This window comes from Lissotriton helveticus, chromosome 11, assembly GCF_964261635.1.
Source record: "Lissotriton helveticus chromosome 11, aLisHel1.1, whole genome shotgun sequence".
Taxonomy (NCBI): Eukaryota; Metazoa; Chordata; class Amphibia; order Caudata; family Salamandridae; genus Lissotriton; species Lissotriton helveticus.
Window position 1 is genome coordinate 1,140,318,570 of NC_136072.1, and position 72,089 is coordinate 1,140,390,658.

The window sequence follows — 72,089 nt, forward strand, 5'->3', positions numbered from 1 at the left end:
TATAATTTAACACATAAGAATCTTTTAAAGAGTACCTTTATAGAATTCACGCTGTAAACGCTGTAAACGAATTCACGCTGTAAACGCTGTAAACGGTGAACGCTGTCTCCGCACAGGATTTTCTTCTTCTTTTTCTTTTGTTGAGAAGCAAAAAAAAACACGGGTTCTGTAGAGCTTCAGGCTTGATATCCCGATCGTCGCCAGAATATGTAGTAAATGGATAGAGGCTTCTTGAAGATAAATCCAGTTTATTATACAGAGACAGCTTACACAACCACCACGAACAGATGCACAGCTGTAACTGATCACACTAGAACATTACACTCCCAAAGATCCCTAAGAATCCTCAGGCAGTAAGAACCAAAACAATTCTAAATAGAGCACGGGAAGGGAAGTACACAGAATGGAATACTACACCACTCTTTCTGGGTGAGATCCTAAACTTTCCTAAAAAAGAGCCACTTTTTGACAAATTTGCTCATGGAAAGATTTGGTGTGACCCATCAAGCGGGGGCTGAGAAATAGAAGGGGTCCAAAGCTGTTTTCCACATTCATTTTTCCATAAGAACTTTACACCCAACAACCCAAATGGCTGAATGAATGAATACCATGTGTGGCAGAAAGCTAGATCTTCGTCCAGAAAGAGTGCTTTTTGTGATTTGGTGTAAATTCGCTCAGTAGCTTTTGAGCAACTAATGCTCAAACAATTTGTTTATCTCATGCCACGCATGACCCGAAAGCTGACAAATCTCTTGGAGAGATTTGATTGGCTGCCATCACATCAACAATGAGCCATCTTATGTGTTGGGACTCAGCCCAGAGTCCTAACAAAAAACATAAAACAAATACATAAAGGCACAGTGAGGGATACCCTGACCCCTTGTGTCTGTTGATGTGGTGCCAAAACTTTTAATTTTTTATTCTGAAATGAATTTGCAGAGGATCTAGGAATCTGCAGTGAATAAAATAAAAGGTATTATATTTTATTAGGCATTTCCCAGGCTAGACCTTTTGCTCTACAGCCAAGAATGGAGCACCCTCTAGAGGCTGGTTCAATGGATGCACTTTATGTGATCTAAAGATGTATCAACAAATATATTAGGACCGCTTGTGATTGTTTTCAGGATTGCATTTCATGGTTAAACAATGGAAAAAAAATGATATCTGAATATTGAAAAGACAGAGTCACAGACATGTTTTTAAATACAACTTTATTAAATATGTTTTTGAATAATATATAATAATAAACATTGATTTGTTTATATTATTAAAATATACGTTTGATATAAATTAGATTTTTGTAGAAACTTCTGCTTTATGTATAGGCCATTTATTAGTTGGTTGCCTGGGTGGGTTTTGCTGCCTGGTGGGTGTGGCGGCCTGTTGGGGGAGTGGCGATGGGCTCAATGACATGAGTGACGGGGTGGCTGCCCACTAGGGATTGTATCAGGCCCTGCAGCCAACCCCACTGTGCACAGCTGAAGGCTGTTCATGGCAGGGTCTTGTCTTTACATATGGTAATAAAATATTACTTTACAATAAAAAAACACTACAAATTCATTGGACAAAAAAGAGGTTTAAGTGGCTTTACAGTTATTCCTTGTAGTAATATAAAAACGATTTCACTGTATATAGCCAGGCCATACGTGCAACCCTCCTCTGCGCCAAACTTTAGCTGTGCGCAAGTGGGCTTGGCCTCTATGCTGCCTATAGTCTGCACTCAACCCCTCCCTTATCCCAATAGCTGGTTAACCCCTCCATGGGCATGCAACCACCCACTGCGGACACACACACCACTTTAATTTTCTTTTGGTACCGCAGTGCTCCCATGGGAGTACTATGGGACCAAACGGGGCTGTGCTGGGTCTTGCTTGCTACATGAACAATCTCTTTTTTATTTTGACCCCGGTGGGGCCTTTAGGAATCTCCCACAGGTGCATCTATTGCAAAAACATCAAAGTGATGGAAGGAATTCTTTAATTAATCTCAGCCACTGGCAATGACTCTAGGCCACATTCAGACCATCATTTGTTTCCCACTGTGCCATTCTAGACAGAGACCCGCCTTATGCAAATCAGTACTGGTCCTGCTCCAGTAGGAGCAGGGTCAAGGCAGGTGTCAATGAGGCTGGGTTCAAACTGGGGTGGTGTGAAAAATAATGATGGACTTGGATGAAGCCCCAGGTAGCTAACAGTGAGTGAGATTAATTTAAGTATTCAACACATTACTTTCTTGTATACTTCGGTGCGACACCTTAAATATGGCAGTTATGCACAGACATGGGTACTGTGACACTGGAACCATGCTGGAAGAGCCCCAAACAGGGTAAAAGCTGTCTTGGGTTGCTGGTGTTCCAGTTCATTAACCCCTTCCACGCTCATGACGAGCTGGGCTCGTCATGAGGTAGCCTCCTGCTACGCTGATGACGAGCCCAGCTCGTCATGGAACATGTGTTTTTGTTTTTTCCAGCACACAGCGGGAAAATGCATAGCATCGATGTGGTTAAAGACCTGGCCTGGCAGCTTGAGGTGGACTTGGGGCTGGGACAAGACTGATTTCAATGCTAAGATGGCAATGTGTGCAAAATAATGATGGAATGAGATGTGGACCTGGTTATTACCAGTGGCAGAGATTCATTTAAGCATTCCACCCATCACTTTTTTGTATCCTCCCACATGGGCTGAAGGCCAGATCCAGCAATCAAACCCTGTACTGCACGGTCTGTGCCCAGCAGGCGGTTGGCCACCCATTAGGGGTTGGGTGCAGGGCCTAGCCAGAGCCGTAGCCCTGTACCCAGCCTTGCGCTATGCATGGCCTTTGGCTGTTGGCTTTTGCCTACCCTCTTGTGGTTGGGTGCCTGCGGGGAGGTTGGGCACCTTTGGCCAACCTCCCAATTTGGATGGGCTTTTGTCATGCACAGCAGGGATGTGGGCGCCTTTTGTCCAATCCCCTTTTGCACACTGCTGAAGGCTGTGTGCAGCGGGGTTGGACACCTGTGAAGGTACGGGTGATGGACCTGACTGCAGGTTGGACATGAGCAGAGGGTTGGTCATTTACCTCTCTATTAAAGATGCTGCTGGTCTGGAAAGGTGCAATACAGCGGAGGCTGGCACAGATCGGGACTGGGGGGCGGGTGGTCAGCCGGGAGAGGGTGGAAAGAATAAAAAACGTACCTCCACGCCGCATCTTGCCGCTCTCTCTATCGCCGTCTCTGGAACAGAGCACCCAGCAAGCACCCAGGATCCCCTGAGCCAATCACAAAGCTGCAATGCAGCATTGTGATTGGTAAGCACCCAGGCTCCCCTGAGCCAATCCCAGCGCTGCAATGCAGCATTGTGATTGGTCTGAGTGCCTTAGTTCACCACTCAGCCAAGGAATGGAGGCCTGGGCATGTTCCCCACCCTGGCTGTAATGAAGTCTGAATGGAGAACATGCAAAGTGCGTATGAATGATTGGCCAGCCCCAGAGGGCCGGCCGAAAATTCATGCGTACTTTAGGGAATACAAACCTCTCCTCCCCTCCCCATCTCAGTTAGCAGAGCAGCCCCACCCCATCAAGCCTGCAAAGCTGCCGTAACAAGGAAAAAATAGAATTATATCTTAGAGTTATTATCAAGCATGCTAAAGTGACACCTCTTATGAAGAAAGCATCGCTAGATCCATCTGAATCGGGTAACTACCGCCCCATTTCTCAGCTCCCTTTTTGGCCAAGGTTACTGAATCCTTTGTCAACATCATTCTGACAAAGTTCATAGAGGAAAACGCCATCCTGGGCTCCTCGAAAAATGGCTTAGGAGCGCGTCGCAGTACGGAGTCGGCTCTGTTGGCAGTGACGGAGGAAATCCGTAGTAGCTTAGATGACGAAAAGTCTGCGGCCTTAATTCTGTTGGATTTAAGTGCCATCTTCAACACTGTCTCGCATGAAATACTACTGTGCAGGCTACAGGAGATAGGGATTGAGGGTTTGGTCTTGGCCTGGTTTCGCTCCTTTTTAGAGGGTAGAACTTTCCAGGTCATAGTGCCACCCTATCACTCCCAGGATTCGGTGATCAGGCATGGGGTTCCACCGGGATCTACACTGAGCCCCGTGCTCTTTAACATCTATGTACAACCCTTGGCAGGGTTGGCAAAAAGCAGAGGGCTGTCCTTGGTTTCTTATGCCGACGACACCCAATTAGTCATCGCCGTTTCCAAGAATTGTAAAAACAATCCTTTGAAATATAAGGAGGACTTGCTGGCAGTCGCCAACTGGCTGACAACAAATTGTTTGCAGCTAAATGCCAGTAAGTTGGAAATTTTGCTGTTCGGAAGAGATAGTGAGATGTAGTCAGAACAATGGTGGCCAGACCAACTAAAACCAGCACCACCACCAAAGGAGGCAGTCAAGAACCTGGGCTTCTCGATTGATAGAGGTCTCTCTTTTGACGCACAATCCTAAGTTATCGCAGGGACCTGCTTCAGGCTCCTGAGAGGGTTAAATCCCTGACTCTATTGGCGCTGCCGAAAACATGTTCTGTGTCTAGGTCCCTACCAAAACTACATTGGCTACCAATAGAGAAAAGAATTCAGTTCAAGACTCTATGCGTTGGTCATAAAATCTTAACTCAACAAGCCACCCCGGTTTTATCAGGCCTGCTAACACCGTATGTTCCAAGTCGTTGCCTGCGGTCGGCGGACCAAGGGCTGGCATGCACCCCCAGAGTTTTAAGAGCCAGAGCTGGTGGCCATTCTTTTGAAGGTCTGGCGGCTAAACTCTGAAACTCACTTCCGGCTGCTATTAGAGGGCTTTGAGATCGCCTAGCTTTCCAGAAACCATAAAGACCTGGGGTCCGATTCACAGAACTAACTTAAGACAAAATCCTAAACTTACTACTTTTGGTATTCACAGAAGGCATTTAGTAGTAGTAAAGTTAGGATTTTGTCTTAAGTTTGACTTAAGACAGACTTAAGACAGAATTAAGACAAACTTAAGACAAACTTAAAACAGACTTAAGACAGACTTAACTTAGAATTTTGTCTTAAGTTTGTCTTAAGTCTGTCTTAAGTCTGTCTTAAGTTTGTCTTAAGTTTGTCTTAAGTCAAACAAGACAAAATCCTAACTTTACTACTACTAAATGCCTTATGTGAATAACAAAAGTAGTAAGTTTAGGATTTTGTCTTGAGTTGGTTCTGTGAATCGGCCCCCTGGCTCTTCCCAACGTAACTCTCTTCCCTCCCTGGGTTGTCACTACTTACGGGTATTGTTGGGGTAGCGCTGGGACGCCCCGGTGCTGGGGCAGCTATGCGTTGTACAAATCTGTTAATAATAATAATTTTTCCTTTGGTAACACTGCTTGAACGCAGTGGGGGGACGGTCCTTTGCCATAGCGGATGAGCCGCCACTGATATATCTTCCAGGCGGCGCAATAAACCCGTTTTCAAGTCTTACACCGATAGATCAGAGCTGTGAACACACTAACTACAGAGGGGCGTGACTTATGCAACACACATTCGGAAAGAAGTGGTACATTTATCTAAGTTATTTTAAATGCGCTTTAGCACTGGCATGAAGAGCCCGCTGGCACTTAAGAGCACTTAAGTTGGCACTTCTCTGGCATGAAGCCTGTCTTCTTATCTCTCACGTGCTTCAACCAGCGCACATACCGAGACCTTACGGCATTCACCGCAGCACAATTGTTTGTTTTTCCATGTTCTTTTAAGAGGAAATGACTGACATGGTCCCAGCCCCCCTGCCTTTGTTACCAGCCAGCCTTATCTTGTAACAGAAGGTCCTTCCACAGCCCGATAATGGGCACGGAGGATTCGTTGATGATTGAATATTGATGATTATTTGAGAAATCGATGACCCGTGTAGCTCGTTACAGCGACGCTGGCCCAGAGAATGACTCCTCTGCGTCCTCTCAGCAGAAAGAGTGCGTGATTAAAACCCGGGATGCGTGGAAAGTGCAGACTGTGCGTCAGCTCCTCCTGGAGGGCGCCAGCGTGCGTCAGCGTGCGCCATCGTGCGTCAGCAGCGGATGCCTACACACTGGCCATTCTGTGCTTATTAATAACCTTCAGTGATCGAGGGGTCGCCTCCATTGGTGAAGTCTGAAGCTCAGAATGCCCTAATCGAATTAACACATGGCAGGGAATGCCAGGGACGGAGTGTGTCCCTACTTCTGTTCTTATTCTGGGTCACATGCTCAAGAGGTTTAAGGGCCTCATTTGTAAAATTATAAGTGCCAGGGGGCCCAACGAGCTTGCATCACCCATTGCCTCTGTCATTGCTGCCAATGATGGTACTAAAACAACTACTAACCATCTGGCTGGGGAGGCAGGTATTAGTAATTTTTTAATATATGTTGTATTAATAAACAATCACTGTTTCAAGTAATGTCCGTAATTTTATAAATATTCTCATAGCTGTTTCCTTGCAGGTGATCACTACGAACTGGAAGGATTACATCACAGATTTCTTACAATGCTTGGTGGAATTTGATATGTCATCACCATAGACTTGATCGTGCCTATGCTACTACTTTTGATTAAAAGGGATTTATGATGGTTACCTTTAACTGATTTTCTTTCCAAACGTTTGCCTTAACTTTTGTATATATATTGGTAATATACAGTTTATGTAAGGTTTGCATTTTTATTTTATTTTATTTTCCTCTCTTTCCCCTTCCCCTCTCTCTCTCTCTTTCTTCTCGTTTCTTTCTCCCTTCTTTCTTTCTCCACAAAACCTTTAAAGAAAAATGCATTTTTTCATAGTATGTTTTTTTCTATTATTCCCTTTTGGGATTTTTTTCTTGATTTCACTTTTATGCCGTTTATCTTAACTTTTTTTCTAATTATTAGTGATTCTGTACTGATGTTTAACTTGGTATATTTTTTTCAATAAAGCTTTCTAAACAAAAAAAAAAAACAATCACTGTTCTGCTCATTTTTAAATTAGATGAGCAGCCCTACCATGTGGTAGACTGCCATAAGTGCAGTGTTGACAACAAAGTGCCTGTGCCGAGCACCGCCTCAAATTAAGCACTTAATTGCTCCACCCTGGATGGTGGATGCTGGCCAGGGACACTCTTGGCGAGGTGTTCTGGTCCTTTATGAACTGCCTCAGCAGCCTCTGAATACCGACTGCAGCTAGCAGCAGAGAACCCGGGCATAGTTTACTCCAGCGCCTTGAGACCCTATCAGGTGATTTGCCGCACTTAATAAATCCTTGTTGATTGATTGTGAGGTTCCAAGTGGCATCACTGACAATAAATGCATGGCGCCTTCTTTCTACCTCAATCCTGCTCTTCCTCATTTCATCCATTACTTACGATATGGATCATACCTCAGAGAAGGAAACTACAGAAGCATGTTAGTGATAGAGCGCTTACAGCACTCTAACTTGTATGAGTGCATTATACTCATAGTTTAAACGCACTCGCATATATTTGTATTATTACAGAATATTGTGTTCATCAAAAGCATTTGTTCTACATCTGACAAGAAATGTAATATGCACTTTGAAATAGAATGTATAGTATTAGAGACACCATCATTTCTCTATGCATAATGTGCGGAATGACATTATATTCATATCATGTGTATTAAAGTTGCCTGCATTGTAGGCCCAGAGTTGTATATTGTTGATAGTTTCGAAAGCCCTGGTTGCTAAAGAAATAATTAAATGTATCTTTGTGTGTGCCAGAACAGAATGCTCTCATCCCACTGCAGGTATCGGAATTCCACCTAGTTATTTTAGTTTAAGGAGATACCCGGAATGTCTTTGAAGAGTCCAGAGCGAAAAGGGAGGATATCTTCTGTGCCTGGCCTATCTGAACCTCAAGGCCACTAGAAGACAAGAAGATTTAATTAAAGAAGAATGAAAAGTTACTGAAAAACCTTGCAAGTGAAATAATTTGTCATGTGATACATTTCGGAGGGGGATAAATTAGGTCTTTTTATATGATGCGCATGGACAGAAAAAGGGGACTTCTAGATTTTCTGAGGAGAAGGAGCATCTTAAGAGCGAGCTCCATAGCCTTAAGCTATATTGACCTATTTGACATGAGTACTTCTAAGGAAGTCTACACGTGCTGACCCCTTTGGGAAGAAGTTAGGGTACTCAGTTAGCAATCCTGATGAGAGTAGAGTAGGGAAAGATAATTCATACTTTCCTTCCTAATGAACAAAGAACTGAACTCCCCCTCCATCCTGTGTTGTATTTTGCTGCTTGAATTTGTCTCTTTTTGCCTCTTGTACCGAATTAATTATATGTGTAGATTCGGCTCTGTATTGATTTTCATGTACCTATATTCATTGATTCTTCGATGCGTATACATTCAATTATTTTTGGCCTTAGAACAAAATCCATAAAATGGAATTTGGAGTCTGTGGTCCTTTAAGCATGACTACATTGTAAGTATAATCTGGAAGTGTTTATTCCCCTCGACAACTTTCAGCATGCAAATAAAGGACCATTAGTGCTAAATTTGGATGGAAAGGCAAGGCCTCAATTTAACGTAATCACTAGAAATGCAAGCCCCTCCTACTCACTGGACACCTTAACTGGTCCCACATTCCCATCATCCTCCTGTGCTATCCAAGCCACCTCTGAAGGTGGGTCTAGTCAGAAAGGGAGGGTGATCAGGTCTGCCCTGGAGGGGTAGGACTGGGAGCAATGATGTATCAGGGATTTACCTCTGTGCCCCTCGTTGTCCTAATAATTCGTTCTCAGAATTCCTGAATGTTCACCTGATAGGACCACACACTGCCACATCTGCAGCTGAACTTCATATGGCCTTAAATGTGCAAACACAAGCTTTATGGACGAATCCACCTGATAACATCAACATGAGAGTTTTTTTTGTTTTTGTTTGTGTAATTTTATATAGCGCATACTTGATCTGAAGGAGCGCGTTACATGAGTGACAGTTACATTACACATTCATTTTTGGGAGGCACCAGGAGATTAATTGATTTGTCCAGATTCACAAGATGTTGAGCAGACGCCGAGACTCGAACCCGGTTTCCCAGTTTCAAAGTCGACAGCTCTTGCCTTTAGGCCACACCCTTTCCCCATTCTTCCAACAGTCTTCCAGGTAACCTATAGTGATGTACCAGTAACGGAAAAGGACAATGTCGCGGTTTTACAGAGTTCAACAAAAGCTATCCCCTGTGATTCAACCCAAAAATGTGGCCGCCATGTGAGGAATGACAATAAATCCCTGCTGGGTGTGGAAGCTCAGCCAGAGAGAAAGCCAGTTCATGGTAGAAAGAATTAGCATCCTGACTCAGTGTGGGCCTGTCCCATTAATCCGAAGCCAACATATAATCAGTCAAACTTCTGGAAAGAATTCTGACAATTCAAACTGAGACCTCTGTACGTAACATACTTGAAAAGTTCCTCCTTGGGAGAAGTGAGGTAAGAAGGGAAAATTAGCCAAGGCTTCTTCCTGCACCCCATGAACAATACATGCCAACTTAGGCAAGAATCCAAAGTTAAACTTAAAGTTTGCCCCATCATCCAAAGTTGACCAAAATGTAAGTCAGCACAAAAAAGCTTCCTACTCATTAATCTTGCAAGCAGATGTGAAATCCAGGTGGAAGGCTATCTTTAATATTAAAAATCACCTGAGGTTCAATGATACCAAAGACTCGACCCTAAAAAGATTCAAGAAGCAAGGGACACAGAACCCAAGGCAAGGAGTTGCAAATACAACACAGGTCAGGAGATGTGAATTTAACACTAGGAACAATACAATGACAGGAACAAAGAGGAAGGAAAAACAAGAGACAGAACAAAATGCAAAGAATTAGAACAGAATAGAATCAAGTAACAATAGAAACAGAAATCAAAGAGCAAGCAAGGGACAACGGCAGAAGGGTTGTGGTAGATCAGAAGAAAACTCAGTAGCACGTTCATTTGCAAGCCACTGCACACTGAGCTCACAGGGTTGAAATAGCTTGAAGCTCAGGAAGGGAGAAGAGGTGCAGGGGGAGTAAACCAGGTGCAAGTAATCAGGGAACCACCAATGACAGGATGGCTGTACTGAGACTTGGTGAGGAAAAGACCAGGAGAACCAAGAGGGACAAGACAGGACACAGGAAAGCCTGGAATGGAATACAGATCGGAGACAGAAGAAAGAAAAGTACAAAAGGCAGGTATAAAAAGGAGGCAAGACACAGAACAAAAACCTATACCACAACATGATCTAGGCAGTGTTTGGAGACAGAAAGGACAACAGGAACCATGATGCATCAGAATGTGGTGTAGTTACCTGGGATGGAATATGAAATGCTTCTGGCAATGCAAAGTATAGAGGTGAATGTAGTCTTTTCTGGTGATACAGGCAGGACCCCAGAGGGCATGCATGAGTGCCACCTACTGGCTGAATTGTGGAATCCTAACAGCTCGCACCAGATATCTGATTCTAGCTCGGGCATTGTACCATGGGAACTGGCAAGCCCAAATACAGCTGAGCCAAGTCAGCTAGGCCCTGCCCCATGGCTATCTAGGGCAGATTTTTTCAGACAAAAGCTGGCTGCTAAAATGAGCATCTTCATACAATTTAGAAGTGCGCTTTTTTATTTGGTTAAGGTCAGAAATAGGTCATTAATGTGGGAAGGAGGTATTCCTACCAAATCAATAAACCCACTGGCTAGGTCAAAACACTGCTCTAAGGGAATCGCTCCTCAACCCCCAGTTAGTAAGTAACAAGCAGCAGGCAGTCCCCAGGGAAGTGTGTGCTAAGTTCAAACAGTACTAAAAATGTCAAGGAAAAGAAGAAAACACACTAAAAATCCCAAACCAGTTTAGAACAATAGAGAAAAATGCAATGAGGAAAAAGGCACCAAGGTTTAGAGGAAATAGTTATGATGTTTTAAAGTTTTAAAGCACAAAGCATCCTTAAACAACTAAGCACTATGAACAGTTCACGGTGGACCAGTACCTGGACACAATTTCAGGCAGAAAGCGATCAAGCAAAGGTGGGATATACCAAGAGAGTTGTTCCGGTAAAAGGTTTTACATTCAGATTTAGTCTCTAACTACGAGTGAAGCTGCTTCTCTTCTGTCCTGCAGTCCCTATCTCCCAAGGGAAGGCCACTGGCCATCAGGTCTCTCTCAAGCCAGGTCTCATGCAAGGTCTCGTCTTCTTTAGTCAATTCAACACTCTTGAAGCCAGAAGTAGTTCTGCCTTTTCTGTGCCTGAAGCAGATAAACAGAAAGCCAACTATTTGACCCCTTGGTTGCTCTTCCAGTCCTTGGGTGCCAGCGGGATTCGGGAGTCCTTGAGTCTTTGTGTGAGTCCTCTTCTTCCAGCAGGAGCCAGGCGTCAGAATCTTTCTTCTAGCAGGGTTTTCTTCTTCAGATGGAGTCTTCCCAGTTCCAGGAATGTTCTCCGGTGGTGGTGGTTGAAGCACAATATTTATCATTTGCACTGGCCAGTGATTGGAGAAAATCTACTACCCAATCCAAATTATTTTCTCTCAGTCCCTCCACCTCCTTTTGCAGCACTTCTTTGCCTTATTGTAAAATTACCTAGGATTCCCTGCTTCAACATAGTAGGACCCAGCTGCCACTGGGCAGGCCTGTCTTCAGCTTCTTGACCACTCCTCTACTTGAGAGGGTCAAAACTGATTTTGCCATCTACTTGGGCTAGAGCCTAATTGTCTAGGAGGGCTCTTGGGATGAAAAGGAAAATCTCCTTTTTGCATCTTCAGGTCAAAAGAGGTAGCTTTAAAGCTTCATTTTGTTTTGCCAATTGCTCTTGTCCAATGCCAGAGAACTAATACCTGCTAAATGGCCAGCAGTTAACACCCTTTCCTGGACTAAGAAGAAGGCCATTGTTTTCTCTGCCAGGGTTTTTAACTGTCCCAGCCAAGGATGTGTCTTCCAGCACTGGTGGTTGAAGAGTCACAGGACTGTTTTTAAGCCAGTTGTGGCTCAGGTAGCCTGAAGTACGTTTTTACATAGTTACTTTCCTGCTTAATTTATCAAAAAGAATATACCATTAAGTCAGATGTTAAATAGTCTGCAGGAAATACATTTGAAGCATTTTCCTAGCCATTTCCAAAGCGGAGGTAGAAAATACAGATGATAGTCCTACCTAGGCCTATTAAGAAGAGGTTTTACCAGGCCTATACAGTTAAATAACTTTTGGGTTGTATTTCACTATGAGGGCTCACTAACCTCAAAATGCAGTGCGTCCTATTTTTATGTGTTAGCACACTGCCGTCTGAGTTTACAAGGCACGTTTTAGTGGTGACTTATGTTAAAATAGGCATTTCATACATGGTAAAGGTATTTTTCCCTAGCATGAGTCACGCAGTGAATTTAAACTGTAGTCAAACCAGAGACCAGTGGTGCTCCTGGCAGAAATATTGTGGGTAATTATGACCCCACATATGACCTTTAACCTTCCATGCCAGTGGTGCACTTTATGCACAATTTTAGCACTTATAGGGATGTTAAGTAGTCCATGGTACAGCACATGATTTAGAGGGTAAGCACATGCTCGTGTTACTGTTTACAAGTGGTAAAAGTGCAGAGTCCAAACGTCAGCAAAAAATAGGGTCCAGATAATGTAAATATTCTGGGCTGACCCTGCAGAAGAGGTGGATTTGCTACAGTTATTAAAAAATAATCTTGCCACGAATGTAATAACAATATAGGTTACATATACAGATAACATTAGGAACCGACACGTCTTGGGTAACGTATGGAAATGTCATCATGGCATAGGTGTATTTTTTAATGGTTCATGTTTAAAAAAATATTACTATCAATACAGTGATATAATCAGCGAAACGCAATTATGACACTCATAAATAATGAAAAAAAGGTTTTTCTTTTTAAAGAGTCATATTTGTTCATTACATTTGCTGTCTGGTTTACAATCTGAAACTGTTTAAGGCTCGGCTCAGGCTTTTGTTTGTAAGAGCTGAGCCACACTCCAGCTCGACTCTCTCTTGGATTTTTATAGGTTGCCCCTCTCCACTTTATAATGAATTTGTAAGAGGTAACACACAACACTAAAGTTGTGTCCTGGCACAAAGAGCAAGAATGGCAGCCAGAGAGAGTGTGTATGACACAGTGTGTCTGCAAGGATACACTTTTACACAACTGTACAGTTTAAAAAAAAAAACATTGCAATGTTATTGAACTTTACAGAGTTTGAGAAGTTTGGCAAAATCTTTTAGCAGTTGAAGACTTCCAGTGGAATAAAGTTTGTGTGTGTGTGTGGGGGGGAGGGGTGGCATAAGAATAAAACATCACCCCAACATCAACCTAAATTGGAGTCAGCTACAATGTTACAATATCACTTAAACACTTTATAACAACAATTCTAAAATAAGCATTGACAAACCAACGAGGCTCATCTTTTGAACTAATTGGCTTTACCAATGCTGATTCCTCAGGCTTTGCAGCATCGGCAGAAAACTTTTATTGACAATGCTCTGCAGCATTGGCCACCACAAAAAAAAAATACAGAAACAGAAAAAAATCCAAGTTGACGAGCACACAAGCTTTTTTTTTTTAAAGAGGAGATGCCCGGCAGCAATTTGCAGCCTGGCTCTCTCCAAAAGCTGAAAATAAAAATTCAAATTCTACAAGGAGTGGAGGGCAGCAAATGAGTGGGTGAGGGGGATCCAATGGGGAGTGGGTAAGACAGCAAAGGGCTCTTGAGCCTGGGCAGGGGAGGCCCAATAACAATAATTAAAAATTCAGGATGAGGGTGGGGTAAGAAGTTCCTTGTGTGGCGGGACGGGGGACCGGTGTGTTTGGAAGAGGCAAACATGATGTGAGGAGGGGAGCTAAAAAACATGCATTCTTATGGAATGCTTCTGAAAGAAAAAGATAAAAAGTATTTCCCTCAATGTGAGAAGTGGAAGACTACAAATCACCCCATTGAAGGGATGGTAAAGAGACTAGGTCTAGAGGGAGCTCCAACTAGAGAAGGGGAGTGACAAACACAAGATGGACAAGGAAAGCAAGCAAATAAAAAGCAAAAGAACATAAGAGTGACCGCAAAGGCAATAAACGCTAAGAAGCAGGTTGGGGGTAAACCCCAGGGCAACCTTTTGGAATAGTCCACATTAAGCTTTCACGTACTGGATAGCTGAAAGTTTTCTGGTAGGCAAGACCTTAAAAGATGATGAAGAATAAATCACCCACTAGGTGGACAACCAAATGCTGGTATTTAAAGTTAATACAAAAAATACAATGAAACATTCTTTGAAGCAGATGTGTCATGAAAGAGGAATGAACTATTCTAGGTAGATGTGAACAATGTGTACAGGCTTTGCGCAGTTACTCACAGTAAAGGGAATGCGTTTGTAAACTGGGCTAACCCTTTGCCACATGCGGTGATGTAGAAGCAAACTGTGAATGGCAGCTGAACAGGCCAATGGATGAAGCCGGCTGGCCAAAAGTCCCTCAGTGTATGTGCATAATGATGTTTGTAAGAAGAACAATAGCCTAGCGAGACAGATAAAGCAGTCTCAAAGGTCAGACCTAAATAGTAGTATGTAAAGCTGGTAACAAACAAAATCATCAAGTCAGTTGTAAAGAATCAAAAGTGACATAAAAAGGTACCACAGGTAGGAATATGCCACATTTCAGTCAGCATAAAAGCTGAATATCCTTCACCACATGGCAACATGGTGGAGGAAATTCTACCACTTGGTTCTCCTTTGATTTTGGTAGTTCCTCCAGAAACTAGACGGCTTTCCTGTACCCTCCAACTCTATATACTTTTTTCCTCCTCTATCCTTCTGCTGCTATCATTCCAAATCCAAATAACTGACTAACCTATCCACCACTTAAAATGTACTTGCATGTTTCACTATACTAATTCAACACTAATCCTCTATGGGTCCCGGAGTAGCGTGCTACTCGCCGAAAAAGCGCTTTGACGCCTCGTCAGGGGTAGTAAGTGCTATATAAATGCAATTACAATACAATATGTAACCCTAGGTTTCCATGTGTCTCCATTCCTTTATCTGTCAAGAGACGGGAATCTTAATGGCGCTCAGATTAAAATAAGTTTGGTCCCTGAAAATTCTTTTATTCCTTAACCACACTGACAATCCAGCTTGGCCACTGCTGTCCCACTGATGAGGGAAATACGTTTTTGAGGGATGCTAACGCTGGCTGTCAGTCACATTTAATTTTACCCCGCATTAACGTCATAGCATTTTTGTTTGTGGGAACCCCTGCTAAATTGAAGAGATCTACATTCTTCAACACTTTTTGATAAATGAACAATTATTGCATGATCCAGGGCTAGTTATTGCATTTCCTTGTGCTTGACATTGTTTATATGTGTAATGTGAGAAAAGCGTAAATATGTGTAACTTTAATTATAATATGCTCATTTGTTTGCACTATTCATCACCAATTACCCCCACCACTTACCTCTGTACCCAGGAAATGTTATTGTCAGAATCTCATTCTATAAGATATGGGGCCTCATTTATGAAAAGTGTGAAAACAGCGATGCGTCACTTTTCATTGCACCCTCCTTGCGACACCAATGATGCTTCATATTTACAGTATGTCGCATCATTGCGCAAGGAGTTACAGATACGTCAGTATTTCTGACGTATCTGTAGGCGCAAAATTGATGCATTGCTGGGGTGTGTCACAAAAGTGACGCCACTCCAGCAATGTGTCCTTTCACATGGGGCAAGCCCCATGTGAAAGGGCCAGCGTCAGTCTTACGCCTGCTGTGAGGCAGGCGTACGAAATTGACGCATTTACGTCCTAGAAGTGGCGCAGTGAAATCTTATAGATTTTACTGCGTCACTTCTATGACCTTTTCTTGCGTCAGAACGCCCCCTGCATACATTATCCTGGCATAGGTATAATGTAGCGCAGGGGTTTACAAAGTGACGCATCTACCTAGATGTGTCACTTTGTAAATATGGTGCAACAAGACACATTTTTTACGCTGCTGGTGCGTCACAAAAAGTGACGCACCGGCGGCGTAAAAGTGACGCACGGCCTCATAAATGAGGTCCTTGAACTTTAACTGTGAAAAAGGCAGAGCTGATGCTACAATGAAACGAGAGTAGACAACTGCCACGACCACAAGAGGGCGCGAGATTGCAATAAATGTCCTCAAAATGGCATTGTTGGTAGTGAAAAGGAGGAGCTGATGAGACAAAATATAATTCAGTCTGCAGCTCCTAAACTCCTTGCACCAGAGCCGGCCAAGGTCAAGAAGCGCTTCAGGGTAGCATATAAAAGGATAATATGTTCCAGTAATTTCGAAGGACCTCACCAGGACAACAAAAGGGTAAACAGCTTTTCAGAAGAATGATTTAAAATAGGCCAGAGAGGGGATCTGAGTCAGCAGTACTGTGTGAGTTTGTTCTGCAGGGCAATGCTCAAAAATTGGTCTGTTGAACTCTGGATGCTCTCCATAACAAAGCAGAAACCAAGACCTATTTTAAGTTCTCGCCTACAGGCAGCTTTCAGCTGTCTGGTACACAAAAGTTATTTTTAGCTGCCTGTTTCCGAAGGCCTTTTATGTGCCCTGCCAATATTTAGAGTGGGATGTGTGCGAATTTTGCACAATTTGCTTTTGCATAATTCTACGAAATTTCTGCAAAATTGCACAAAATTACATGCACTTACATTCAATGCAAATCTGTCATTTAGCACTACATGTCAGCGTGAAATGCATCCTTGAGTCAACATTTGGAACAAACAAATATTTAACAAAAGCATCCTGAACAACATACACTCACGTTCTGCTGTTTGCATTTGCTGTAAAATTTACTGAAAACGGCATGTTTCTCAGTAAATGTTTGTGGTGATTGGTGCATTATTACAGATCAGAAGCGTAATGTGGACTTCTCCAAATGACATGATTATTCCAGTGCAATTTAATTTTCAACCAGGCCAAAGGTCTAATTTGGAGAGGACTTTGCTTCAGCTAATTGGTTATCATAACTTGGGTTTCTTGTCAATCTCATTTACTTTCTTCATAGTTGATGGCTTTCCTACCACTTCTTGTATTTTCCCTCCTGTGGAACGCAGCTTCTTTACCATCCTTTTGATTGGATGACATGTATCCTTCCACGGCTCACATAAGTATTACTTTTTTCTTTTTCTTTGAGCATTCCAAGTGAGTGTGTGTATTTTCTTGCTCTCTCCCCCATGTGTTTCTTTTCTCTCTCTGTTGCTCCTCATCTGTCCAAGATCATCAGTAAAAGCACACAAAAGTTAACTTTTTGCTGGGGTTTGACTAAAGAACAGACTTTACTGGGTTAGTTTTGTTTTATCTCCTGTATTCCACATATTGCATGGAAGCCCAGGGCTTGGAACAAAAAACATTTGTAGTGCTGGCGGCGGTGTCGGTTACTGCACTCACTCAGCTGGTGTTCAAGGCATAAGGTGTACTTGGCATTAATAGAAAGGAGAAGTATCTTTTCTGGAGGCCCATAAATCTGTTACCAGATCTGCTTCCGAGCACCCAAATATTTGGAGGAGTTGTTTAATTTCTGAGTCCTGCCTAAAGTAAATTAAGCCTTAGCAGTTATTTTTCTTTAAATTTTGACACTTAGGGGCAGATTTACAAGCCCCTTGCGCCTCTTTTACGCCGTCATTGCATTGCTTTTGTGACTCAGCGGCGGCGCAAAGCCAGCGCCATGCTGCAGGGTATTTACAACATGACGCATCTGGGAGATGCGTCACTTTGTAAAGCCCTGCCCCACATGTAGGCGTTCTGGTGCAGGGGGGGCCCAGTGGGGGGGGGGTGTTCCGGTGCAGGAACGCCCCCCTAAAAGTGGCTGAGTGAAATCCACAAGATTTCACTCAGTTACTTTTAGGGCCATGCTGTGTCAAAACCCTGCGCCTGCTTGAAGCAGGCGTAAGGATTGACGCAGCATGTTACAGATAGGGCACCCCCGAACCTTGCTGGAGCTGCGTCGCGCTTGCGACGCAACTCCAGCAATGTGCCAAATTTCCACAGGGGATGCGTCACGCATCTGCCCACCCGAGCGCCGCATTGTAAATGCAGCGCATCAGTAGTGGTGCACGGGTGGGCAGATGCGTCGCAACTCTTCTGACGCATCTCTGCTGATTAGCAGAGATGCGCCTGAAGTCGTAAATCTTCCCCTTAGGGCCTAATTACGGTGTTTGACGGTCGCAATGCCGACCACTAAAGTGGCAGTCAGGAGACCGCCTGACAGAAAGCTCTTTGAAGAGCTATACATGGCTCTTCTTATAGCTGCTCACAGCACTTCCTTGAGCTATCTGCGGCTCTTTTAAGAGCTATACACGGCTCTTCCTATAGCTACCCACAGCACTTCCTGGAGCTATCTGAGGCTCTTTTAAGAGCTATACACAGCTCTTCCTATAGCTACCCACAGCACTTCCTAGGCAGCAAAAACTGACAGAAACATTGCTGGTATTACTTGAAAATGCTTGGTATGCCCTGGTCATCAGAGAGTATCAGGTAAACAATGAAGAGAGAAAGGGAATTTGCCAGTACAGGCAGGAATGGGACTCCCTGTCCCCTGAATATATAGATAAACAACAATAAGGGAGTTGAACCTTATGGATACATCCCAGCCTCAGTAGAGGGCAGGAAAGTAAGTGTGTTAGCCACAAACCAAAAAAAGGGAGGACGTCCTTTGTCCTTGAGAAGACCCCTCACTCACCAACCTAGTTGGTGACATGCTTCCTCATCGGGGTCCCACCCGGATAGCCGAATGCCATCCAGGTGTGCTGCGACACCTGATTACAGTGGAGCTGTTTTTTTCTTTTATATGTGCAATGGGGAGAAATTGTGTATTAAAAAGTATCCGATACTGCCCACTCACGGAGTTTATTCTGGAGTGTCTCGGGTACTGTTAAAATAAGAGGCACCTGTTGCCCTGTTAGGTGGGCTGTCGGTGTAAAAACTAAGTGGATGTGAGTTAAAAAGGTCTACATGTTTCAACCTATGTGTAAAGTTACAGGTTATCGTCAGGACCAAGTGGAGCATCTGCGGGACGGTGTGCGCACGCTAAGGCGCACCCTATCCTCGTAGGTAGCAGATGTAGAGTCTCAAAATGAGTCTCCAATAAAAAAAAGTGGGTTTCTTCCTGTATTTCTTGGAAAAAAAACTAGGAGCGCCAATATTTATGGCTCCATGAGCAACCCCGGACTGGCCAAATCCTCGCTACGATTTGTGGCAGGAGAGACGGGCGCCGTTCGTGCCTATGCCGTCCTGGCAGGTGCTCCGTAGTAGGCTCTACATCTGCCACCTACTTACTTTCCTGCACTCTACTGAGGCTGGGATGTATCCATAAGGTTCAACTCCCTTATTGTTGTTCATCAGAGAGTATCGCCAATGCATATGGGTCATCGCCTGGTAGTACCACTATGTCCGGGTCATCGCCTGATATTACCACTGTGTCTTTCAGTCATGCAAAGATGTTTCTTAAAAGTAGAGTGTGGAAAAGATATATGGTGACATAATTACCCGATATTTTCTGCCCTGCACCCAGTGCTTCGTTTGACATTTCCTGAGAGCAAGAGAGGGAAATACAGACAAACAGGAAAGAAGGAGGAAGAGAAAGATGGAAAACCATCAACAAGGTGAACAACAGGAACCTGCAAGAGTGATATAAAGATGCAGGGAGTGTCTGGCAGTAGAATAAAGAGGGCTGAGGTAGATTCAGGACAGGGTTGTCTTGAAATTCAAAGCATTGACATTGCACTGCACCAGCCGTGGGCTTCTTAACAGGGCTTTGGACCGAGGCAATTATTATTTTACAAATTAAGCACTGTCAGAGCCCTTACTAACAGGTTCAGAATTAGGGAAAAGTCACCTACAGTAAACATGTTTGGAATTTTTTGAAGACACAAAGAATTGGTTGACTATAGTGTAATGAATTTTAAGTTGGTATCTGGAAATTATGCATGTACAATTTGTTAATGGTATAAAATACACGATAAACCAGAAAAACAGTCAGAATGTGATCATATAGAAAATCGGTCTTAAGTGGTTAGAATTCCTGACTTTCTTGATATCTTGAGTTGAACATTAATTGTTTGAGTGACTATTAATGAGAGTGAGTGTTAATGAGTATGAGCATTGATGAGATGAGTATGAACATTGCTGAGATGAGTATGAGCATTGATGAAATGAGTATGAGCACTGATGAGATGAGTATGAGCATTATTGAGAAGAGTATGAGCATTGATGAGATGAGTATGAACATTACTGAGATGAGTAGGATCATTGATGACATGAGTATAAGCATTGATGAGATGAGTATGAGCATTATTGAGAAGAGTATGAACATCGATGAGATGAGTTTGAGCATTGATGAGATGAGTTTGAGCATTATTGAGAAGAGTATGAGCGTTGATGAAATGAGTATGAGCACTGATGAGATAAGTATGAGCATTGATGAAATGAGTATGAGCACTGATGAGATGAGTATGAGCATTATTGAGCAGAGTATGAACATTGATGTGATGAGTATGAGCATTGATGAGATAAACATTAATGAGTTGAGTATGAGCACTGATGAGATGAGTATGAGCATTAATGAGAAGAATATGAACATTCATGAGATGAGCATCCCGCAAGTAGAAAATTGGATTAGTGAGGCGTTAGATTGTATTGCACCCTTGAAGACTCACACAGTTACCCACTCCTAAACATCTGCAGCTTCGCTTAATGATGAACTTCTATTAATAAAGAAGACTTTTAAATGCCTAGAGCATCTGTGGCACAGGAATTATAGCAGGGTAGATAAAAACAACTATTACAAGACTTGGAAGATATATTACAAACAGATTAGGTTTTCGCAGAATCAGCACTACCCTCATAAGATAGGACATGCTCAGAATCCTTTCCGCCTCAGTTATAGTGAAATCTTTGTCTTCCTTGGAGCGTGTGTCTCCCCATATCACTCCATCAGTGGACAACTGCAGTAACCAGGCACTCTAAAACTGTCTTATTTTTATTATTATTAGTATGAGCATTGATAAAATGAGTATAATGAGATGAGTATGCACACTGAAGAGATGAGTATGAGCATTGATGAGATGAGTGTGAGCACTGATGAGTTGAGTATGAGCATTAACGAGAAGAGAATGAGAATTCATGAGGAAAGTAGGAGCACTGAGGAGATGAGTATGAACATGGATGAGATGAGTATGAGCATTAATGAGAAGAGTATGAGCATTGATGTAATGAGTATGAACTCTGATGAGATGAGTATAAATAGAAGAGCATGAGCATTGATGAGATGAGCATGAGCAATAATGAGAAGAGTATGAGCATTGGGGAGATGAATATGAGCATTGATGAGATGAGTATGAGCATTGATGTAATGAGTATGAACTCTGATGAGATGAGTATAAATAGAAGAGCATGAGCATTGATGAGATGAGCATGAGCAATAATGAGAAGAGTATGAGCATTGGGGAGATGAATATGAGCATTGATGAGATGAGTATGAGCATTGATGTAATGAGTATGAACACTGATGAGATGAGTATAAATAGAAGAGCATGAGCATTGATGAGATGAGTATGAGCATCGATGAGATGAGCATGAGCATTGATGTAATGAGTATGAACATTCATGAAATGAGTATGACTAATAATGAGAAGAGTATGAGCATTGAGGAGATGAATATGAGCATTGATGAGATGAATATGAGCATTGATGAGATGCGTATGAGCATCAATGAGATGAGTATGAGTAACAAGGAGAAGAGTATGAGCTTTGAGGAGATGAGTATCAGCATTGATGACATGAGAATGAGATTGATGAGATGAGTATGAGCATTAATGAGAAGAGTATGAGCATTGATGAGATGATTATGAGCATTGATGAGACAAGTATGAGCATTGATGAGATGAGTATGAGCATGAATGAGATGAGTATGAGAAGTAATGAGAAGAGAATGAGCATTCATAAGGAGAGTAGGAGTATTGATGACATGAGTATGAGCTTTGAGGAGATGAGTATGAGCATTGATGAGATGAGTATAAATAGAAGACCATAAGCATTGATGAGATGAGTATGAGCATCGATGAAATGAGTATGAGCATCGATGAGATGAGTATGAGCATTGATGAAATGAGTATGAGCATCGATGAGATGATTATGAGCAGTAATGAAAAGAGGATGAGCATTGAGGAGATAAGCATGAGCATTCAAGTGATGCGTATGAACATTGATGAGATGAGTATAACTAGAAGAGCATGAGCATTGATGAGATGAGTATAAGCATCAATGAGATGAGTATGAGTAATAGGGAGAAGAGTGTGAGCATTGAGGAGATGAGTATGAGCATTGATGAGATGAGTATGAGCATTAATGAGAAGAGTATGAGCATTGATGTGATGAGTATGAGCATTGATGAGATGAGTATGAATAGAAGACCATAAGCATTGATGAGATGAGTATGAGCATCGATGAAATGAGTATGCGCATTGGTGAAATGAGTATGAGCATTGAGGAGATGAGTATGAGCATTAATGAGAGGAGTATGAGCATTGATGAGTATGACCATTGATGAGATGAGTATGAGTATGAGCATTGATAAGATGAGTATGAGGATTGAGGAGATGAGTATGAGCATTGATGAGATGAGTATGAGCATGAGCATTGATAAGAAGAGTGCAAGCATTAATGAGAAGAGTGTGAGCATTGATGAGGTGTTTATGAGCGTTGAAGAGATGAGTAGGAACATCGATAAGATGAGTATAATGAGAAGATCATGAGCTTTGAGAATAGTATGAGCATTAATGAGAATAGTATGAGCATTGATGAAATGAGTATGAGTATGAGCATTTATGAGCAATGTGTGAGCATTATTTGAGAAGAGTGTGAGCATTGATGAGGTGAGGATGAGCATTGAAGAGATGAGCAGGAACATCAATAAGATGAGTCTAATGAGAAGAGCATGAGCATTGATGAGATGAGTATGCACATTGATGAGATGAGTATGAGTAATAATGAGAAGAGTATGAGCATTGATGAGATGAGTATGAGCATTGAGGAGATGAGTATGAGTAATAACGAGAAGAGCATGAGCATTGAGAATAGTATGAGCATTAATGATAATAGTATGAGCATTGATGAGATGAGTATGAGCACTGATGAGATGAGTATGAGCGTTAACGAGAAGAGAATGAGCATTCATGAGGAACCTGTGAGCATTGATGAGATGAGTATGACCGTCTATAAATGAGTATGAGTGATAATGAGAAGTGTATGAGCATTGAGAATGTTATGAGCATTAATGAGAATAGTATGAGCATTAATGATATGAGTATGAGCATTGATGAGATGAGTATGAGCATTGAGTATGTATTTCTGTGGAACGCGTGTGGATGATATTCCATTAATAAAGGCTGCATAAGTATTTTTTAGGTTAGAATACAAAAGTAAAATGTACTATATAAGGGATCTTTCCTTTTGTTCTTGCTGCTCCTCAAGGGGGAGTTTGAGGAGGGCTGGACTGACTAATCTGCCACTCGGGCATTCCCAAATGAGCTGCATGCTAGTGGGCTGTTTTCAGAGTTAGGGAGATGCCATGATTCAAGCATGCCCCCATGACACCATGCTGGTTCTGGTCTCTGCATCTTGCAACTGGTTTGAACATTTTTACTAGGGCTGAATTTGGTTTAGAGAGTCAAATACTGGTGCAGTCTCCCAGACATGGGTAGGGATCTGATGATGAAGCATGCCACTGGTGGTACCAGTGGGTAAGGGTCTTTTTATATAATTGAAGAGATTCCAGGACCCTGCTCTTAGCCACCAAAATCTTCAAGGGGCCAATAACATAGGTAAGCCCTCTCACTTTGTTGGGGTCTCCAAGATGTAGTCAGACTCGAAAACTTGCTAAATTGTTTCCTAGGGGTGCAGGGCGACCACTCCTCCTGGATCAGGGCTACAGTTGTCTCCTTGTATCTCTGTTCAGCCTCAGAAACAGATGGAAGGGTGCAGCTTATTTCTCACCTTCCACTCAACATCCCTTGGAAATGCTGTGGGGTCCATGACCATAAGTCACTTTTAACTCCTTCATGGGCCGTGGCCTGACATATTCCTGGCACACCCAACATGCATTTTATTTACTGGGCTAGGAACAGGCTATCCCGCTCATCCCTGTGAGCCTTACGTGGATTCTGCATTTTGCTCCAAACTCAACTCTTCTCTGCCTTTACTGCACTGTAGCACTCACTATAGCTTTCTCATGGGTCATGATAACCATTCCAGCTTGTTGACTCATTCTTACTCCATCAAGATGTATCCTGCACCAAGAAATGCCTCCTGTTTCACAGTGGTGTAACAATAGCCCCTGCGGAGGGGCGGTGGCAAGCTCCAGGGGCCCCTCCTGCACTGTGCACGGGCAGGCCCTGGCCTGAAACCTCCTGACTGGGTCTGGAGCGTGGGGGGCCCCCTCAAGTTTAGTTACATCACTTCACATATCACATGTATCTGAGTGAGAAGGGGTGGGAGCACACTGCTTCACCTCCCAACACAGTTCGCCCCTTAGCATTCTGGTCAATGCAGTCCATGGTACATGCTTACTTCAAATTTCACTGGAGTATTCCACCAAAGTTGGTGCTGGTTAGTGCTGTAAATCTGTAGACACGCATTTCTGGATATCATCCGTCATAAGTACAGATAAAACCGAATTTTATTTGGGGTTGCTGAGCAGGCTGCCACAATTTGTTTCATGTATCTGGGTGGTTCATTTATGTTGAGTTGTTTGGTCTCAGTTTGTTCATCTCTCTGAAGGGATATTTCCTTCGGGACAGAAACACACTTTTGTCTCCCATCGCAAGTGGGGGTAACTCTGCACAAACTCCCATGGGGGCAGTATTTATTCCTTTCTCTGCACCAATACTCAGAAATCCATTCCCTCATGGGCCAAATCTAATCTAAGCCCAGTGCACCGTTTCAGGGAAGACCTGGCCTGACAGTTCAGGCTGGACTGTTGCAACTGGTGCAGGCTCAAGACAGACATCCAAATGGCTGTGTCCAGACTGAGGGGACATGGTGTGCAAAATAAGGATGGACTGGCGCCCGAATAATTACCAGTGGTTGAGATTAATTCAAACATTCCATCCATCACTTTTTTGTACACTTGAGTGAGGTGCCTGGGGTGGGACGGGTATGCCTTCACATGGGTCCCATGCACACTGGGCCACTGGAACCAAGCACTGGAAACCAACTGCTGACCCTAGTGAGGACTAAACCAGTCTTGGGTTGCTTGTGTTCTGTTTCAGCGAGGACCTGGCTTGGCATTTCGCACTGGACGGGTTCTACTAGCGCAGGGTCATGACTGATTTGCATATGGCTGGGTTCAATCCGAGGCGATATGCCGTGCAAAATAACGATTGACTGTGATGTGGCTGCAAGTTAATGCCAGTGGCTGAGATTAATTCAAGAATTCTCTGTGGAGTTGCGCTCCCTCCCCCCTCCCTCCCTGCTCCCAATGCTTTAAAAAGGTACAAATAAGGCACTTACCTGCATGTATGCAGTCTCCCGTGCCTCGCCACTCTCCTTCCTGCTTTTTTTTGGGTCCTCAACGTCCTTCTTTTTTAAAAAAAACACTAAGTTTTAAGGCTTCCACGTGCGCATGTGGACAGCGCAAGATGTACCACTTAGTTTTATTTTTAAGAAGGACGTTGAGGGCGCGAGAGGAGCAGGTAAGAGAGCAGAGAGGCACGGGAGGCTGCAGACATGCAGGTAAGTGCCTTATTTATACCTTTTTAAAGCATTTGGGAGGGGGGCCGGAGCAGCTAACTCCGCTCCTCCACGGAGGCGGAGTTTTGCCTACCTCCGCGTTTGCCATGGAGCGCTGAGTAGGCAAATCTCCCCAAACTCCGATGACAGAGAGGAGTTACCCGCCCAGGGTTACTTTTTTGTCCACTTTTGTACAAGAGGCATGCAAGAAAGCTACTCAATAGATTATGCTCGATATTTAACTTTCTCACAGCAGAGACAGAGTGGGTAGCATGGGGGAAGGTGGGGGAAGGCACAGGGGCGGTTGTCCCAGGCGCAAAATTCTTAGGGGAATTTTTAGGTGCACAAAGAATTTCAAAGAAAAGTAAAAGGATACTTGCCTTGCCCTGGGCACTGGCAACCCACACTATATGCTGCCTAGACGCAAGTGAAAGAGGACCAACAGACCCTTTCTGCAATGGGGCACAGACATGTGCAAGCTACAGGACACGCACACTACACTAGTCCCCTTTCTGTGAATTTGTAACATAGATACAATGCATATTACTACTGTAGCGTTCTCAGTACTATGAAAAGTAAGAAGAAGATGTGCAGTCTGGTGGCCAGGTATGGTCCTTCGATGCGGTAGAAAGGGCATGAGTAGGTCTGTGGGCCAAAGTTAGCAAACTCCACCAGTGACTGCAGGGGACTACCTTCTGCTCCATTTTCCCAGCCAAAAACTGCTGGTGGAATATGGGGTGGGCGACTGCAGGTCCTAGTGGTGATTGGTGAGTCTCTGACCAAACACCTCCAGTAGGCTATTTGCTAGTGCTTAATTTGCGCCGGTGCGTTCAGGTGATGAGCACCGAGAGCCATTCTTTGAGCCTGGGACCAAATGTTCATCACCGAACTTTAACCCAAAGCAAGAAAGGCAGAAAGGACACAACGAAAGAGCAACTGAAAGGTAGGAAAACAGTGAGGAAGAGAGAAAGTGGACATGAAAAAGAATCTGCAAGAGCAAGATAATGAGAGGAATTTTAGGGCGGTGTTAGAAAGAGGCATCAGGTGGAATCAAGATGAGGCAGCCTTGATATTCAGCCACCCAGCAGCATTCGGCAGCACTAGCGGCTAGCGGGCTCTTGAGGAAAACTTTGGCACATTCACTTTTGTGTTTTTTTTTTTTACAAAAAATGATGCATGGTAACGTGGCAAATAATATGAACCATCACCGTCAAAACTGATTCTAGCGGTAATACGAAGGGGAAGATTTACTAAGATTTTCCATTGTGTTTACGTCACAAAAGTAACGCAAATCAGAGCAAATTCTTTTTTTCCAAATTTGACTTTACAGCACTAGACTTGTTTCAGCACTGGAAATAAAGCAAAAGTAACACGTAGCAATTCATAGCACTGCTTTGCATTACTTTGCGCCATGGGGGCGTACCAAGGGTGGAGCATGGGCGTTCCCAAACAACCACCCAAGACTTCTCACGCTAAACCCATTTTACTAAATAAAGTACAATGGGTTTAGTGTGAGAAAACTGCGCTCTTTTCAAGTAGGCGTAGGGAAGGAGAAATGCTTTCCTTTCTCTTTCCTTTTCTGACTTTGCCTACATGCTGCTCTATTCAGCGTGCATACAAAGGGGAAACATCCTTTACCACGAAACTTTTACAACGCAGTACCATTACCACGCAGGTTTTACAATGCAAGTCGTTACAACGACTTGCGCTGGAGGGCGCTGTAGGATAGGTAATGGTTTAATTTACTAGCCAACTCCTTCCCTACTATCCACGGGGACTGGAGTTGGAATAGTAAATTAAACTATTCACTATCCAGCGCCCCCAACGCAAGTCGTTGTAACGACTTGCGCTGTAAAACCTGCGTGGTAACGGTACGCGGTGTAAAAGCACACGTTGGACCGTCATACATCCATACAAAGTGGGGGAAACTTTGTATGTGTCTGGTATCGTATTGTGTACAGGAAGGGTACCCTTCATGTACAAAACCTATGATAGACTAATGCTCACACTTGTGCTATGGTGCTAAAGTCTGTGCGTGGCGCAGGCAGCTATAACAGCGCCGGTGCAAGGGAAAGGGGAGGCGAGAGCCCTATTTTTGAAGATATGGTGCTATGCTGTTCCCTCCCTGTCACGCAAAGCAGCGCAGCCTCGCGGGGGGCTGAGCTGCGTGTTTTTTGTAAATCTCCCCCCTAGTGCCTCACTACAGAGATTACCGTCTTGTGAAACCGGGCTCTCTGCTATCAGGTCTACATGCTTAGATTCTAGCTGTAATACCTCTTGTCTCGTTGCAGAGATTACCCTTCTCTGAAGCCCTTTCTGACAGATTGCCGCTGCCTCATTGACAGTCATTGTCAGCTCAACAATCCCTTTTCAACTCAAGTGAATAATCGCTCTGATTTTCTGATTGATTTCCTGTCTGAGTTTTCATCATAATTTATAGTGTGGAGGCAGCCCTGGCGCTAATCTGAATTTGCTTGCATCATTGATAGATTGCAGCATCTGTAATTAAAAACACATCTTAAAAGGCGTGGCCCAGCTGACCTCACGAACGAGGGCCCTGCATCTGTCTGACAGATGCACCCTGGCCTATCAATTACTTTCAATTGATAACACTTTTATCCACGTCCATTGTTTTCCTTTTTTGATGTTACGTTCTCATTGAGATAGAGTTTTGGAAAAGGAAAGGAATTTTTGTCTTGGAGTGGGAAGGTGGCACAAAGGGGGTGGAGCCTGGACGTCCTGAGTCATGAGGGGCGGAGTCAGTGACAGACTATACCCTGCCAATAAATATGTCAAATTGTTTCAAAATCTTACCCCATAACTTTATTTAACAAGCATTGGAAATGCAATAGGTCTCGCAATAGAAAAGTTGTAGCTATTGGTTTTGTAATTGACAAATTTCTTTTAATGTGTGGGTCTTGAAACTTGCAAAAGTAATAGCTTTGTCATTTATAATGGCAATACTTTATACTTTTTCAAATGTGACACCTATAGCATTTGTAATGTCAACGATACATACAATCCAGACCCTACTGCCTTTGACAGCGCTCGTGCTTTGCAGAGAGGTACAATGGCAGGCAGGGTGGGTGTCTGTAAAGGTGGAGCAGCCAAGGAACTGAGTTAAGGAGCCGCTGTGCTAAGAGAGAAGAGCTGTGTGACAACAGTCAAAGCAGCAGGGGACGAGCTGCATTTTTGCCACCCACGAAAAACAAGCTTTCGGCATTGTGGGGGGCTAATTGGGGAGAGTGGGGAAAGGGCCTGAGGTTTCAGTGTGGGGGGTGGGGGGGGGGGGGGGCTGAGACCAGCTGACTCAGCCTGTCCCTTGGTGTGCCTTTAGAAGAATGTAGCCCAGAACTCAGCTGGTAACAGGCTTACATTAGCGCTCAAAAATAATAAATCTTGCCACCATGAAGCTTCAAATGAGTCCAACAATGGAAGCAATACTGCATCTCCCAGGTAGACTTTAGATTTACTGATTAACCAATTGCACATATGTACATGTCTTTCAAGTAGCAGGCACTGACGAGAAGGCGTGTTGTCCTTTAGCCAGCGAACTGCTTCTTGCCTACAGAAGCGTCCCGTGACCAGAGGAGTAACAAGAGAATGAATGGCAGAGGTAGGCAGGCGTTAGGGTATGGCCAGGGTTAGTCAGTGCTGGGGCTAAAGCAAATCAGAAGGGGGTCAGAAAAGCGTTCAAGCAGTGGTTAGGTTGAGCACTGGGCTAAAAAAAAAACGATGCTTGTTGTGGAGATTGCCGCTGTGGGGAAGTCACTTTGGGTGTATTTGAAAGTCCCCTGAATTTTCTGTGATGTTTTCCGATTACAGATTCTCTCTTGCAGACTTGTCTTAAGTTCAGCGCATGACAGATTCTTGATCACCAGAAGGCACCTGAAACTCTGCATTCTTAATTAACAGGAACACATTTACAAAATAAGGGCTCGACGCATGACGTTTTGCTCGCACTACATGAAGCACGTGTTTCTGGTTACCGAATGTAGAGGTCATCTCTTCCTCGACCTCGCAAGGATGAAAGTCTGCGCTGGAGCAGGAGGCCCTGGTGGCAAATAGACTCCTGCAGTTGATGCTTCAGGCCAGGGCACGTCCTGCATTACAGGGCCCTGGCAGTGTTCAAACTGGATGGTTTCATGGCTCTTTTCGCCATCCCTGGACGGGGAGGCTGCTGTGAAAGACGCTGAGGCAGTAACCTGAACATTCCTGGAGGACGTCCAAGGAAGGAAGGGAGCGGGAAGAGATAAAGGAGGGGTGGAGTGAGCCTGGAGAGGGCGGAAGGGGAGAGAGCCAAGGCAGGGGGCGGAGAGGCGGAAGGGGAGGCAGACATAAGGGCGGGACGCGAGAGAGCCAAGGCTGCGGATGTAAAGGGTGAATAAGTGAGCGCTACGAATGAAGGAAGGAAGGAGTGGAGTGGACTGAGAGTTGGAGACAGCAGCGAGAGGCCAGTGCAGACGGGGCCATTAAACAGGAGGGATAATGATAGTGAAGGGAGGCCGTGAAAGGATGCGAGACGGTGAGGGGGCAGTGCAGGGAGGAAAGAGCCGTTAATGGGTCAGAGGGGGACCCGTGAGGGAGGTAGTCACCCACAAGAGGAGGGAGAGAGAAGAGAAACGAAGATAAGTGAGAGGGAGAGCAGCAAAGAGGTAGTGGAGAAACGGGGAGTGAACTGGTTGTAAAAAGAATAGAGTGAGGAGACGGGCGTTGAAGTTGGGCGGTTGTGAAGAGAAGTGTCTGGAAAGAATGTTAGTGGAATAGAGAAATGGATTTAACAAGACGGAGGGAAGAGAGGGGAGGGGGGAGGGGGGAGGAGAAATGCGACACGGCGGGAAGGGGCAGGCAGGATGACTCAGGGGAGGGGGCGGAGCAGGGCAGAGCGGCATGTGGGTGTGAAGAACCGGGCCTTTGAAGTGAAGCTAAGCTTCACTTCAAAGGTGTCGGAGGAATGCGGGCGGCTGTGCACGCGCTTTTAAGCTCAATGCACATGCGCATTGAGCTTAAAAGTCACGGGCACTGCAAGGAATCGCCACGATTCCTTGCAAGTTAGATAAAGTGTAGATGAGCCCCTATAGTCTCGCTTGCTCGATGCGCATGCGCATCGACAGGCGAGACCTAAAAATGAAATGCTATAGTAAAGCCCTTCTAGCCTACTTTATTATTCACAAACACACCCTATGTGACAGTAGTTTATGGTGTGTTAAAGCGTGCTGCAGAGAGGGACCAATGTGCATCCAGCAGACCTCAAGTAATTATACTGATGAGATAGCTCGGATGGTTAATGCACTTACTGTAGAGATTTCTGTATAGACTGTTTCTCTCAGGTTCTAATTATTATAAAACAGCTGAGAGTCGTGTCTGATGAATACCACCATCCTCCAACCCCCACCCCCGAGAACAATTCATCCGTCGGCTGCCACCCCCTGAAACAAGTCGTCCATCGGCCTCCCCCCCAGTTCTTACCTGTACCCGGGCAGCAAATGTAGTGGCCGCCCTGGATGGCAATACACCTAGCTACGCCACTGCTTCTTAGCTGCCCAAGGAAAGGGTGAACCCTGCCAGCAGCCGCCATGGTGCTACCTTCTGAAAAGAGTCAAGGGCCTCCTTTAAATGATCCCAGTCAGGATGCAAAAGTCACAAGGCCTACCCCTGGCCATAAACACTGTATGTAGACTTTTTAGTACACCCCTGAGACTGTGTGCAGGCTGCATGGAGGAGAACAAAGCAAACACAAGGAGATGATGGATGGAGCGCTGAAACTTTTCAGACACTCAAATCCAGTCCCAGATATGGGTTGAATCTTTTCATTGTTCTTTAACTCACTTCGCCACCCCAGTTCAGACACAGCTATATGCAAATAAGTCTTGACCCTGTGCCTCATGGGAACAGTCCAGCCCGAACTGCCAAGCAATGTCTTCCCTTGACCAGAAACATATATCCTGGGACTGGTTTCGGGCTAACAGACCTCATCAGCCAGGCTAGCTTGAATCCAGTGGCAAAGTGAGCAAGGGACCCACGTCTGGGCATACCCTGCCATCTTAGGGCGAACAAAGCAAACACAAGGAGATGATGGACGGAGCGCTGAAACTTTTCAGACACTCACCCCCAGTCACAGATCTGGGTTGAATCCATCATCGTTCTTTAGCTCACTTCGCCACCCTACTTCAGACACAGCTATATGAAAATCAGTATAGATGCTGTGCTTCATGGGAACAGTCTAGCCCGAACTGCCAAGCCATGTTTTCGCTGGACCCGAAACAAGCATCCTGGACCTTTTTTGGGCTAACAGCCCTCATCGGCCAGGCTAGCTTGAATGCAGTGGCAAAGTGAGCAAGGTGTCCACGTCTGGCATTGCCTGCCAACTTATGGTGAACAAAGCAAACACAAGGAGATGATGGACAGAGCGCTGAAACTTTTCAGACACTCACCTCCAGTCACAGATCTAGGTTGAATCCATCATCGTTTTTTAGCTCACTTCGCCACCCTAGTTCAGACACAGCTATATGAAAATCAGTCTTGACCCTGTGCCTCATGGGAACAGTCCAGCCCGAACTGCCAAGCCATGTCTTCCCTGGACTGGAAACAGATCCTGAGGACGGTTTCGTGCTAACAGACCTCATCAGCAGGCTAGCTTGAATCAAGTGGCAAAGTAAGCAAGGGACCCATGTCTGGGCATACCCTGCCAACCTAGAGCGAACAAAGCAAACACAAGGAGATGATGGACGGAGCGCTGAAACTTTGCAGACACTCACCCCCAGTCACAGATCTAGGTTGAATCCATCATCGTTCTTTAGCTCACTTCGCCACCCCAGTTCAGACACAGCTATATGCAAATAAGTCTTGACCCTGTGCCTCATGGGAACAGTCCAGCCCGAACGGCCAAGCCATGTCTTCCCTGGACTGGACACAGATCCTGAGGCCGGTTTCGTGCTAACATACCTCATCAGCAGGCTAGCTTGAATCAAGTGGCAAAGTAAGCAAGGGATCCATGTCTGGGCATACTCTGTCAACTTAGAGCGAACAAAGCAAACACAAGGAGATGATGGACGGAGCGCTGAAACTTTGCAGACACTCACCCCCAGTCACAGATCTAGGTTGAATCCATCATCGTTCTTTAGCTTACTTCGCCACCCTAGTTCAGACACAGCTATATACAAATCAGTCTTGGCCCTTTGCCTCATGGGAACAGTCCAGCCTGAACTGCCAAGCCATGTCTTCCCTCGACGAGAAACAAGCATCCTGGAACCGCTTTCAGGTTCACAGCCCTCACCAGCCAGGCTAGCTTGAATCCAGTGGCAAAGTGAGCAAGTGACCCACGTCTGGGCATACCCTGCCATCTTAGGGCGAACAAAGCAAACACAAGGAGATGATGGATGGAGCGCTGAAACTTTACAGACACGCACCCCCAGTCTCAGATCTGGGTTGAATCCATCATCGTTCTTTAGCTCACTTCGCCATCCCATTTCAAACACAGCTACATGAAAATCAGTCTAGATGCTGTGCCTCATGGGAACAGTCCAGCCCGAACTGCCAAGCCATGTTTTCGCTGGACCCGAACCAAGCATCCTGGACCTTTTTTGGGCTAACAGCCCTCATCAGCCAGGCTAGCTTGAATGCAGTGGCAAAGTGAGCAAGGGGCCCACGTCTGGGCATACCCTGCCAACTTAGGGCGAACAAAGCAAACACAAGGAGATGATGGACGGAGCGCTGAAACTTTACAGACACTCACCCCCAGTCTCAGATCTGGGTTGAATCCATCATCGTTCTTTAGCTCACTTCGCCATCCCATTTCAAACACAGCTATATGAAAATCAGTCTTGACCATGTGCCCCATGGGAACAGCCCAGCCCGAACTGCCAAGCCAAGTTTTTGTTGGACCCGAAACAAGCATCCTGGGACTTTTTTTGGGCTAACAGCCCTCATCAGCCAGGCTAGCTTGAATGCAGTGGCAAAGTGAGCAAGTGGTCTACGTCTGGGCATAGCCTGCCAACTTAGGGCGAACAAAGCAACCACAAAGAGATGATGGACGGAGCACTGAAACTTTTCAGACACTCACCCCCAGTCACAGATCTGGGTTGAATCCATCATCGTTCTTTAGCTCACTTCGCTATCCCAGTTCAGACACAGCTATATGAAAATCAGTCTTGACCCTGGGCCTCATGGGAACAGTCCAGCCCGAACTGCCAAGTCATATTTTCACTGGACCTGAAACAAGCATCCTGGGACCGGTTTTGGGCTAACAACCCTCATCAGCCAGGCTAGCTTGAATCCGGTGGCAAAGTGAGCAAGGAGTCCATATCTGGGTAGAGCCTGCCAACTTATGGCGAACAAAGCAAACACAATGAGATGATGGACGGAGCGCTGGAACTTTTAAGACACTCACCCCCAGTCACAGATCTGGGTTGAATCCATCATCGTTCTTTAGCTCACTTCGCCACCCTACTTCAGACACAGCTATATGAAAATTAGTCTAGATGCTGTGCTTCATGGGAACAGTCTAGCCCCAACTGCCAAGCCATGTTTTCGCTGGACCCGAAACACGCATCCTGGTCCTTTTTTGGGCTAACAGCCCTCATCAGCCAGGCTAGCTTGAATGCAGTGGCAAAGTGAGCAAGGTGTCCACATCTGGCATTGCCTGCCAACTTATGGTGAACAAAGCAAACACAAGGAGATGATGGACAGAGCGCTGAAATTTTTCAGACACTCACCTCCAGTCACAGATCTAGGTTGAATCCATCATCGTTTTTTAGCTCACTTCGCCACCCTAGTTCAGACACAGCTATATGAAAATCAGTCTTGACCCTGTGCCTCATGGGAACAGTCCAGCCCGAACTGCCAAGCCATGTCTTCCCTGGACCGGAAACAGATCCTGAGGACGGTTTCGTGCTAACAGACCTCATCAGCAGGCTAGCTTGAATCAAGTGGCAAAGTAAGCAAGGGACCCATGTCTGGGCATACCCTGCCAACCTAGAGCGAACAAAGCAAACACAAGGAGATGATGGACGGAGCGCTGAAACTTTGCAGACACTCACCCCCAGTCACAGATCTGGGTTGAATCCATCATCGTTCTTTAGCTCACTTCGCCACCCTACTTCAGACACAGCTATATGAAAATCAGTATAGATGCTGTGCTTCATGGGAACAGTCTAGCCCGAACTGCCAAGCCATGTTTTCGCTGGACCCGAAACAAGCATCCTGGACCTTTTTTGGGCTAACAGCCCTCATCGGCCAGGCTAGCTTGAATGCAGTGGCAAAGTGAGCAAGGTGTCCACGTCTGGCATTGCCTGCCAACTTATGGTGAACAAAGCAAACACAAGGAGATGATGGACAGAGCGCTGAAACTTTTCAGACACTCACCTCCAGTCACAGATCTAGGTTGAATCCATCATCGTTTTTTAGCTCACTTCGCCACCCTAGTTCAGACACAGCTATATGAAAATCAGTCTTGACCCTGTGCCTCATGGGAACAGTCCAGCCCGAACTGCCAAGCCATGTCTTCCCTGGACTGGAAACAGATCCTGAGGACGGTTTCGTGCTAACAGACCTCATCAGCAGGCTAGCTTGAATCAAGTGGCAAAGTAAGCAAGGGACCCATGTCTGGGCATACCCTGCCAACCTAGAGCGAACAAAGCAAACACAAGGAGATGATGGACGGAGCGCTGAAACTTTGCAGACACTCACCCCCAGTCACAGATCTAGGTTGAATCCATCATCGTTCTTTAGCTCACTTCGCCACCCCAGTTCAGACACAGCTATATGCAAATAAGTCTTGACCCTGTGCCTCATGGGAACAGTCCAGCCCGAACGGCCAAGCCATGTCTTCCCTGGACTGGACACAGATCCTGAGGCCGGTTTCGTGCTAACATACCTCATCAGCAGGCTAGCTTGAATCAAGTGGCAAAGTAAGCAAGGGATCCATGTCTGGGCATACTCTGTCAACTTAGAGCGAACAAAGCAAACACAAGGAGATGATGGACGGAGCGCTGAAACTTTGCAGACACTCACCCCCAGTCACAGATCTAGGTTGAATCCATCATCGTTCTTTAGCTTACTTCGCCACCCTAGTTCAGACACAGCTATATACAAATCAGTCTTGGCCCTTTGCCTCATGGGAACAGTCCAGCCCGAACTGCCAAGCCATGTCTTCCCTCGACGAGAAACAAGCATCCTGGAACCGCTTTCAGATTCACAGCCCTCACCAGCCAGGCTAGCTTGAATGCAGTGGCAAAGTGAGCAAGGGGCCCACGTCTGGGCATACCCTGCCAACTTAGGGCGAACAAAGCAAACACAAGGAGATGATGGACGGAGCGCTGAAACTTTACAGACACTCACCCCCAGTCTCAGATCTGGGTTGAATCCATCATCGTTCTTTAGCTCACTTCGCCATCCCATTTCAAACACAGCTATATGAAAATCAGTCTTGACCATGTGCCCCATGGGAACAGCCCAGCCCGAACTGCCAAGCCAAGTTTTTGTTGGACCCGAAACAAGCATCCTGGGACTTTTTTTGGGCTAACAGCCCTCATCAGCCAGGCTAGCTTGAATGCAGTGGCAAAGTGAGCAAGTGGTCTACGTCTGGGCATAGCCTGCCAACTTAGGGCGAACAAAGCAACCACAAAGAGATGATGGACGGAGCACTGAAACTTTTCAGACACTCTCCCCCAGTCACAGATCTGGGTTGAATCCATCATCGTTCTTTAGCTCACTTCGCTATCCCAGTTCAGACACAGCTATATGAAAATCAGTCTTGACCCTGGGCCTCATGGGAACAGTCCAGCCCGAACTGCCAAGTCATATTTTCACTGGACCTGAAACAAGCATCCTGGGACCGGTTTTGGGCTAACAACCCTCATCAGCCAGGCTAGCTTGAATCCGGTGGCAAAGTGAGCAAGGAGTCCATATCTGGGTAGAGCCTGCCAACTTATGGCGAACAAAGCAAACACAATGAGATGATGGACGGAGCGCTGGAACTTTTAAGACACTCACCCCCAGTCACAGATCTGGGTTGAATCCATCATCGTTCTTTAGCTCACTTCGCCACCCTACTTCAGACACAGCTATATGAAAATCAGTCTAGATGCTGTGCTTCATGGGAACAGTCTAGCCCCAACTGCCAAGCCATGTTTTCGCTGGACCCGAAACACGCATCCTGGTCCTTTTTTGGGCTAACAGCCCTCATCAGCCAGGCTAGCTTGAATGCAGTGGCAAAGTGAGCAAGGTGTCCACATCTGGCATTGCCTGCCAACTTATGGTGAACAAAGCAAACACAAGGAGATGATGGACAGAGCGCTGAAATTTTTCAGACACTCACCTCCAGTCACAGATCTAGGTTGAATCCATCATCGTTTTTTAGCTCACTTCGCCACCCTAGTTCAGACACAGCTATATGAAAATCAGTCTTGACCCTGTGCCTCATGGGAACAGTCCAGCCCGAACTGCCAAGCCATGTCTTCCCTGGACCGGAAACAGATCCTGAGGACGGTTTCGTGCTAACAGACCTCATCAGCAGGCTAGCTTGAATCAAGTGGCAAAGTAAGCAAGGGACCCATGTCTGGGCATACCCTGCCAACCTAGAGCGAACAAAGCAAACACAAGGAGATGATGGACGGAGCGCTGAAACTTTGCAGACACTCACCCCCAGTCACAGATCTAGGTTGAATCCATCATCGTTCTTTAGCTCACTTCGCCACCCCAGTTCAGACACAGCTATATGCAAATAAGTCTTGACCCTGTGCCTCATGGGAACAGTCCAGCCCGAACTGCCAAGCCATGTCTTCCCTCGACGAGAAACAAGCATCCTGGAACCGCTTTCAGGTTCACAGCCCTCACCAGCCAGGCTAGCTTGACTCCAGTGGCAAAGTGAGCAAGGGACCCACGTCTGGGCATACCCTGCCATCTTAGGGCGAACAAAGCAAACACAAGGAGATGATGGATGGAGCGCTGAAACTTTTCAGACACTCACCCCCAGTCACAGATCTGGGTTGAATCCATCATCGTTCTTTACGTCACTTCGCCACCCTAGTTCAGACACAGCTACATGAAAATCAGTCTAGATGCTGTGCCTCATGGGAACAGTCCAGCCCGAACTGCCAAGCCATGTTTTCGCTGAACCCGAGCCAAGCATCCTGGACCTTTTTTGGGCTAACAGCCCTCATCAGCCAGGCTAGCTTGAATGCAGTGGCAAAGTGAGCAAGGGACCCACGTCTGGGCATACCCTGCCAACTTAGGGCGAACAAAGCAAACACAAGGAGATGATGGACGGAGCGCTGAAACTTTACAGACACTCACCCCCAGTCACAGATCTGGGTTGAATCCATCATCGTTCTTTAGCTCACTTCGTCATCCCAGTTCAAACACAGCTATATGAAAATCAGTCTTGACCATGTGCCCCATGGGAACAGTCCAGCCCAAACTGCCAAGCCAAGTTTTTGTTGGAGCCCAAACAAGCATCCTGGGACTTATTTTGGGCTAACAACCCTCATCAGCCAGGCTAGCTTGAATGCAGTGGCAAAGTGAGCAAGGGGTCTACGTCTGGGCATAGCCTGCCAACTTAGGGCGAACAAAGCAACCACAAAGAGATGATGGACAGAGCACTGAAACTTTTCAGACACTCACCCCCAGTCACAGATCTGGGTTGAATCCATCATCGTTCTTTAGCTCACTTCGCTATCCCAGTTCAGACACAGCTATATGAAAATCAGTCTTGACCCTGGGCCTCATGGGAAAAGTCCAGCCCGAACTGCCAAGTCATATTTTCACTGGACCCGAAACAAGCATCCTGGGACCGGTTTTGGGCTAACAACCCTCATCAGCCAGGCTAGCTTGAATCCAGTGGCAAAGTGAGCAAAGGGTCCATATCTGGGTGGAGCCTGCCAACTTATGGCGAACAAAGCAAACACAATGAGATGATGGACGGAGCGCTTGAACTTTTAAGACACGCACCCCCAGTCACAGATCCGGGATGAATCCATCATCGTTCTGTAGCTCACTTTGCCACCCCAGTTCAGACACAGCTATATGCAAATCAGTCTTGACCCTGTGCCTCATGAGAAAATTTCAACCCGAACTGCCAAGCCATGTCTTCCCTAGACCAGAAACAAGCATCCTGGAACCGGTTTCAGGTTAACAGCCCTCACCAGCCAGGCTAGCTTGAATCCAGTGGCAAAGTGAGCAAGGGACCCATGTCTGGGCATACCCTGCCATCTTAGGGCGAACAAAGCAAACACAAGGAGATAAAGGACGGAGCACTGAAACTTTTCAGACACTCACCCCTAGTCACAGATCTGAGTTGAATCCATCATCGTTCTTTAGCTCACTTCACCATTCCAGTTCAGACACAGATATATGAAAATCAGTCTTGACCCGATGCCTCATGGGAACAGTCCAGCTTGAACTGCCAAGCCATGTCTTCGCTGGACCCGAAACAAGCATCCTGGGACCAGTTTTGGGCTAACAGACCTCATCAGCCAGGCTAGCTTGAATCCAGTGGCAAAGTGAGCAAGGGGTCCACATCTGGGCATAGCCCGCCAACTTATGGTGAACAAAGCAAACACAATGAGATGATGGACCAAGTGCTGGAACTTTTAAGACACTCACCCCCAGTCACAGATCTGGGATGAATCAGTCATCTTTCTGTAGCTCACTTCGCCACCCCAGTTCAGACACAGCTATATGCAAATAAGTCTTGACCCTGTGCCTCATGGGAACAGTCCAGCCCGAACTGCCAAGCCATGTCTTCCCTCGACGAGAAACAAGCATCCTGGAACCGCTTTCAGGTTCACAGCCCTCACCAGCCAGGCTAGCTTGACTCCAGTGGCAAAGTGAGCAAGGGACCCACGTCTGGGCATACCCTGCCATCTTAGGGCGAACAAAGCAAACACAAGGAGATGATGGATGGAGCGCTGAAACTTTTCAGACACTCACCCCCAGTCACAGATCTGGGTTGAATCCATCATCGTTCTTTAGGTCACTTCGCCACCCTAGTTCAGACACAGCTACATGAAAATCAGTCTAGATGCTGTGCCTCATGGGAACAGTCCAGCCCGAACTGCCAAGCCATGTTTTCGCTGGATCCGAACCAAGCATCCTGGACCTTTTTTGGGCTAACAGCCCTCATCAGCCAGGCTAGCTTGAATGCAGTGGCAAAGTGAGCAAGGGACCCACGTCTGGGCATACCCTGCCAACTTATGGCGAACAAAGCAAACACAAGGAGATGATGGACGGAGCGCTGAAACTTTACAGACACTCACCCCCAGTCACAGATCTGGGTTGAATCCATCATCGTTCTTTAGCTCACTTCGTCATCACAGTTCAAACACAGCTATATGAAAATCAGTCTTGACCATGTGCCCCATGGGAACAGTCCAGCCCGAACTGCCAAGCCAAGTTTTTGTTGGAGCCGAAACAAGCATCCTGGGACTTATTTTGGGCTAACAACCCTCATCAGCCAGGCTAGCTTGAATGCAGTGGCAAAGTGAGCAAGGGGTCTACGTCTGGGCATAGCCTGCCAACTTAGGGCGAACAAAGCAACCACAAAGAGATGATGGACAGAGCACTGAAACTTTTCAGACACTCACCCCCAGTCACAGATCTGGGTTGAATCCATCATCGTTCTTTAGCTCACTTCGCTATCCCAGTTCAGACACAGCTATATGAAAATCAGTCTTGACCCTGGGCCTCATGGGAAAAGTCCAGCCCGAACTGCCAAGTCATATTTTCACTGGACCCGAAACAAGCATCCTGGGACCGGTTTTGGGCTAACAACCCTCACCAGCCAGGCTAGCTTGAATCCAGTGGCAAAGTGAGCAAGGGACCCATGTCTGGGCATACCCTGCCATCTTAGGGCGAACAAAGCAAACACAAGGAGATAAAGGACGGAGCACTGAAACTTTTCAGACACTCACCCCTAGTCACAGATCTGAGTTGAATCCATCATCGTTCTTTAGCTCACTTCACCATTCCAGTTCAGACACAGATATATGAAAATCAGTCTTGACCCGATGCCTCATGGGAACAGTCCAGCCTGAACTGCCAAGCCATGTCTTCGCTGGACCCGAAACAAGCATCCTGGGACCAGTTTTGGGCTAACAGACCTCATCAGCCAGGCTAGCTTGAATCCAGTGGCAAAGTGAGCAAGGGGTCCACATCTGGGCATAGCCCGCCAACTTATGGTGAACAAAGCAAACACAATGAGATGATGGACCAAGTGCTGGAACTTTTAAGACACTCACCCCCAGTCACAGATCTGGGATGAATCAGTCATCTTTCTTTAGCTCACTTCGCCACCCCAGTTCAGACACAGCTATATGCAAATCAGTCTTGACCCTGTGCCTCATGGAAACAGTCCAGTCCGAACTGCCAAGCCATGTCTTCCCTTGACCGGAAACAGACATCCTGGGACTGGTTTCGGGCTAACAGACCTCATCAGCCAGGCTAGCTTGAATCCAGTGGCAAAGTGAGCAAGGGACCCACGTCTGGGCATACCCTGCCAATTTAGGGCGAACAAAGTAAACACAAGGAGATGATGGACGGAGCGCTGAAACTTTACAGACACTCGCCCCCAGTCACAGATCTGGGTTGAATCCATCATCGTTCTTTATCTCACTTCGCCACCCCAGTTAAGACACAGATATATGCAAATCAGTCTTGACCCTGTGCCTCATGGGAACAGTCCAGCTCGGCCTGCCAAGCCATGTCTTCCCTGGACCCGAAACAAGCATCCTGGGATGGGTTTTGGGCTAACAGCCCTCATCAGCCAGGTTAGCTTTAATCCAGTGGCAAAGTGAACAAGGGTTGCCACGTCTGGGCATATCCTCCCACCTTAGGGCAAACAAAGCAAACACAAGGAGATGATGGATGGAGCCCTGAAACAAAGGGCCAGGTCTAAACTGTGAGCAAAAGAATGATGGATTTAACCCATATCTCTTGACTAGAGGTGAATGTTTTGATTTGTTCTGCATTCCGTCCATTAATTGCGTGACTTTTGCTTTCTCGTCCGAGTTGCTACGGGTATGCCCAGACATGGGTCCCGGGCTCACTGCGTCACTGGATTCAAGCTATCTTGGCTGATGAGGGGTGAAATCCTGAAACCGGTCCTAGGATGCTTGTTTCCGGTCCAGAGAGGACCTGGCTTGGGAGTTCGGGCTGGACTGTTCCCATAAGGCACAGGGTCAAGACTCATGCTTTAAGCAAGCTTTTGCTCGTTGATCAACATATATGAGCTATTCCTCTGCGTAGGGTGACTGTGGAAGTAACTTTGGTTATTCTTTTGCTCTGATTGTCTCCAGGATGTTATCAACATCCATTAACTGCGTAAGTGCTCCTTGAAACCCGCCTCAGGGCTTTCAGGCACCCTCTTGTTTGAAGCTCTGCTGCTACATCACTTGGAAGCCGTGTGAGGAGTTTGCCTTTCTCTGTTTGTTCGCATGTATGGAGACAGTGGGTAACATGTCATTTGGTGTATATTGTTTTTGGCTTCTTTTCTTTCTGGGCAATCTAAGCAGATGCTGCTGTCACTGAGAGTGGCCATGCTTTGCAGGGGAGATGGAGACACCGCAGCAATTAATATATTTGCTCCGAGGCCGTCGCAGGAACCTATCAGCTTACATGCTGCAGAACACTTCCGTACCTAACTCAAAGAAAGGACTGATTAAATGCTGATTGACATATTTCCATTGTATCAAAATGTTCCTAAATGTAGATAAAGGTGAATAATAAGTGTGTTCAACTTCTTTTTCCATATTGTTTTAAACAGCATTTATGGATGGAAAATATATTTAAACACAGTTCTTAGGGGCATATTAGCAAAGAATTGTGATATTTATCGCAAAACGCAGTTAGCGTGGCTTTTTTTATCGCTGCCTATTGCTGGATATGTTAGCGGAGAAAACATGCTATTAGCAACGTTTTTCTCCATTGTGCTAAAATATCCAGCGATAGCGGCGAAATGCGTGAATATCGCTGGAAATCCAACGATATACACGCATTCACGCCAATGGGGGCTTAACCTGACAATCCACCTCCCATTGAATATACAGGTAAGTCATCCTATTAGCAGGCGTTAGATTCTAGCGATAATCGTGCTTAGCGTAACTTTTTTTATCGCTAAGCCTGCGTTGCTAATAGGAGATAGCTGTGTTAGCGACTGTTTTCAGTTGCTAACAGGTTGGGTACGCCCACTTTGCATGTCATTAGCGATAAATATCGCTGACATGTAAAGCTGGCCCCAAATGTAAATGTACAGGAATTTATATAGCGCAAATCACCGAGCGGTTTCTAAGCGCTTGCTTAGGGAACCCGTCCTGGTATTCCCCTGTGAGATAACCCCGGCAGGGTATCTGCAAGGTGAAAGCCAGGCATCCCGCCGCGAGGGGCCGATGTGGAAATTAAGCAAGCTATTGCCCAGAGTCGCAGAGTGTGAACCCATGAATCGAGTAGGCACCGGAGCAAGAATTGTCGAGTCCATGGACATTTTAGGACTCAAGACCCCGCCGAGCCGGGAATTGAACCCTGGTCCCGGGCTGACCTCTGCTTCCAGGTCTGCCTCCTCTAACCAGTGAGCCAAACTCCTCGCTATCGCCTAAAAGCTGTCGCTAACTTCTGTTAGCGACAGCTTGCTGATAGGGCGATAAAAATATCGCCGCTTTAGTGGGAAAAAGTCCCGCTAAAGCAGAGATATTGCCCTTGATAATATGCCCCTTGGTTCTTTGCTCACTTGTGAATGTTGAGTGCTGACGTGCAGCTATGGTCAGGGTCGTACAATGCCTCTTGCATTTTGCTTTTAATTTCAAACACATATTTTTAAGCGTTGCTCTGCCTTGCACGTCAAAGTAATGAGTAATGCAGAATTTAGCAGAAAGAAACCAGCTGTGCAGTAAGTACTCATTTGATGCTAATATTTATGTTAGGAAGTTAAAGTTTAAATAAATACAAGCGGCTATTTCAGTAGGATACCTCCTCCTCTCCTCAGCAGTCCCACTAACCTGCCTGGGTGTTGCATTGTCTGAGTTTTTATTTATAAACTGAACGCGTGTGTCCATGGTACTGCAGTCTTTCTGCCCAGTAAACCCTTCCACCACCATTTCCTATCTATAAGGTGTTTGAAATCGGCAAGCATAAAACTACTGTGAAATGTTAACGTTTCTAAAGCTGTGAGTTTTCTTCACCCAGACAAATAATTAACCGAAATATTGTCCCTGTTCTTATAAGTGTTTGAGGAGTGCATGGGCTTATATGCTTCCTAAAGCATCCTGTTGAGCGGATGTATGACGTTACAACGCATACATTTACATCGCGGTACATTCCATAGCGGTTTTTACAACGCAAGCCGTTACAACGACGTGCGTTGGAGGGCGCTGGACTTAGGAGTAGTATAATTTAATATTCCAACTCCAGTCTACATACAGTAGGGAAGGTGTTGGATAGTAAATTACACTATTCCTTGTCCTAGAGCGCCATCCAGCGCATGTCGTTGTACCGACTTGCGTTGTGAAAACCGTGATGCAATAGCATCGCGATGTAATCCCTGTGTTGTAAACGATGTCTCCCTGTTGAGCAAACAAACTTATAAGCTCTGAATTTACTCAGCTAATTAAACCTAGGGCCTTTCCTTCCATTTCTCTGATTGCAGCCAACAAACTCTGATAGGCAATAATGTTACACTTTTTTGTAGTTACTTTTGAACCCTTTCGATTAGAAATGTTGCTGGGTGCTGCAAATGTAAAGGCAGTTGCTGTGTGACAAGGGTGCTTATTCCATTATTATACAAGAAACACTGCTGTAGCATACTCTCATATTGGCAGTGGCATTTGGTTATACCGAGGCCCATCTGGCGGGAGAGGACCACATTATGTGGAAGAGTTGACTAAATTATTCAGCAAGAAAAGACAAATTATGCGGCAAATTTGCTAACAGTAGTACTACAATATGTTGTCATTTTCACCCTTGCTAATACTGTCATATCAAAGGTTTCACTCTATTAGTAACTCGGCTAAGATAAGGGTTACAGGCTGACTTTGGACCATTTCCCTCATATGTTCTATAAAGTGCAAATCCATGTGGATCTCTCTTATGTTTGTATTCTCTCAATTTTTTTAACCATTGATATGAATATAGTATGTTTTAGGACTGCAATGTATTATTGCATAAATTTCTTCAATTTTTATCTGTAAATGTGTATATATGTCTTTTTATGGTTTTTAACCGATAATAAAAGCTTTTGACTGATAAAGTGCAAATCCATTTGTGTTTAATAAAGCCTAGAGCGGGCTGACTTTACACCATGGTGTCGCCTTTCACTTGCAGACTCTGGGTCTCACAACAACAGTACAATAAATGTTAATATCGGTGTAAAGTGCAGGTGCAATTTCACTTTTATTCGACGTGTACATTTAGGCAGTACCCTACAATTTGATTTTTAGCTTGCCAGCTCGAGTTCCCCAAACCCATTCTTTAAAAATTGAGACACGCCAAACACAATTGCCTCTTTAGCTTTGTGTCGAAAGAGTCTCAATGCTTCCCAGTAGTGTGCAATGCCTAACAGCTTACACACTGGAACAATCCATTTCTTACATGGTGTGTTGTTAATAGAGCAGAAGAACAAAAAGTGATCAATAGATTCTTCCGTCCGCAAACAAAAGGTACAATGAGAAGTAACCAATTCATTATTGTTTCACGTGAAGTTAAAAGAATTAAGTGGTAAAATGCCAAACCTACATTTTACATACAGTTTTTTAGCCTGAGCAGGGGATATTCTGTCTAGATAGGGCTTGAACGAAGGGATAAATATGTGACTCAAGAAATTATTAGGCCTGGGCAGTAAATTCCGTTCTGCTCGCAGAATTTGCGGAATTTGGGTAATTTCACGTTTTGCAGAGAACGCAAAATTGCCCAAAATTCTGCATTTCGCGACTTCGTTAAATATTTTGCTTGTTTGCGTTCTTAAATGCGTGTTCGCGAGATATTTCCCCCTGAGCACGCAAACGGCGATTGCAAACAGTAAAAAAGGATCGCGAACAAGCAATTCCGCATGTTCACGTAACTTCTGCGTGTTTGCGGAGATTTTTTATCGTTACGCGAAGATTTGCGTAACGCGATTACGCAAATTACGCCCACCCATAGAAATGATAAGTTAGGCTCCCCACATTTTGATCTTTCCATACTTGTTCCAATTTGGTTTCCCAAAAAACACTTTTTAATGTGACTATAGTACCCTTAGTCATCGTTTCAGGGTGTAACCACACCTCTTCCATCCTGAGGCTCTTGCATAATGCTTTTATTTCCTTAACCAGGGAATTTGGATCTGTTGTCGAGCCTAATAATCTCATTTAGGGACTTCCTGTAGATGGCTAATTCAGAAGTAGACCACATCCAAAACCAGAACATTACAAGTTTTATTGTGATCACATGTTCTATTCTTTTTAGTAGTAGCCCAGATTAACACCAGAACCTGGAATTCTATGGGAATTCACAAGGGCGTATTATCAAGCCCATTATCGCCGCTTTAGCGGCAGTTTCCTGCCGATAAAAGTGGCGATATGTATCGCCCTTTCTTGATAATATGGCCCAAAGCGAACATTAAAATGGGAACACTCATGCCTGACACCACGGTTAATACATATCCTGGGTGTGAAGTCTCATCCCGAATTCATCTGACATGTGCATATGTTTCAGAGTGTAATGTTAACATTTCTAAAAGGTTCTCCAGGATGCCATGCTCAAGTACTACCCAGAGGTTCTCCATCAGGACCAGGTCACAAGCCGCCCTCAGATCAATTTGAATTCTGCCCCTTAAAGCAAACAACATGGGGCGGTGGTCAGCCCAGCCCAGCCACTGGCTAACATCACTTCGAGTAACGTCGGGGCATATTACCAACAAGTAGCGATATTTATCGCTAAATAGGCTCAGCGACGATTTTTTTATCGCTGAGCATCGCCGGAATTTATCGCTGAGATAATGTGCCATTAGCAACGTTTATCTCCAAAGTGATACATTTTCCGGCGAAATGCGTGAATATCGCTGAGAATACGGCGATATTCACGCATTAGCGACGAAATGCTCTTAGCCATGTTATCCACCTCCCATTGGATAACATGGCTAAGAACTGGTCTGGGCAGGTGTTAGTATTTGGAGATATTCGCGCTTAGCGCGAATATTTCCATCGCTACGCCTGCCTTGCTAATAGGCGATAGCGATGTTAGCGACTGCTTTCAGTCGCTAACAGTTTGGGTACCCCAATATCGCTAACATGCAAAGCGGGCCCCAAACCGCTCGCTATCACCTAAAAGTTGTCGCGACAGCTTGCTGATAGGGCGATAGAATTATCGCTGCTTAGCAGCCAAAAATGGCCACTAAAGCGGCGAAAATTCCCTATCGCCACCCTTGGTAATATGCTCCGTCATTCTGCACTTTCACAAGGAGCACATGCAAAGTAGTTACCTTCAGAGCCAGGGACTGTACAAATGTGTGCTTTTTGAGACAAAAATATTTTCGTTTTTAGCCAATGTATTTTTTTTTTTTTTATCCACAGCTCCCCAACAAGAATGTTTAGCCCAAAAAGTGACAAAACAGCACCAAAAAGCTGGCCATCAATGCCAGACATATTGGATTTGCCAATACTTGTTTAATTTTAGCGTATTCTTTCTATATTTATTTGCCTATTTGATTTGTTCTACACAAACCTTCAGGAAGCCGAAACCTTTTTCAAGGCACTTGTAGCAGTTTATATAAAAAATATAGGGAAATAAATGCGTTTATTTTTTTGTAGTATCTGAACCTAAATATGTACGGTTTCTTGTTTTGGAAGGGTATTAAATTGCATTTATATTTATTGTAGTTGCATTTATATAGCGCTTATACCCATCGCAAGGCGGCTAAGTGCATCAGCAGATGGGTAACATGCTACTGCCATCTTCTTGAAATACCAAAGACATGACCAGCTTAAGGGCCCGTAACGTGTGTTATCCTTCAGCACTTCCGAAAAGAAGGCGCTAAAATCCCACTGTAATTGCAGTCTAGGTCCTTGTCTCTGGGTGTCAATGGCTTCATCCTTCAAAAGCAGCCTTTTTATGTCTTAACAGCATCCCCGAGTCTGGCGTGTGCTATTTACACGTTGTCACTTGCTTTTCTGTCCTTAGAAGTGTAAAATGACACATTTTCAATGGAACTGAAATGGCCCGGGCCCCCTGGGCAAGCAGGTGCTAAAACTGGCTCCCGCCTGGTCGCACTGCAGCCTCGGGTGTTAATTCATAGAGGAGTGGATGCTACTTCAGCACGTGCAACGCCTGGGGAGGGGGGAGGGGAGAAGGGGGGTCTCCTTCTTGAAACGCGGATTACAAGAAGTATCAAACGCTGATCCATTTAGTTTCGTTTTATATCAATTTGTTCTGAAAACCAGGTGCAGACTCGACCCTCCTGGACCAACCCTGGACACCTCTGCTCCATCTGAAATGTTCAGTGGAAACCCTTTGCTGTTTCTTCAACAACCAGCATCTGCCGCTCAGATAGATCAGCGGGTTGAGCCCCTGCTGCAGAGATCTGTCTACCTAAAAGAACGCTAAAATGGGAAACTACACTTCTGAAGACGTGATTTTGAGGAGCCAGAATTGTGGAAAATGTGTGTTACTTTGGAATGGCAATTGTTAACAAAACATTACAAACAATACAAGAATAATATGGAAAATCTCTGAAACTGAACTGCACCATAACCATGTCTGTGCTCATACACTAGCCTCATAGCCCGCTGGGACGGGCAGTGTTAAAGGCCGAGCCAAAGGCGAGGTCCTTTAACATGGGAGCGGGCCTTTAATGGATGCTACCGCCCCCTGTGGCAGGCTGATAGAACATTCCATCCACTGAGGGCGGAATGCCCTAATTATGAAAAACAAAGGCCACTCGGAGCTCGAGGGGGTAGTCCTTGCTCAGAAACCCTTGATTCGCAAAGGTGCCAGGGAATCCAGGACCTGAGCATTATTCCCCCACCCTCCTTCCTGGGAGCTCGGGAGGAGGATCGGTGTGCCCTGAAGCTCAGCCTCTGCCTTTCACTTTTCTCTGCCACTCCATGTATTTTAGAGATATGGAGGATAGAGAAAGAAAGATAAAGGCTGTGTATTAGAACATTGAAATGTTGACAGCCGCAGGCCTATATCAGTTTATGAAGACTGCTGCTGCTCCATTGTCTTCAATGGAGTTCTCAGCAAACATAATAAGATGACGGACGGAACGCTGAAACTTTTCAGACACTCACCCCCAGTCACAGATCTGGTTTGAATCCATCATCGTTCTTATGCTCCCTTCACTACCCTAGTTCAGACCCAACCATATGCAAATCAGTCTTGACCCTGAGCCTCATGGGAACAGTCCAGCCCGAACTGCCAGGCCAGGTCCTACCTGGACTGGAAACAAGCATCCAAGGACCGGTTTCGGGGTAGCACCCTTCATTAGCCAGGCTAGCTTGAATCCAGTGACAAAGTGAGCAAGGGACACACGTCTGGGCACCCTGCCAGTTTAGGGTGAACAAAGCAAGCAATGGAGTTTTCAACATTCAAATGTTCTAATATAGCCTTTTAGCCCATTGTAGCAGGCTATACCAGTCATTACAGGCCCACTCTAGGGTTAGCAACCTTTAACATGGGAGCGGGCCTTTAATGGCCAGTAAAGCCCGCTACGGAGGGCTTTAAGGCTATTAGAACATTCTGCCCCTAGAGGGCAGAATGTTCTAACAAATAAAACAAAGGTCTCAGAGAGCCCAAGGGGATTTCAACCCCCTTGGGCTCTCTGAGACCTTTGTGAGGCCTTTGTTCACAGCAACAGCTGTGAACAAACATTGAAATGTTGATGCTTCAGGCTTCTACCAGTCATTAGAAGCCCTGGAGCACTCCATTGTTTTCAATGGAGCTCCCAACATTCCAAACTTCTAATTATTATTAACCGAACCTTAAACTTAAAACTAGAACAGTCTCAAAGACAATGAACAAGAAGGAGACTAAGGGTGGTTTTACCTAAAAGACTCTTCTGACTCTAAACAACAGGGACTGCAGCCCCCGTCTTCCCCCACCATCTACCAAGTGGCAGTGCTACAGGAAGACTGACCAGGAGCGACTCAGCAAAAAGACCTAATAGAATTTGTATAGGAGCCTTGTCTCCTGTGCCCTTACTCCACTGTCTAGGTATCTCTCTTGCATCACTCATGACACTCTTCCTCTGACTGGGTAAATAACAACACTGCCATCGTCTACACAGGAACAGCCCTGGGGCTTTCAACATGGAACCCACAGGCCTCCATCCATCTGCTTTCTTATGCATACAATGCACATACTACAATGGCCACATACACACAATATATACTTGGATGCAATTAGATGACGTGGTATGAATCCGACTTCGTATTGGCGAGATGCTCTCAGCCAGTGCCAAATAACACATTTTTGTGAGTGAACAATCCTTTAATTACAGAATACAGAGGGGAGAGATTTAAAGGAGACCTCTTTTTTTTCTGCGCCAACTCTCCTTGTTGAGCATACAGACCCTGTACCAAGGTTGGTGTAATCCAGGCCATGTTTATAAGGGCTGTCCTAGGCTTGGCACCCAGCAGACCTGGGCTCTTAATGTTTAAATGATGTCTACACTCAGAATCACATATGTAAGCTTTCTGACCTGGATATGGAATACTATGTATAATGTGTCTTTCTACAGCTTACATCCCCTCTCCCCCGGATTGAATGCTATCTCAGAAAGCCTTCTCCCACTACACACCTAAAATCCTGCATGAAAAATTTACCCTGACTCACAGACCGTGTGATTCCTTTCCTTTCTTCTTCCAGAGTGACCGTGCTCTTACCTTTCATCCTCTGCATGTCCTCCGTTTCCGAGTATAGCCTCCTCTCACTCATGTCGGCCTTAATCTCTTTTACTGCTGCTCTGTAGTTGGGTGATACCTCATCTAATTTAATAGATCACAACCTCTCCTCTTTAAAAACCCATTCACGTCACCTAACATTACCTCATCTTCACCTGACTGCCCATGTCGCCAATCGTTCACCTGAAACCACAAAGCACCCACTAATGATCACACCTGACCAGTATTAATATAATCTGTGACAAAGTAACTGCCATAAATGCATGCAATCTTTTCTTCAGTGCACATGACTAAAGCCAATAACCACTGGATTAACCACTAACCTTGGGTACCGGAGTAGCGTGCTACTCGCTGTAAAGCGCTTCAATGCCTCATCAGGGGTAGTAAGCACTATATAAATACAATAAAGTACTAACCCTCACCCAAATCATACATTTAAACTGTGTCCTAACACAAGACCTAACCTCTTGGCACTACCTTTAGCCCAACACTTACAAGATCTCGTACCTACTATAGCCCTCCATTGCTGCCCTTATTAATGATGGAGAACTACTTGCTTTTATTTGTTATAGATTCGTGGCAATATTAGTCAAAATGCAGATTTGTCCCTATTATTTTTCTTCTCTATATTTTCATGAGTCTAATAGTTTTTGAATATTTGCTAAGTTGTCCCATAATGCTCTCTAGTCTCGAATATAAATCAAGAAGCAGCTTTAAGTAGGATAATCTTTTTTTGTAGTATATTTCAAAATCTGAAGGAAAATTGTTCCAAGTGTCAGAAAACATAAGTGTAAATATGCAATAGTACGCATCCAAATACAGTATAAATGCATTACTTGTTTAACTGATTAATAGCTGGACTTTGAGTGCCAAGTCCACACTGACTAAAGTGCTGGTCTTTTGACTTTTTACCCACATTCCGAAAAATGTGTGGACAATTTAAAAATGAAAAAAGTGTGTGTGCTTGTTATCCTGATCAGAAAACCACCACATGCAGCACCAGGATCAAGAAGGCAGCAAGAATAACACACAAAACCACAGGTACTGCCTCTAGGACAGACATCCATCTCTGGGCCAGACTGAACTCCAAGGCTTACACCCCGTTTTAGGTCCTCTATAGACAGGTTCAAGCTGCCTGTTATTGAAAGACATATTGTGAACAACACCAATGCCTGAGCCTTGATTATGAATGGTCCCATAAATGTGCAGGATCCCCCAACCTTGAGTTATTGATACGGGGTGTACCCTGAACTCTGGGGGGGGGGGGGGGTGAACATCCTGACCATTATAAGTTGAATGCTGAGGGTCTATTAAGAAAGGACGATTTATGGGGGAATCAGTAATTTCAGATGCAATTACCATAGTAATTCATTATTTCCCTAAATAGTTTCACACAGAAAATTCAGCTGTTTTCAGCAGTCAACATGTCTGGGGGAAAGTAAAGAGACCTGCAGTATTTCCACAGAGCTCATGGTTCCCATGGGCCAGTAACCACTCTTACTGTCCCCAAAGAAATTAGGAAGCCACTCCAAATGAGGAATTTAGAGGGCACTCTGGGTCAGCCTATTTTTCATGATCTGTTGCTTTTTTTAATCAATCCCATTTGCTTCCTTCATAATCAATGGCTTTCCTTTCCTGCTTCTGTTTGTCCTTCCCCTGAAGATTAGCTTCTTTAACATCCTTTCAATTGGATAACTTGTATCCTTCTCTGCTTACATTGAGGGGGACTACATTTTATCTTCAGCTTTCAGCACTCCTGAGCAGTGCATGTGTTTTCTTGCTCTCCCATGTGTGATGCTTCTCCCTCTGACCCTCTCCCCGCTTCTGTTACAGCTCTGCCTCTGCTGTGCCCCCATCTTTCTCAGCATTTATTGTATTTTTTCAACCACCCAATCACCAGCTTACAACTAAACTTCTGGCAACAGCCATGCTGACTATAAGACTGCACACAATACAAACCATCCACCAGCGGTGGCTCCTCTCAAACCCAAGTGGTGGCAGTGCAGGAGAAATACTTAAAAAAAACTGGACAAAATAATGCAAAAAATAAAAATAAAAGAGTACCTACCTGCTGCTACTGGAAGCAGCCTTGCTCCTCTGCTCCTGTCCCGATTGTCGCCTCTCGAACGTCCACAAACGGCTGCACACTGTGCAGTTTCCCAGATGGCAATTCAGACACTGCTTTTATGCTGGGAATACTATTCCCATCATGAGAGAAGTGCTGGGATTGGTCTGATTGGAATTGGTGGAGAAATGCTAAGTGCGCATGTCGGTTTGGCCGCACTAAAGCAGCCAGCCAAACTAACATGTGCACATAGCAGTGCACATCACTCCTCCTCCCTGCTCTTCACTCTTGTTGTGAAGGCCCCTCCCGACCTAAGACTCCGCTGGCTCTCTGAAGAATAAAAAGGTTTTATTAACAGTTTGTTTTTCACTTTTGTCTCTGCTGGCTGTCAGCAGTGGGACAGCGCCCCTGCCATCGACGCATTATTCGCATATTTACACATCCAAACAATAGCCGTTCTTTAAAACTACCTCTGATGGAGCTGAAGCACTTGGTCAAGGACATCTTCAGTATCTTTCAATGTGCTTACAACAGGGATACATAACCAGCATAGAATCTACCACACTAGTTATAAGGCTGGAAAAAACAGAGAGGAAGCCAAGAGTTTAGTAATAAACGGAAGGGCAGATTTACAGAAATTCATGCAGTGCAACGCAGCAAGTGAAAGGGAGAGGGCAGAAATGTGCTAAATCTAATTGAATATGGTGCTTTCCAGCTCTTTCACAGCTCTAGTAAACCCTTGTGCCACGATGCAAGGTGGCCTGCGTTATAGCCACAATTGTTTTTGCACAGGAAGGTATATCTTCCTACACAAAAACAATCCTTTGAGACGTATTCCTCTTTGTATGGGTTCTACAATACACAAACGAAAAGGAAATAAAAAAGGAAAAATCAAGATATTTCTCCTCATTATGCCAGCCGTGGGTAGGTGCACCGAGTTGGGCCAAACCCATACTTACTGACTTAAGTGAATATGGGTTTTCATCACAATGCTTGGGTGGATGCACAGGAACCCCATTCTCTACCCATGTAACGCCCCCCAACATAAGTAACACAAGACAATGCTATGTGCTACATTCAGTTTTTTTTTTTAAACAAAGCAATGCAAAGCACACAAATCAGCCAATGGGTGGCTTTGTAAATACGAAAATAGGTTTTGCATCATGGCTGCACCACAAAAGTGACACAACCCTGACACAAACTCTTAGTAACTCTGGGCCAGAGTCCAATCAGGCCTCACCTTGTGCTCCAAGCAGAACATGCAGCTGTGAAAAAGCACACAGCAATGGATGCTTTCAAGATGATCAAACCCACAACATAGCAAAACAATGGGTGGCTCTGAGGTATCCCGGGTGGAAGCTGCTACCACTGCCTTGCCATTCGGTACCACTGTACCTGCCCTTGCTACAACTGGTCTCAGCGGTCATGAGGAGAACAGCAAGAACATTAAGTAAGGGGCTAGAGGGGTGGGCATGTTCTCCATGCAGGCTGCATTGCAGCCTACATGGAGAAGGGCAAAGTAAGCATTACTGGTTTTGGCGGCCCAAGAGGGCCAACCAAACATTCCTTGCGCACTCAGGAGTGGGCAAACCACTCCTCCTCTGACCTGCTCAGGGAGAGGAGCAGCCCCACCTACCCGCCCACCCAGAAAGCAAACTAAAAGTTATTAACATTTTATGTTTTGGCTTCATTCACTGCCAGAAAGCAGTGGGGTGACGCTCCTCCACCATAGCAGAAGAGCCACTGCTGCAGACAGATAGAGATGTACCTACCATTGGTGTAGCAGGAGCTGTGGAACTGGGGCCCAGAGCCCTCAGGGGCCCATTGAGCCGTATTAAATGCTATATTTTACTATCCTAAGAACTGTCAAATTAACTGTTTTCTTTGCTTGCACCAGGTCCCATGGCATCCTTGCTACACTAGATCAGACTGAGGGAGCACCAGAGTGTGCCAGTTTATCAGTCTCATCATAAAAGCCCCACATCCAGAAGGTACCCACTGCCAATTCCTACACTACACCTTATGGGCGTTATTTAAAGTATAGCAGGCAACCAACCTCCACAAATAAATTCTTCCTCAAAAGTACAACAAAACTTGTAAGCATGTTGTGTCATAAAAAGTGCTGTGAGAAGTATGCGATTGCCATAGCGCTGAAGACAGCCTTTGGTGGACTGGCATGTTAAGGCAGAAAAGAAAGTGAAACTCAATTGCCGGGTGTGGGTTCTGCCAGTATATGGTGTCTCCGCACTATTTATATGGAATTCCCTTGGAGTTCGAACAGTAGCCACCTTAGATATTATTTTCTGTAAAACATTTAAACATACACACTCGCCAGTTTTCGAACATCCAAACGACAAGTCGGATCTTTCCTCCCCAGTAGCAGTGTCTAGCCTTTGGTTAACTAGCATCAGACTGACCACATCTCTACCACACGAGTCAGTCATGCGCTCTCTTCCCTCATCCCCAGCTCTGCCAAATACCATGCATCAGGCTTTAGACTAACGCATTTTAGTGTGGTGGTCCGCTTCACCGCACTGAAAGGCAAAGTCACGCATAATAATGCCTTTGCTGTCAAGGAGGAGCGCTAGTAATCATACGGCTTAAGCACAAAACTAAGGCTGGATTTGTAGTGCGCTGTGCACGCTGCTCCCAGGGTGAGGGGCTAGCTCAGAGTCCGCAGCTCTTGTTGCTACTGCTACAAATTAACAATGTAACATTATACTGGGATTCACCTGACACCGCCGGCTGTTCGGCATATTTGATACATTAGTGATGGCTGACGTAAGAGTCCCCATTGAGCGACGTGGGGGGAGGTCAGTGAGTTTTTTGACGCACATGCGGAACTTCCTGCAGCCGCCCACGGTGGCACTAGGACTGGCGGCTGGAATTTATGAGGTGTTGGCAGGCTGGAAATGTTATCGCTGCTTGCACCGTGTTGTGCTGCGGTATTATTGACCCAGCTGCGACCGGAGCTGACCACCGGTTTCAGGCACATTGCGTCATAAGGGTGCAAAAGGTAGAGGGTAAGATGGACTATAATCACACAGTGAATCATCCTTGTAACCAAAATGGAGGTGGGCAATCACTGTTGCACATGATTTAGGTGGACTCACTGCATAGCTACAGGTGGCAGAATGTTGGGACAGAAAGTCTGTCCTCATGTTCCTTGAGCTTGTGTCATCTCAAGCACAGATGAAGCCTGGTCTCATGCAGAACTGAAGGGCTCATCTTCTTCACTCTTAGTCACAGTCAGAGGGACAGCCTGCAACTAGGAATAAAGACACTGATGCACAAGAGGAAGGGCTGCACAATCCCACTGCCAAATTGCGAGGCTTTCCATAGCTGGGTGTGTTGTGCAAGCTTGTAGCATTCATCACACAGAAGCACAAGCCTAAAAACCACACAACTGCAAAAAAAAAGAAAATAAACTGCTGAGCAAATGTTCAGAGCATTGATTTAATATGTTGCCAAGGAGATTTGTGATATTTGTACAATTCTAAGTATATTTACTTAGGCATGAGTCTTATAAATGAATGATGTTTAACAATTATTTCTTAGGCTTTGCAGCAGTTACGTTAGAGTTTCTTGTTGCTGAAATTAGTGTTATTTCTGATATATATATATATATATATATATATATATATATATATATATATATATATATATATATATATATATATATGGTTCCCTCATCTTCATAGTTTCATTGTTTGCGCACGAGAAAGTATGACGCATAGTCGTTAAAATGTCACGCATAATTACTCTGAAATTGGGAAAATGTCACACATAGCAATCTGAAACCTTGGCAGCTATGCATCCCAAGCCCCGCTACCTGCTCACATGACGCCATCTTTATTGCGAGGAAAAGGGCGGGAGATGGATCTTCTGCCTGTTAGAGACTCCGAGGCTCGCGAGGGCCAAGAAGATGCCTCAGCATTATTGATCCTTTAATTTAGTCCTGCTTTATGGCGGTTTGCCTCTCCATTTAAAGGGGGAGGAAGGAGCCAGCGTCGAGTCGGTGCCTGTAATTAACTTATCAGGCGCTGGCAGCTCTGGTTCCCTCTCAGGCCAGTCACAGGGTTGTATATCAGAAGCAATGGCGCAGCTGTGGTGATCCACAGCACGCTGCTTCCAGAGACAGAATTTGTGTCACAAATATGGAGACAATGGGCCATATTCTCGAGGACTCATCGTCGATTTAGCTGCACTTTTCCACCACAAAAGTGGCAATAGATTTATCGCCCTATTCACAAGCCTGAGCTAACAGTCGACATTGTCAGTTTACCTGCAAAAGCTGTCGCTAAAACATTGCCAAGGCTGACAGCGACAACTAACACTAATCATATGCAGAGAAGGTGTTCCCGTTAAAAACTCGCGATAACACCACTTCGCGATATTCTCAATGACTAGCCAGATCGGTGATGCGGGCCAAAAACAGGCAATAAGGCACGTTAGCAGCAGGGACTTAAGACCTGCTTTTTTATGGTCTTGAGTAGCACGAAAACCTGCAGTATAAAGGGAGCCCAGCCCACAGCCACATCTGAATACCAACGGATAGATGCCATGGAGCTACTTATCATGCAACTTGGGCCACAACACCCACCTTCACAACCCCCAGGACCACCCCCACCCCCAGTACCACCCCCCCCCCCCCGGACTACCACCGAGGCAGTGCAGAACAAGACAGCGGACCTTCTGAAAAAGCACCAGCCTCAGAGGATTATCACCAGATGATGTCATTGCCCACTGAGGCTCAAAAGGAGAACCATCCTCCGCATCCTGACCCACATTGCCCACATGCTGACAGTACCAACACAGCGGACAACCAACATCTCTCCACAGACAAAGCTGCTGGCTGTGCTGCACTTGTTGGCCTCTGGTACCTTCCAACCAACAACTGCCAGAGTCGGAGGAGTCTCACAGGCAGTCCTATCAAAGTTCCTCACACCTGCCCTAGATGCCATCCTCAGCTTGATACCCCAGCACCTTCACTTACCCCACACTGCGCAGGACCAGCTGGAGACCAAGCAAAGCTTCTACGCCATAGCTGACTCCCCGCACATGTTGGGGGCAATTGACTGCACACATGTCCTACTTGTGCCCCCTGCCAACATTACACACAATTACCGCAACATAAAGCACACACATTCAATCAATGTGCAGGCAATAGTGGACCACCGGGGACTGTTCACCAATGTCGTCACCAACTTCCCAGGCAGTGTGCCTGATTCCGACATCTTCCGACAATCCATCATCAACCAGCGCCTCCAGGAGGGCACCTATGGAACTGCACTGCTCGTTGGTAAGTACCAATGGAACACACCACACACCTCAACTCTACAATCATACAACTCTGAACTGTGGGAATGCACAAGCAACAAAATCACATACCGCATGCCAAACAACATGCCCACCCACCAGACACGACAACACAAGTAACTGTGGTAACAGGGGCCAGACATGTAGACAAACCATCCACAAAGGCACAGCCCCTCTGCCACAAAATTGCAGAATGTGGTGAGAGGCGGGAACCAAGAATGTGCGAAGGAGGCAAATGACCCATGAATAAGAATGTACACAATGCCAAGTGTGGCGGCGATGTGCTGGACTGTCTTGAGTATGCAGAGCACAGACATGCCCATGTGGACATATACTGCTAGCGTTTGTAATGTTGTGGGCAGTGGACGCAACCATGTTACCTTGGACATGTAGCTATCTTGCCCCCCCTGTAAGCGTATGCCAGTCCAGCGTAGGAGTGTGAATAAATAGACCGGGCTCTGGCCGTGGTTCACTTCCGGGATGGCCACCAAAGTAACTACTGCATGTGTCTCTGTGTCCACCATATCCTGACCATAGGTCTACACACACGGGGCCGACCACCTTCAACGGACAAATCTACACCGGCGACGAGGTTGCTACGTCACAGGCCACCCGGCGCACATCTCCTGCAGGGGCTTGTCTGCCAGGGCGGCTCCCCTCACCCTGCCATGATGCTGCCGCCGTGACCGGTGGTGCCTGCACGATCATGTGCACCTGTTGCACCCCAGCCCGCCAGTCCCCAGACCCATCAGGTGCCCAGCGGTGATTGCCCGCCCCTGCGCATCCAGGCCTCACTGCTCACCTGCCGCCACTGACGTGTCTCCAAGAGGGCCCAACATGTGCAGGTGCAATTTTCAAGCCTGAGGCCCGTAAGCTTGGCAGCCTCCTCAGCCGATTGCTGGCTTCCATGCAACAGGCCCTCAGTGCACCCAGCGGCTCCGCACATCGGAGTTCTGTGTGTGATGACTGCTCCCTTCGGCCTACACTACGGTCCAGCAGGTCTCAGACAAATCCATTCCAGTCCGGCCCAACAGGCCTACTGCATCATCACAACCTGCACACCCGCTCAGCTCTTCAGGTGGGCCTACCTCTGTGCACCCCAAGTCACCGTCCAGTCTCCAGGCCACTGCATCATTGCAGGCTGCACACCCGCTCAGCCCTTCCGGTGGGCCTACCTCAGTGCACCGCAAGTCATCGCCGCGTGGCGGTGGGCCTGTGCCGAACGCAGTGCCTCAGGTGCCACAACCTCTCTGCACCGCAAGTCACTGTCCAGCCTCCAGGCCTACTGCATCATCGCAGGCTGCACACATGCTCAGCTCTTCCGGTGGGCCTAGCCCTGTGCACCACAAGTCATCGTACAGCCTCTAGGCCACTGCATCATCACAGGGTGCACACCCTCTCAGCTCTTCCGGTGGGCCTACCTCAGTGCACAACAAGTCATCGTCCCAAGGTGAGGCACATTGATCCTGCACATTTGCCAGAAGCTATACAATGCATACATAAATCCCAAAGTTGCATAAATCACATACCACAAAACCTGTAAGTCTGCCAACACAGCATACAGAACCACCAAATTACACTAAACTCACTTACCTCTCACAGGTGATCAAGGATATGCCCGTGGATGATGACACCCCTCCGAGCCCCGAACACCCCAGCCCAGAGGCAGTACAATGTGGCCCACAAACGCAGCAGGGGCATTATTGAGCGCACATTTGGCCTGTTAAAGTCATGTTTCAGGTACCTGGACATTACAGGTGGAAGACTCCTTCGCAGCCCAGAAATAGTGTGCAAGATGATTATTGCATGTTGTGTATTACACAACATATGTGTACGCACCAATGCCCCTTGGATCCCGGTGCCAGATGCACAAGGCGATGATGAGGAAGATGAGGCAGGTGGACCACACCCCACTGCAGCTGCAGCAGGAATAGACCAAAGGAACACAACCATTAACAAATTCTTCGCAGCATGTGCAAATAAATTCATTGCAACACACATTCCCTGTGTGCATGTCAGTCCTCGGCATTAACACATCACTCTGACAAGTGTAAGTGCAACATTAAATGATAACAGTGTCACGAATAGCAAAAAGATGGTGGGTATGTCACCTCTGTACTAAGAAGCTGTTTAGGGTGTCATGTATTCGAAATGCCATTTCAGGGTGTCAAATGTAGTATGTAATCCCACTCATCAGCGTATCACATGTGTACAAAAACATGACATGAAGACTGTCATTGGTATCCAAAAAAAGACAACAGGGTGTCATTTGCGGTCAAATATGACATTTCAGGTGTCATTTGGGGCCAGATATGAACCTCCCTGATGCAGAGATGCACCCTGTGACTCAAGTCGTCCCACAACATGAGTAACATGGATGTAAGGGGATGACGTCAGGGGTTGTTTGTGAACATCAATGTATCAGAGTGTGACCTGCTCCTTTACGGATGTGGTCCACATTCAGTCAACTCATTGTCGTGGCTTTCTCCATGTCATGATAATTGTAATGCAGCCATGCTAATCATCATGCAGTGTCACTTGCATTGTCAGTGTGGCTCATGGACCCGCAGCTTTGCTGGGTTCAGCACATGTGCCTGGGTTTGTTGTGAGATTAGTGAAGTGTGGGGAGGGCCCCCTCTGGGCACATTGCCGACGGGGGCCTGCTTGCTGTTTCTATGTGTGCTGCAGTATGCCAAGGAGATCAGGGACATGATCCGGAGTCATTGTGGGTGTGCACTGTGGTATACTTAATTAAGCCATTGTGCCCATCGCAACCTGTCCCCGCAGTCCCTGGTCGTCATTCACCCTGTTGCTGTTGGGTCAGGTCATATTGAGCAGTGTCCGGTCTCCCAACTCCTGCCACCGTCTCCCCACTGATGACTGTGGACACCTTTTCCTCCATCTCGTCCAGCTCCTACTGTGGCCTTGGACTCCCACCTCCAGTCTGCATTGCTGCTTTCCAGTTGTTAGCAAGTTTCAGCTTGGTTTTGCGCGTCACATCATTCCAGCGCTTCTTGGCACTACACTCCGACTGCATTCACCTTGGCCAAGATGGACTGCCATATTGCATTTTTAGTTTCCAATGACACGGTGGAGGTGATGAACAGGGTAGGTGGCGCACTATCACCTCCATAATCAGGATCTTGTGTTCCTGCGGACTGAATCGCGGGTTCCTCTTCTTCTTCTCCTTGCCCTTCTCCTCTCCCTGGCTGGTCCTCAGGGGGGTTTGTGGGGTTCTGGTTGGCCTCTGTAGTTGCTTCAGCTTCCTCGATGGTGCTTCTCAGTAGTTTGGGTCTTGCTCCTTTTAAAAAAAAAATTGCAGCTTTTATGTTGATTTTCCCACCTGACGTAGGAATTGCAAGCCTGGCGCTGCTCATCGCTGATGTTTTTATCTCTGGTGGGCCCATCGCATCTTTTTTTCACGTTTGGGTTTCCTTTTTTATCGGCCTCTCTGTAATCTTAACGCGTACATTTGACGCGTTATCGGGACACTGTTGCCTGTTGCTGGTGTGTAGAGAATACGCCATTAACACGGTATTGGTTTCCCGCGATAGACGGCGTTATGTAAATTTGTGTTAACCTAGGTTGGTGATAATTATCACCTGTTCTTGAGAATATCCCCCAATGTTTTTAGAGCCTGTAGAGCACTCAAGGGTTGGCCATGGGACATTTCCTCCTCAAAACTATCCAAGTTTACAAGATTAGTCCAGCTGCGGCCCATGCAGGCAAGAGCAGTGGGGCCGGGTTGGGGGGGGAATTTCTACAAACGACAATGAAGGAAAATTCATTATTTATTTAATTTCCCCTCGTGGTCACCTGTCGAATCCCCCCAACCCAGCCCTACCACCCCTACTGCTCTCTCTTACCTGCACGGGCCCCTCCTGGATTAGTTGGAAAATTGGTACTCAATGGTCTGTGGGTTGTAACCAAAGTGTGTGAAGTTTCCATCCCAGAATGCACCTCTTTCTCTGAATTTGGTAATGTTTCAGTAACATATATGCCCTGATTATGAGTCCAGCTAGGCCACTTTTCCTCATTCTGAATAGGCCCGTGTTTCTGCACCCATTTTTCTCAGGTGCTGAACCCCAAACCCGATCTGACGAGGCAGCAAATCTGTGTCTTTTCCATTTTCTTTTAGCAGGCGGGGAGCATATAGGCAGGGACATCTTAAGGATTTTGGCCAAATGTACTTTCGGGCCCCCATGCAGAACCACTTTGAATTTATGATCCAATGTCAGTTCTTTCGTGCCCTCTTTGGCCCGGTCACTGACAGTGCACAGTCACACTCGTCCAAATTCTAAATGTGTTTACATCTAATATTGCGGGATAGTGATGTATGTTTTCAATATTGTAACACAGCAGCAGCTCACTAATATTACTGCTTTTAATCTCAATCACACCCTCCCATTTCTCATATGTGAGGTCCTGTTTTGATCTAAAAGAAACTGCTTTTATGAATTTTGCAATGTTGTCTAAAAACAGACATTTCTCTCCCAAATGCCTGTATAAGACTCCAAAACATCACCCACATTAAAAATAAATTAAGGAATAAGGTATTTAAAACAATCTGGCAAAAATGATTCACTGTCATCTAGGCTAGAATAGACATGTCTCTATCTGGGGGGGCCTTGAAAGGTTGGGTACCTGAGTCAGGGCCCACTTTGCCCATGCCTTAAAATGTGTCTGCATATATGGGTGCCCCCAGCCAGAAATTAGCTTACCCTTGTCTCCTCTTTGTCCGTCTTCCCACCCTAACCCCACCCAGAGGGCAGAGATACATTTACAACTTGCTCAGATTAGGCGGTAAATGCGTGTTTTGAACCCCATGGATTTTTTAATTGTGGGTGGTTTTACAACTGTGAAATGCAGTCCCACACAGTTATTCCCCATGCCATCGGTTTAACTCACAATCGCACGGTATTGGTGCACTTTTCCACACAATAATCTAAATTACGCCAGCAGGGTTTGCACGACACCGCCAGTACCATGCAACTCGTAATCAGGGCCTTAGAGTACTTTTATAGTTTATGAGATTTCTTTGGGGTAAGTTATTGATTCCTGTACACCAGGAAGGATTGTGTGCAAGAGGTGGGCCGCACCACTACCCGTGTTAGAATTAACTCATCCCATCACACTTAAAACTGCCTTTTGTAAAGGCACTAGTTGAATGAATGAATGAATGAGTGACATTAAAATCATTTACAACATCATGACCCATGACCTGGATGGGGTTATCCATCTCTACGGATACTGCTGGAGCTTACGGTTCACGCATGTTAGCGTGGAAATGAAACTCCACGTCTTGAGAGCCTTGTGGGATTGATAATGGTTACAGATGGCCCTATGATGGGGAGAAAGAGAGCTCTAAATGTGTGAAAAAGATTTGCTCCACATTCTTGAGCGAAAAATTGGGGGTAGCAAGAGAAGATTTGCAGGGGCTGGTCTGAGAGCACATGCAGCAGTGTGGTAGCATTTGAAGCGTAAACGTAAGAAAACTGGACTGGTGCTAAGTAAGAAATAAATACATGAAGTCTTGAAACATCTGTGCACTGGGAGCCAATGTGGCATATTTAGGAGTTCTGAAATGTGTTCTCTACTGCTATGTTCTACATAATTTGCATAAGGCGAATCATGGTTTCAGGTAAACACGAGTAAAAGGCATCACGGTAATCCGCGTGGGAGGATAGCGTAGTCTCTTTTGTGGTCGTATAGTGGTGTGGACCAGTGATGGAACACTTTTCCTCAAAATTCCAAAGATGTGCAGAAGGCCTTGATCAATCAGGTCTGGAATGATAGCTATAAAAGGGGGAACCTCCTTTACAACGCAACTTTTACAACGAAGTGCCTTTACGACGCAACCATTACAACGCAACTTTTACAACGAATTGCGCTGGGGGGCGCTCTAGGATAGGGAATAGTTTCCAACACCTTCCCTACTATCCACGGGGACTGGAGTTGGAATAGTAAATTAAACTATTCACTATCCAGCGCCCCCAACGCAAGTCGTTGTAACGACTTGCATTGTAAAACTTGCGTCGTAAAGGCATGCGTTGTAATAGCATGCGTTGTAACATCATACAGCCCCATAAAAGGGGTCAGAGGCAATGGAGGGCCACCAAAAATACATATCTCTGTATTTTCCAAACTTAATGTAAGATGATTTGTCTATATCCACAGTGTTACCACCTGGAGGTACATTTGAAATTGTGGCTGGAGATGAGAGATGTCAGAGTATTGATGAACACTTGGAATAAACAACTGCGCATCATCTGCATAGTAGTCAAACTGAAATCCATTCCTTCTGATAGAGAGAGTCAATGGAAGCAAGTAGAGATAATAAATTGAAGGGCTCAATAAATAGCCCTGGGGAACGACACAAGCTAACTGGTAAAAACAGATTAAAAGTAGGACATGGCAACATCACCAAGTTTTTTCTTATCATCAAACACTGGAATATTTAGACATTAAGAGATGGGGACAAATGGGTACAAGAAGCCATTGTGGAATCACGTCATCTTCTTCTACATGGAGGACTTTGGGATTCTACTACAGATTACAATCTAAACGTTCACTATAGACACATGGCACACAACTCTTCAAGAAAGTCCAATCCGTTCCTGACTTCTAATGCCTCACACACTGATTACAACTCATCCAGACCTGGGTGTCCAGTCCCTATCTGAAACTTAACCCCACCAAAACAGAATTCCTTTTATTTGTCAAGAACAACACGCAACAGCTAATTAGTAAGAAGTCACACAACGCAATGCAGCCAGAAAACGCACTGCACTGCGTTTGTGACAGGGAGAGAGCAGAGATGCACCATATCTACTAAGATATGACGTCTGTCTGCTCTCTCCCTGTGCTAGTGCACTGTGTGCTGCCTAGAGGCAACTTAAGTACCCTTGTGCCATGGTGCAGGAGTGCCTGTGCTCATGCAGGATAAAAAGTGATACCTTCCTGCACAAAAACACCTTAGAGGCATTTTCCTCTTTCTATGTGTGCTGCAGAATGCAGCAGATAGCGCGGAGTAATACAGATATTTCTCCTCATTACGCCTCACTTGGGAAAGTGTACCAATTGGACACAATCCCAGGATTACTGACCTCAGTAAATCTGGGATTGCTTCAAAATCCTTAGTTGGACGTTTGGGAACGCCCATGCTCCACCCATAGAACGTCTTCTCAACGCAGAGTAACACAAGGCAGAGATTTTCAAAGTCTTGCTTTACTCTGGAGTTACTAAGCCACTAGATGCACGCAAGGTGGCTTTGCATGGCTTCATAAATCTCACTTAAGGGCTTGGTTGACTTTTGTCGCATTGCATGACACAAGGGCAACGTACGTCCTTAGTAAGTTTGCTCCCAGATGCCTCATCTATTGGCGCTCCTGGCTGAGAAGCTCACCGTCTTCAGAAGCTCTCAGCTCACCCACAGCCAGGACGCCATTGCTAAGAGATGAAGTATTGCAAAAAAAAGAATAAAAATGAACAGAAACAGGCCTTCGCCATCTAACACCCAGTATCCAGATCAGCATCTCACGCGCCACCAGCACCAAATTATGAATGAACCGAAGACTCAGGGGCGGCGTTAAAATTATTGCTCGTTTAGCAGCAGAAAACTGCCACTAAATCAGTGATAATGGGCTTCATAATATGCCCTGGAGAATTCCAATAGAAGCCCATGTTCACACCAGAATCTGGGCTTCTATGGGAATTCACAAGGGCATATTATCAAGCCCATTATCGCTGATTTAGCGGCAGTTTTCTGCCGCTAAACCGGCGACAATTTTTAACGCCGTTCTTGATAATATGCCCCTCACTTCTTTAAAGAACACTACATCTGGATGCGCGAAGAATCCTCTAATGCTCTTAGAAAACAACAACCACTCCACTGATATGCTGACTGTACCTTTTAATGTGCCTCTACACAGCCCTCCTCTGTCTTTCGGCTAAGTTCAATGAGCAAATGCCACATCCACATATATGTGCTTTGGAATCCCTTTTGGGCTAGAGTGTAGAGGCAGTGAAGTGGGGAAGGGCGGCCTTGTTTAGGTGGGCTTGAAGGTAGGTTTGCAGTAACACAGTGGTTAAAAGAAGACGTGACGTGGCACGAATAGTACGCAAAGACAAGAGGTGGCAAGATTAATTCTCAAGGAAAGAAAGTGACATCAACGTTTTACTAGGACAAGAAAAGGCCTCAGTAGTGCATAATGACAGGAAGGGGTATCAATCACTGACAAGGACCAGAAGTGGTGCTAGTAATGAAGAAGAACAGGAAGTGGCACCAGTAACACACAAGGACAGGAAGTGGCAGCAGAAACACACAAGGACAGGAAGTGGCAGCAGAAACACACAAGGACAGGAAGTGGCAGCAGAAACACACAAGGACAGGAAGTGGCAGCAGAAACACACAAGGACAGGAAGTGGCAGCAGAAACACACAAGGACAGGAAGTGGCAGCAGAAACACACAAGGACAGGAAGTGGCAGCAGAAACACACAAGGACAGGACACACAAGGACAGGAAGTGGCAGCAGAAACACACAAGGACAGGAAGTGGCAGCAGAAACACACAAGGACAGGAAGTGGCAGCAGTAACTAATAAGGACAACAAGTGGTGCTAGTGATGCACAAGGGCATGAAAAGGCAATAGTAATGTAGAAGAGCAGGAAGAGAGATCTGTATTGCACATGGACAGGAAGTGGTGCATGTAATGGAAGGACAGGAAGTGACATCTGTAATGCACAAGGATAGGAAGTGGCATCAATACTTTACAAAGAGAGGGAAAGTTATGGGTAATGTTCAAGGACAAGAAGTGGCATCAATAACTGACAAGGACAAGAAGTGGCACCAGTAACACACAAGGACGTAGTGCATGGAGTATAGAAGGACAGGAATTGTCATCAGTAATGCACAATGACAGGAAGTAGCATCAGTAATGCAAGAAGACAAGTGATGTTAGTTGTGTATTGATAGAGAAACTGACACCAGTAATGCAGCAGCACTGGAAGTGATGCCCCGAAAGCCAAAATAAGAAAGTAAGGCCCGAGCCACTGATCCGCGCAGAGTGGCTCAAGCAGCCACTGACGGAGGCGAATACAACCAGGATGAGATTCCTCTGTGAGTAAACAGGAGCATTCGTGCGCCACAGGGGTCCGATTCGGGAAAGCTCATTTATATGAAATGAACATGGAATTCTAACAACTGTTTATTTCATTTTTAATTGGACTAATTTTAGGTTCAAAGCAAAGTGATCCGTTTGACATTTCGAGGCAATCTGCGTATCTTTCTGTGACCAGCGTCATCAGCATTTAGCCGCGTTAGACCAGGCGCCCCATGGGCACTGGTGACTGACAGAGGGAAGGGGCAGCAGAAGCATGGAACCGGGATCAAAAGAGGAAAAGGAACAGGGCAATCATGGCTGACGTCAGCAAAGCATGGCCACTGTTAATGAGCGACAGGGGCAGGAGCAGCATGGACTGCGTTAAAGTTCAACAGAGGCAGCTGAACAGAGGAATCATGGCTTCCTTCAGCAAAGAATGACATCTATTAATGAGTGGTGGAGACAGATGTGCAGATTAAACATGGCTGCCATTAATGAGTGACGGAGGCTGATGTGCAGATTAAACATGGCCGCCGTTAGTGAAGCATGGCTGGCATTAATGAGTGGCAGAGGCAGATTAAATATGGCCACCATTGAATGACAGAGGTTGATGTGCAGATTAAACATGGCTGCCATTAATAAGTGACGGAGGCTGATGTGCAGATTAAACATGGCTGCCATTAATAAGTGACGGAGGCTGATGTGCAGATTAAACATGGCCGCCGTTAGTGAAGCATGGCTGGCATTAATGAGTGGCAGAGGCAGATTAAATATGGACACCATTGAATGACAGAGGTTGATGTGCAGATTAAACATGGCCGTCTTTAGTGCAGCATGGCTGCCATTAATGAGTGACAAAGGCAGATGTGCAGTTTATATATGGCTGTCATTAGTGAAGCATGGCTGGCATTAATGAGTGGCAGAGGCAGATTAAACATGGCCGCCTTTAGTAAAGCATGGCTGCCATTAGTGAGTGACAAACGCAGATGTGTAGATTAAACATGGCTGCCATTAGTGAAGCATGGCTGCCAATAATCAGTGACCGTGGCAGATGTGCAGTTTAATCATGGCTGCCGTTAGTGAAGCATGGCTGGCATTAATGAGTGGCAGAGGCAGATTAAACATGGCCACCTTTAGTGAAGCATGGCTGCCATTAATGAGTGACGGAAGCTGATGTGCACTGCAGATTAAACATGGCCGCCTTTAGTGAAGCATGGCTGCCATTAATGAGGGAAGGAGGCTGATGTGTAGATTAAACATGGCTGCCGTTAGTGAAGCATGGCTGGCATTAATGAGTGGCAGAGGCAGATGTGCAGATTAAACATGGCCGCCATTAGAGTGAGACATGGGTGCCATTAATGAACGAGAGAGGCAGATGTGCAGGCAAAGCATGGCTGATGCTGGTGATCAACAGAAACAGATGAGTGCAGCATTCATGACCGTTTTACAAGATTGATATGTGGATGAGCACTATAAGGTTTCAATGAGGCAGACTTGTAGTAAGGAATTTGGTTAGTTGCACGAGACTGACTCTTCCCCAGACCATAGAGCATTTTTCGTAATCTTTCATTCACCATATAGGCCAATAGTTATTGACAGACAATGCCCAATATAGTACCCACAAAGGCACATTAATCCAGAAAAAGAACAGTCCTGCTCTATGTATTATCTGGCCTGTCTTGTGGAGTGTGCCTGGTTGTCTAGTGACGTTAGGCCTGTTATTGGTCCATGTTTGGTGTGATGTTAATGAATGTTTATAGCTTACTAGAACTGTTTAGCTGAGCACCTACTATGGTACCCCCCGTAAACAACTGGAGTGCCCCTGCTGAAGGGGTGCCCACTACGGGCCCCCAAAGTACATCCCCGCCAGCCTGTGAATGGCGGTTGGACTGCCATACACAGGCTGGTGGGGATGCAGGATCCTAATCTGACAAACGGTGCCTGCTAGGCACCGCCACCATTTTAGACATGCTTGGTGGGTCCTCCAGGCAATCGTAACGATTGCCTGTGGCGGACCCTAAGCGGACGCACTTTGCGTCCGCCAGCACACTGCGCACCTTCGTAATATGGTGGGTGGAGAAGTGCTATGCGACGGCAGCGGTTTCTCCGCCATCGTAATCAGCCCCTTAGTGTACCAACACAGCCAACCTTTTCAGAATGCCCTGCGTTATCCCCACTGTAGAAAAAATGTTTCTTTTCAAGTTTTTTTTTTTTAGGTAAACCGTGTTTAATGAAACTCCATTAAAACGGTTGCAGTTTATTCAACAATGTAATATTTTATGATGTTTTACAATGAGGCGAATAGTGCTACATCTACGTCATGTGACAAGCATGGTCGCCTCAATATTCCTAAATTAAAGTCCTTCTCAGGATATTGTTGGGGAAATACTATCTGCATTTCTAATCCAATGTTCCTACACAAAAAATCCGACCAAAAGTACTGATTAATTCAAACTATGCATTTTGAATCATAAAGGTTCTATCAAATATACAATCAAAAGTTGCTTTGTGCAATTTATTTCTCTGGGTAAACTTAATTGAAGAGGAGGAGTCTAATCGTGAAATTGACTATATGTCACGTTGGGCACCTACATGTTTGCCCAAAATTCTGATTTATAGAAAGAGGTGTTAAAATGGAAGAGGAAACAGAGATCCTTCCAGAAAGAAGCCTCTACCATGCTTCCTGTTATGACTTAACTGTTGCTGTACCTGTTCCTTAGCTATATCTTCCCTATTTCCCAGTCAGGATGAGTACTGGAGTGCTTAGTGATGTCATAGAATGCATGGGCGCCTGGTGATGTGCTGAGTGTCAGTTGGAGTGTGCAGGGTGAGCAGCAGGGAGGCTGCTCCTGATGGGGCTATACGCTATATACATGCTATCTGTTATCATCTACCTACTTACCTAGAACATACCTTGTAACTAAGCTTGAATAAACCATCTATAGAATACACACCTCGGCTAATGGGGTTTGCAGTACAACACTTCCCCATCGACCCTTTCCGTCCAAGGCTCGTAGATGACTTCCTGAGACTCCACATAGTGCTTAGCAGAGACCAGGGTATCTCTGGGTTACAACGGGGTACAACCACGGACGGAGGGATGGGGGACCCCAGAGAGCAACTTCAGCAGTTGTACTGTGTGCCACTTAGTCCTAACTTCTAGGCACTCTATGGCCTCCTCTGAGGGAAAATATTCTATGTGTTGGTTTGCTCCTGAGTTGAGGAGTCTTCGCCTCTTCGCTAGGAAGGTGGAGTCGAAAAGGACACACATCTTTTGTTAACAGAATACAGTATACATCATGTTTCTGTTCCCGCGCAGCCAAAGCCTCCTTTCTGGCCATCGGACTTACATCTTCCAGTGGCCTGGGGAGCTTTTCTCAGTATTTACGCCTTTCATGTCTCCTACTTGCTGTGCTTCTGATATTAGACCTTCAGAAGCGTTGAGTGATGATGAGAAAGCGTGTAACATTTATGAGGAGTGTGGAACATTGATGAGTGTGTAAGATTTATGAGGAGATCAAAGGATCCCTGTCATCAGGGCAGGATCCTGATCCCCCATAGCACACACAGTGATTAACCTTCTTGCTATGATGAATCCGGCTGATGTGGGCACGGTTCACTAATAGAATATTGATGCTAAAAACATCGATGGTAAAAATATCGAAAAAAATATATAGATTGTAAAAATATAGACTCATACTTAAACAGGTAAGAACAAAAATATTGAAGTTAAAAATATAGATGTAAAAAATATTGATTTAAAAATATAAATAAAATGAAATTATATATATATTACATATATTAAATATTAATAGTACCTTTAACAAAAATAAATAAATGTAATATACATTGTAACTAAATATAAAAATGTAACTTAATATTAAAAAATACAAGCACGGAAACATAATAATTTAAACATATACATATATTTACTTTAAAATAATTTATTAACTCTTATCTTTATTTAATTTTTCAACTTTTAAATTATATAAAAATAAAATAAATACATATATCAATAATTTAAAATTAAAATCTCTGAAAAACCATGGAGCAGCATTTGTCAAAGTGGTCCCTTGACAACATAGGAGCACTGGACAAATCCCAGGCTCGTTTCCAGTTGAGGCACAGCACAGAAATGGTGTTGGTCCACCTTTGTGAACTAAGGGCCACAAAGGACTAGTGTGATCCTGGAGGCTTACTGCTTCTTGATCTCTCCTGGCTGGGAGACCCACACCTGACTGGTACAGGTACTTTCTGTCAGGCCAGATGCAGATGAAATCCCTCTCCCACGTCATTCTAATGAGCAGCCTTCCTGCTTTTTAAACCCAAAGGGGTCCACGCTCTCACACATACTGTTTAGCAGCTAGGCCCAGTCTCTGGAGGGGTTAATCCAACGTTTCGGTTTCAAAGCACTCTCCGACACTACTGATACTAAGGATAAAATGGGATGGTTTATGGAGGGATAAGATCTGACCATTGTTCATCTGATGATATTGAATGGTTTGGAGGCTGTCTTAGCTCCATCCATCATTAGATGGCTAGGAGTTTTCTTACACTGAATAGAGATAAGGATACAATACTGATTACACAGAAAGATCTTAAAGTCTGGTCTATGATACTCTCTTCTGATGTGGTTAGAAAGCTTCGAGGAGGAGTCCTCAAAGTGGAAATCCTGGACGTCTGACTTGATTAAGATCTGATATTTGCTGAATAATTACAAAAGTCTGGTGCTAGTGCTTCTTTATACTTTGGATGCTGAAATAGATTCTACCATTCATTCCACAGGCGACTCAAGCCTCACTCTTGGAGCCATGATCATGTTGTGTCTTGACAATGGGGATGGAGCATATCTTCGGCTCCTCTTCGGTCTCTGAGTAAGAAACTCCCAAGATTGAAGAAGGCAACATGCCAACTCTAGTGTGGTCTTTGCCAGTATCATGAAGTGGCTGCAACCATAGCTTCCTAAACTGGGTGCTGATAGAGCACAATATGTAATTTAAAGCACTTTCCGTGATGCATGGAGCCTATTGCAGAAAAGAACAAAACTT